Genomic DNA, 72089 nt, shown 5'->3' on the forward strand with positions numbered 1-72089 from the left:
GATTAGGATCGTTCAACACATAGGATATCTTTTCTTACCTGAGAACGATTCTTAAGTTTCGATATTAATCCATAAAGTGTTTTGATTGAAACGATCCTTTTAAGGATTGTTTTTAGTGATAGGTTACGGACGGTTTGGGTAATATTGTTAGCGGCCATCTACAAAATTGAACAATGTTCAAATTTTAGTATTTTCGATATTATTATATTTTGATTATTAATACCCTTTTATGTCTCATAGACAATTAATAATTAAAATCTAGAATCCAACGTTACATTTAAATATTGGTTAGGTGACCTTTATCCCATTATTTAAATTAACAAGGTAGTCAACGTTTGACGATTGCAACCCTTTGCAACTTCTAGTCATATGGGATCGGTTAAACATCTTTATGTTTAGTTGGCATGTTTAATCCCATCAACACCTTTTGTTCGCCATGCTTTGGTGACCCTAAGTTCATGGTTTCCAAATCAAGTCGTCCAACTTACACACACGTGTGGGTTTATACACATAAGTGGTTAGGTGACCTTTATCCCACAAACATGTTAAACCCACCTCGAACATACAAGTTCCCTCAAATGTGGTTAGGTGACCTTTATCCCACAAAAGAGTTCCCAAGTAATTCAAGTGTTGTATAAAAGGATGGTGTTTGACTTGTTTTATAAAAGGGATTTTGAGTTTTCAAAATTCTAGTTTAGAAAACTTTATGTACCATACATTTGCATGCATTCAAATCCTTGGTACTTTTGTGAAAACAAATTTTTCATGGTTCTTTTTAATAAAACCCATTTTATTATAAAATCATTAATTTTTAATAACCTTTTATTAACCATTTTTAATGATCTTTTAAAGAACCAATTTTAAGCTTGTTGTTGATTATTAGTTTGTTAAGCATGCATATCAACATATCATCCAAACAACATAAATAAACAACCACACAAGCACAACACGCATATCAATAGGTGCATAACCATAGCCAACTATTTTGACCACACTTGTTAGCCGAAACAAGTGTGCCAAAAGGTCCTTCCTAAAGGGTGAATATTGACACAAAAATGTGTCGTTGAACTCCCACTTGATCCCGCATCCAAATGCTTCAAGTCTTCCTTTTGTGTTGTGATTTCACCATTTTCTTTGAGCTTCCAAATGTCTTTTATATTCAGCTCCAAACTCCTTTGGACATCAAAAATGTGTTTTGGTTATCGGGCTAAAATCCCGTTAAGAACTATGAAGTCCTTTAGGCCCAAAGTTAGCCAAAACCAAAATCGCATTTTTGTGTGCATCTTCTTTTACAAAAAATATCCTAATACATTTTTTCTAGTAAAATAAAATGCACCTAATCTATTTACTTACATACCAAATGAAAATAAATAAATTACATAATTTTACAAATGGAAGAACAAAAATAATTAATTATTACAACCCTTGAAATAATCAAATATAAATCATAACACAATCATTCAACAAATTCACATAAGGTCATGGCTAGGTTATGGACACCAAAAAAATGTTGGAAATTTTAGTGAAAATGAGTTTTTCACTAAATATTTTGGACATCAATAATATTTATATATGTGTTGTATAAATAATTATTTATTGTTTGTGTTTAAACTATGTCCAAATAAAGCTAAGATGAATGAGATATCGAAGCTTGAAGTTGTATGTTTGGAACAAACAAAGATGAATAAAATGGATTAGTTTTGTCAACGTGTCCCACATAGGTGGGATGACAAAATTCAAAGTGGTATATAAGGAGGAGCACTCCTTGTAAATTGTTTTCCTTAAAGGCAAACAATAGTGGGGACCAAAGGGTGCACCGCACCCGCACATATGCGCACGTGACATGGGCTATAGGTCCAATATGGTGCGCTTTGAACTTCGCACACCGCCGTTGTATTTTTGTCCATGAGCGTGTGGTCAGATACATGGCGGGTCCGCTTATGGCGCACCCTTGGGTGGCGTAGGCGGATGCCTTGGCATGGCGCATGTCGATGCGGCGCGAGTTCCTTGGGCGCATGACGCACGTTATTGGCTATGGCGAAGACTGCAAGTGGCACGCGAGTTTGGATGGTACATGACCAGGTGGCGTCCTGGTATGCGTAGTGGCATCCGTGTGGCGCGCGACTCCATGTAGGAGCGTGTTTGACTGTGGTGCGCACTTGTACGCGCGATTCGGTTCAGCCAGTCAACTCGGTCTTCACCGGTTACTAGAATGTCATGAATTGACATGAGAGTTACATTTGACCACTTAAATTTCCGTTTTAATACAATTAAAACATGTTTATTACAAGATTGATTACCTTGTAATTAAAAACATTAATTCATGTTTACTATCTTGTTGATTACAAGATTAAATGAGTTTTAATTGTAAAACTTTGGTGTATATATAATCACAATGGTCCATTATGAAAAGATAGAAAAATATACACAGTAGTACTATTTCGTTCCAAAGGAAAACTAGAGAAGTTAATCTCTAAAGTATTTCTTTTGCAACTTCTTACTTTTCCACAAAAAATATGAACACCATTATACCCGGTGTAATCTCGGGCGTGAGTGCCATCTCCGGCAGTACACATACTGTTCCGGTTGTTGTACCCTGGGAGACAGACCGTCTGAGAGGAGGCGCGGAATCTGTTTTAAGGGAAGCGTGTTGAACACGTGCCTCAACAAAAACCGTCAACAATTTTGCTTGTCTTGCAGCGGAGTTTCGATCTCGTAGGTGCGGTTGAAGTTTCCAAAGACATCGACTTGAATCAAGATTGGTACAATTATATTGTATTTTATATTTGTTTATTTAGTTTTTGTAACCGGTATTGTACTAGTCGAATTTCCCACCAATAACGAGAGTCTCGTTATTATTTATTATTTATTTTATAATATATTTTAATAAAAAGTGAACCTAGTTCTTACAATCTTAAAACAGACTTTCGTGAAGATTGTTGCTACAATCTTAAATCCCTTCTCTACGAGGATTTAGGTTCACGAAAGTTAAAATATTTAATGGGATTTTTGTTAAAATGTTGAAAATATTTTTTGGGAAATATTTATTTAGTACAATGAGTCGGGTTAATTTTATGATTGGAGTACAATCTTTAATCCGAATACCGGGTTGCAAAACGACTGTTTTGATTCAGGTTTTACAGTTCATGGGTTTTTGTTCGTGTTTAGATAAACCGAACCGTATACAAAATAATATGTATTTCAATATGTTTTGAAATACTAAAATTTTCTAATGAGCGTATTAGAAAAATATATTTTGTAACCCCATGCAAAAAATGTTTGTAACAATTTATTTATTTATTACAAACATGTTATAAACTTTAATTGGTATATTAATATTGGTTTAAATGTCTTGAAACACATATATTTTCTAATGAGTGTATTAGAAAGTAATTTTTTTTTTTATAAAATTACAAGTTTTAGAACATTTATGTATTCTAACAAGCGTGTTAGAAATAATTATTTTGAATAATAATAAGTTTTAAAACATCTATATGTTCTAACGAGCGTGTTAGAAACAATAGTTTAAAGACGTTTAGATTTTCTAACGGGCATGTTAGAAAAAATTATTATTACATATAATTGTTAAACGAGCGTGTTTGAAACAATTATTTTGGATAATAAGAAATCTTGAAATGGTTTCGTATTTTTTTATTTCTAATGAGCGTATTAGAAATAGTTTTTTATAAACTTCAAAACAAAAATTGTAATAAGTTATTTCTAATGAGCGTGTTAGAAATGATTTAACGACTTTGGCAATTTTTAATATTTCTAACGAGCGGGTTAGAAAACGTTTATTTTATATATGCCAAAAACGGCTTATGGCAATAAATGATCGTTTAATTCTAACAAGTGTGTTAGAATTTTATAGAATAATAAGGTTTAATATCATCTATTATATCTAATGAGCGTGTTAGATACGATGATTTTGTAAACCGAACTACTTAAAAGACGATCAGATTTTCTAACGAGTGTGTTAGAAAAGATTTTTGTTGCAAATAATTATTAACAAGTGAGTTGGAAACAATTTATGGATAATAATTAACCTTGTAACGGTTTCGTATGAACCTTTAAATTTCTAACAAATAAGTTAGAAACGGTTTTTTACATAAATGTTAAAACGGTTTCGTATTTGTTTATTTCTAATCAGCGTATTAGAAATAGTTTATATTTTTATAAACTTCGAAACAAATTCTGTAATCGTTTAATTCTAACGAGCGTGTTAGAAACCTTTTAACGATTTGCAATCGTTAATTTATAACGAGCGGGTTAGAACCGGGTTAACCATGATAAATTATTTAACATGATTTGTATTCGGTTTATATATTTTCTAACGAGCGTGTTAGAAAAGGTTTGTGTTTATTTCTAACGAGCGTGTTAGAAAACGTTCATTTAAATAAACCAAAATTGGCTTATGAGAATAAGTGTATTCGTTTTATTTCTAACGAGCGCGTTAGTAACGGTATACTTTAAAAAAAAAAACTGAATATTTTGAATGTTTGATAAACATTTAAATTCTAATTAGCACATTAGAATTGGTTATCATACAAACCACTCATTTTAACGATCGGTAATCGTTATTATCTAACAGCGGTTAGAAATAGTTTAAATATGATAAACCAACTATTAAAACGACGTGTATTCGTTTTATTTTTTAAACGCGCGAGTTTGAAATTGTTTTATTTAATAAACTATTATAAGGTTTATTGTTTTGATTTTTAATCAAAACATAAATATATAGTTTATTTTTAAAACACTTGTAAAACGAGAAATGTTTTGAACAAATAAAACATGTCTTTGCGAATTATAAGTGATTCGATATACTTCCACGAGAAGTATAACGTCTTGAACCATATAATAGTCTCTGAAAGACTATTTAGTGAAAAACAACTCGATGTTGTTATAGACATAATAAGTTGCTTAACTACTTGCGAGTAGTTAATTGTAAACAACTTTATATTTTTGGACAACTTGTGATTATTCAAGTTTAGAGTTCCAAGATGAGGGAGTACCTCAAAACATGACACCGAACGAAATAATTGCGTTTATTTCGGTCAAAAGTGTTGAAGATAATAACACTTTGGCATTTGATGTTTAGATATCTTTAGTGTATCCGTTTTATTTTTGTCCACTTTTAATTTATTATAAATGGTAGACTATCGTTTGGGTTTATTTAACATAAACAAATGGTTTAATTATAATAAAAGATAAATATTTATTTTGGACTACTAATAATTTGTCAAAAGGACACACATTTTGGTACAAAGTGTAAAAAGTAATTTACACAAACACAACGAGCGGGTTGTGATCATGACTTATGTAATAAGTCACAAATCAAACATCAAATGCATAACAGCGTCGTAAGTAACGCGGTGAATGGTTTGAGATGAAATGCACGAAAACGAAATATGTCATCTAATGTTGAGAGCATCAACATGGAAATGCACATGTGAGTTTTTCATAGAATATAACATATGAAAGAAATATATGTTATTATTGTAAATGATTTTAATAAATTTAGAAAATTTATTAATGGAAATTTACAATAGTGATGGACTTGTAGATGTTTCTACCACCATCAATGTTATTTAAACTATGTGGAGGCTTGGTTCTCAGTTTGGGAGAGTATCCCAATACATGGTATTAAACGAAACAACAACGTAAATGTATATATCACTATAGGCATACATGAATGCTTTGTTGTTGAGAGTCAATCTAATTGGCTATATCTCAAGACTCAAGTGATTTTATACAAAGATTTTTCATCAAAGTGACTTGTATTAAGACTTATGTTTAAGTTTTTAGGAAGTCAATGGTGAAGCCTTGGAGATAAAAAGGCAAACGAGTTATGATCCTAATGGATGGAGTTAACTATGGTTTTGAGGCCTTCATAAAACGGATGGTTTTGGAATGGTGAAATAAAATTCCATTATTGTGTCTAAACTAAGAAAAGAATGTTTGGAAGAGATAGTGCGTTATCTCTTAAGGCTGTGAAGAATCAGAATGATGCATCTTCTGTTCACATGCTAAAGTATTGTGGTCTAAAGCATGCTAGACTAATACTTGTTAATTTATATGCTCGACGGAGATTAAATTAACTTTAAACATTCAAAATATGTGATGACACAAGAATGAATTTTGTGCTAAAACAAAACTGTAAAGATAACTTCATTTTAGTCCTAAAGGATACTTAATTAAGATGCAAGCAATGTGGGGGGAGGAACCATTTAAGAAACAAACCCTTTAGGGTATGAAGAAATGGTAGTTGAGAAGTTTTCTCAAACTCGAAATGAAAGGGAGAACCTTTCATCGCCCCATTTGGATGTTATCCAATTACACTTAAATGTGGGGGTGGCTTGCATTTGAATGTGGAAATGGGAGTGGAGAAGTTTTCTCAAACTCGAAATGAAAGGGAGAACCTTTCATCGCCCCATTTGGATGATATCCAATTACACTTAAATGTGGGGGTGACTTGCATATATTGCAAACGCATGACCAAGTGGAGTACACAATGGTTATATGGAGTCAATCGAGTAGATTGGACTCGAATGCCAATTGGTTAGATTCAAAATCTAGTAAGATGTCAGTCATGACACACCAAAGGCATGGTGAAAACGTGTCTAGCCATGAATTGAGTTTCATGTCATTCTAAAGACAAGGTACATAACTGGATCCAGGTTGAGATCACGAGTTATAAGTCTTATGAATCGACTAAAAGGCAAAAGTGACTAGCAAGTCAAGAACACGTTAGAACAACTGATCTAAACTGAAAAATTATTGTTTTTGACTTAAAGAAGTCAACAAATAATTTTGGATCCAACAACCAGTGGGTTGATAACAGATTAAGTTGTGGAATGGGACTAAAGCCATGGAAAAAAAAGGGACATGAGGGAAACCTAACCTAGTTGACTGGAGATCCCAAGATCTAGGTTCAATAGGCCAACTTAATCATGAACCGAAGGGTAGTCACTGTGGGGGCGTAGCTAATATATATGTTTATATATAAGCTAGTTTATATGTTTCATATACCCCCTAAACTATAAAAGGGTGTTTAATTACATCCTAGTCCATTCCTATAATATTCAGTGACATTGTTGTGAGGTTAAGCATAATATGTGGTTTTATGATTTGTGTAAATCATAGTAAACCATAATGCTTTTAATGATTTAAAGGGAAATCACCTATGTTGGAGAGAAGTGTGGTCGCTTCGAATGGAATTAGGGCATAATTCCTAGAGCTCCCGCAGAACCAGGAAAGTGCTCCATGACCATTATAGGACACGCTAGTGAGGGGATGGCCCGGCTAGGGAAAGTATTGTGTGAATGTATATTGTCGCTTACACAAACGGGGGGTTGTTCAAGGACATCACGTCTACAAAACCCTAGTAGGCTAAGTATGCTTCACAAAGGAAGGTTCAAAGGCAAAACCTACCTATCCTGCAATACTCGACTGTTGAGGTTTCATCGAGGAATTTTGTGTGTTTATCGATCTCCATTCATGTGGGGGATTGTTGGAAATTTTAGTGAAAATGAGTTTTTCACTAAATATTTTGGACATCAATAATATTTATATATGTGTTGTATAAATAATTATTTATTGTTTGTGTTTAAACTATGTCCAAATAAAGCTAAGATGAATGAGATATCGAAGCTTGAAGTTGTATGTTTGGAACAAACAAAGATGAATAAAATGGATTAGTTTTGTCAACGTGTCCCACATAGGTGGGATGACAAAATTCAAAGTGGTATATAAGGAGGAGCACTCCTTGTAAATTGTTTTCCTTAAAGGCAAACAATAGTGGGGACCAAAGGGTGCACCGCACCCGCACATATGCGCACGTGACATGGGCTATAGGTCCAATATGGTGCGCTTTGAACTTCGCACACCGCCGTTGTATTTTTGTCCATGAGCGTGTGGTCAGATACATGGCGGGTCCGCTTATGGCGCACCCTTGGGTGGCGTAGGCGGATGCCTTGGCATGGCGCATGTCGATGCGGCGCGAGTTCCTTGGGCGCATGACGCACGTTATTGGCTATGGCGAAGACTGCAAGTGGCACGCGAGTTTGGATGGTACATGACCAGGTGGCGTCCTGGTATGCGTAGTGGCATCCGTGTGGCGCGCGACTCCATGTAGGAGCGTGTTTGACTGTGGTGCGCACTTGTACGCGCGATTCGGTTCAGCCAGTCAACTCGGTCTTCACCGGTTACTAGAATGTCATGAATTGACATGAGAGTTACATTTGACCACTTAAATTTCCGTTTTAATACAATTAAAACATGTTTATTACAAGATTGATTACCTTGTAATTAAAAACATTAATTCATGTTTACTATCTTGTTGATTACAAGATTAAATGAGTTTTAATTGTAAAACTTTGGTGTATATATAATCACAATGGTCCATTATGAAAAGATAGAAAAATATACACAGTAGTACTATTTCGTTCCAAAGGAAAACTAGAGAAGTTAATCTCTAAAGTATTTCTTTTGCAACTTCTTACTTTTCCACAAAAAATATGAACACCATTATACCCGGTGTAATCTCGGGCGTGAGTGCCATCTCCGGCAGTACACATACTGTTCCGGTTGTTGTACCCTGGGAGACAGACCGTCTGAGAGGAGGCGCGGAATCTGTTTTAAGGGAAGCGTGTTGAACACGTGCCTCAACAAAAACCGTCAACAATTTTGCTTGTCTTGCAGCGGAGTTTCGATCTCGTAGGTGCGGTTGAAGTTTCCAAAGACATCGACTTGAATCAAGATTGGTACAATTATATTGTATTTTATATTTGTTTATTTAGTTTTTGTAACCGGTATTGTACTAGTCGAATTTCCCACCAATAACGAGAGTCTCGTTATTATTTATTATTTATTTTATAATATATTTTAATAAAAAGTGAACCTAGTTCTTACAAAAAATATATATCCACATATATATAAAATTCAAGAAGCAAAAGTGGTTTCCTTTTTACAACCTACTTTTCGGTTAAGAATGAAAAAACCGAAAAAGTGGGTTTTTGTCCAAACAAACAAATCATCCAAATGACATGATTTTTCAAGATACTTTTATGCATGTATGAAAATAATCTTGAAAAACAAAATGATAACCAAGATGAAAAATTTCGGCCAGAGGGTTTAACCAAACCCGAAACCCGAAAATTTCATATCCTATGAAGCATGCACTCATATAAGCGGCTCTAGATACCATTGTTGGGTTTTTCACATGTTTATCAAAGTATTTTATCCATATAAAATAAAAATGCAGCGGAAATAATTATTTAAAACATGTTAGTTACAAGATATAAAACTCATTTTATATGTAAAACCCAATCCCCTGATCCATATACGAATATGCATGCTATCAAAAATTAGAACACAACCATAGAGTGTTTAGAATACTACCTTCCAAGGAGTAAAAGACATGAAGAAGATGATGCTTCTTGAATGGTAGTCTTCAAGTGTAGAAGACTTCAAGCTTGTATACCCCAAGCCTTCCAACAAACACTTTATGTTTAGCTAGGATTTCTACACTTATGAACTCACTTGAAAAATCCCTCATGAACAACCATGCTTGGCCGAAAATATGAGAGGATGTAGTAGAGTTCTTGCACTTGATTTATGAACTTGAAAAAGCCTACTAGATCAACCATACATGACCCGATTTTAGAGAGTAAATTCAAGTCTTACACTTGAATTTCATCTTCTAAAACTTGCACAATGTTGGCCGATTTTTGAGAGCTTTTCTCCAAGTATTCTCAAGTTCTCATCTTATTATTTTGTCGTACAAAATAAGTTATAACCATTGAGAGAATCTTTGCCACCAAACATGCCCAATCAAGAACCATGCAAATGCATGTATGCTTATTGGACCATATTCTCACCCAATCAAGTTTCATCTAATTATGACAACTTGCATGTCTTCTTATTGGACAAAAAGGGTTGGGAAGAACACCCAATCAAAAGGCTTCTAACTTATGACAATTGCATGGATTGTCATTGGACCAAAATTGGTCTTGGGAAGAGCATGGTGGGGGCGGCCCACTTGTAGTTTTTATAAAAAAAAATTCAAAATTCTTTTATAAACATTTCAAGTCTTATATATATATTTTATAACTTTTATAAGATATAACATCATATGTTATAAGACTTACACTACTTTTATTATGTTATTTAACCCATTAAATAACAAAATAAATTATTCTCTCAAAATAAATTATCCATATAATTTATTAGTTTGTCAAGTGCAATTATTTAGAAAACCAATTCCTAAATATTGTGAGTGTTAATATTTATTTGTTTGATCATATCATAAATAAATATTCTAAGTGTTTGTCTAGCTTGTTATTGGGTATGACTCGACTTGGATCATAACGTAGTAGCTACATCAATTAATATGTGTCTTGGGCATACAGAGTCCAACAATGTTAACATGTTTGTATTTGATGGTGATCATTTTGTGATAATCTAATTACATTGGTGTTTAATCGTAGTAAGCTTAGGCACACAAGTATAGGTCTTTACTCAGGTAACATATGATTTCACAAGGTTATGTCTATATAATCTTCCAAATCGGATTTACAAACTCAAATTACTAATTGTGCTATCAAACTTGATGCTTGGTTGTGCTCATTGTTCACTTTATTGAATTTACAACTTTAGTATAATATAAATTTCTCAAATCAATTACATCGGTGTTTAATCGTAGTAAGCTTAGGCACACAAGTATAGGTCTTTCAATACTCAATTAGCATATGATTTCACAAGGTTATGTCTATATAATCTTCCAAATTGGATTTACAAACTCAAATTACTAATTGTGCTATCAAACTTGATGCTTGGTTGTGCTCATTGTTCACTTTATTGAATTTACAACTTTAGTTTAATATAAATTTCTCAAATCAAACATAAATCCAATTTCAAACTTTTATTATGTTTTGAAATCGATTGAAGTCATACACCAACAACTAGCTCTTCGTGGTTCAACACCCTATTTGCCACTACTAAACTAGGGTATTTAGGAACATTTAATCTTTTATCTTTGATCGGTACTTCGACGTCGATCAGTACCCAAGTATCAATCTGTGAACGTTAAAATCTACTAGTACTGAACCTATTACTTAATATGCAGTCTATGAATTATAGAAAATCTATACTTAAGATCTAACAAACTGAATTACTACCAAGAGTTAAGAATGTATAACCATCCTAGAATCGAATCAACGGATACTGCTTAGATTGATGAAGGACAATCCTGCTAAACCACTCCAAGACCTAACTTGCCTATGGGGTATGAAGCGCTAAAATATATTAGAGCCGATAAGGGTTAATCTTATCAAACTATGGTTAAGGCTCTAGACATACCTTTAGACCTATTTCAATAAAGCTAGTGATAGTATTAATTCTTGTGATTTAAGGTTTCTAGTCTAGTGCTCAAGGCGGTTAACGAACCGAGTGAATCACTACCACCAAGGTGAGGCATTTAGAAAACCCTAATTAGTTTCTAGATTCTTTTAATCGAACCTTTCCCGTAAGCAGCACATACTCACAATGTGTTCAATGTAAAATGATAATATTACCCTTGTAACGTGATAGTATGACAAATGGTTTTGTTAAAACAAAGCTTTTAAATGAGTTAAGGTAATGAAATGTAAAGTAATATAGTATGCATGTTGCACGAGATGTGCGGTTACCTTCGACGTTGTGATGACCGGTTACCTTTGGGGCCATTGCGATGGACGGTTTACCTTTTGGGCTATTATGATAAGCGGTTACCTACGTCCTACGAGGCCATATGACAGTGGCAATGCATTTGTTGGTTGCCGGTGGTTAATCAACTTGTAAGGTATGCATTACATGTTATCGTTATAGTACATAGTTGCAGTCATATTATAGTATTGTGTTTATTTTAGAGTAAATTACAAGTTTTGTCCTTTATGTTTGTATCAAATTGTAGGCGCTGTTCTTTGCCTTTAAATTTGACGAATTTTGTCCTTAACGTTTCAAAATCTTGCACGTTTTAACCTTTAGGCTAATCTCAGTTAGATTTTTTAGTTAAATGAGGTCATGTGCCTTGCACATGAGGGCATTATTGTCATTTCACTTCTCTAGGGACTGTTGTGTAAAATACCTTATTTTAAAGGGCTATGGTGGAGGTGGTGCTATGGGCGGTTGCAGGTGGCGGTTTGTGATGGTGGATCTTGTGGTTATGGTTTTAGGGCAGCGTTGATGGTGGATCAGCGATTTTGTTGAAGTTCTAGAATAACTCGAATCCACAACGCAGAAATTAGGGTCTTGTTGAAGTTCTAGAAGAGATTTGATCTAGAAGAGATTTGATGTTGAGAGATTTGATCTCCGAATTTTTTGAAGAGTATCATCGGACGGTTATCGGATCGGATCTTGAGAGATTTGATCTCTGTCGTTGATCGATCGGTTAAGAGGAAGAAGAGGAGAGAAAAAGCGGTGATGATTTTGGTGGAAATCGTCATTTTGTGGTTTCCGACGGTGGTCTACTGGATCTATGGTTCTATACCGGTTGGTAGTTAGTTGCGGTTTTTATGTCATATACTTATTGTTGATCTTTTTGTTGTTGTTTGATATTGAAATAGAAATTGTAACGTAACTATTTTGTGATCTAAATCGGTAGTTTGGTAGTTTTTAACCAACGCCGCCACAGTAACCCAACACCACATCCACCCCTTCACCTTCACCCACCACCAACACCGTTTGGGTCTTGAATGTCCCTTCAGATTGTGTTAGAGAGAGAGAGAGAGAGAGAAGAGAAGGGGGGGGGACCTTGAGAGGGAGATTATATTTCTTTTTTTTAGTCTATTACAAACAAGTCCCTAAACATAACTTGTATTATACAATAGTCCCTCAAGAGATGAAATGACAAAAATGGTCTCATGTGCAATGCACATGACCAGGTTTAACCAAAAAGTCTAACTGAGTTAGGGCTAAAGGACATAACGTGCAAGATTTTGAAATGTTAAGGACGAACTCGTCAAATTTAAGGACAAAGGACGCCGCCTGCAATTTGGTACAAACATAAAGGACAAAACTTGTAATTTATTCGTTTATTTTATGTGTACAGTTTAAGTGCTGTATTACGTAATGAGTTTATTGATTGTTAATTGTTAAGGTTTATAGTTTTCTGATTAAAGTAGAACTCACTCAATGTAGCTGACTCTTATTATGCATATTAAGTTTCTTGACAAAGTGAAGACTTGTGAGGGCAAGGATTCCCTGACAGCTAGCATCCGTTTTCATTGTTATGTTGCTAAAACAATGTTTTTAATTTATTTGGATATGTAAAAACTAAAACCTTGTGCTGTGGTTGTAATGAATGTTTTAAATTAAACATGTCAAAGAGTAAATCTAACCAACAAAACCCCTAGATTTGGAGCGCTTCACCTAACCAGCTGGTCCAACTATTTTTTGAAGGAGAAGAAATGATGTGTCAACCATCGTGATACCGGGCGTGGTGGCTAAGGTCGACTACTCGACCACCGCCAGCCTCTTGGCTCTCCCAGATGCGCGGAAACCCGACCTCCACCCGCTCAGAGGGACGATAGTGGAATAATCGGTAAAACCTCGCCTCCCATCCAAGACGAACCGATGCCACCCGTATTCGCTATTCACCTGGATGCCGTAGAAAATAATAGGGATAGTGGGGGTCGAACCTGAGTAACAAGGAACACTAAGTCTTTCTCCAACCACTCCACCACTACCTCATTGGCAACCATCTGGTCCAACTTATCCTTTGTAAGAAGATAGCAACTTCGCACTATTGAACCCTCCATTTTTTAATAAATTATATAATATATAATTTTGTGTGCATATGTAAATAATAGAAGATCATCATCAATGATTCTCAAAATCAATTTGTATATTCTGTATTCAAAGTCTAGTTGACTTTTCATTTTGTGTATTTGTAATTAGCTGTGTCTTTTGTATTTATATGGTATTTTCAATCTCTCTAAAATCATGAGAGAATTCTTTGGCTAATATGGTATCAGCCTAACCATCTTTCCTGGCCTCTCTCCCCTTTGTATTCGACCTCCATCTTGTTCCTTCTTTCTTTCTTTCTGCCGCTGCACTCCTCCTATCATGTCCACCATCCCAGCCTCCTCCTCCACAACCACAACCGGAACTAAGCTTCCTATGGCCACCATTCTCCATATGCTCACCCTCAAACTCTCTCCTTCTAACTATCTTTACTGGCACAACCAGATTCGTCCCTTACTCGCAAATCAGGAGCTTATCGGCCATGTCGATGGTTCCATCTCTCCTCCATCAAAAACCACTCTTGTTGATTCCAAAGAACAACCGAACCCCGACTACTCGACCTGGTTTCTCAACGATCAACAAGCTGTCCTCATCCTTAACTCTTCGCTCACCGAAGAAGCGATGGCTGAAATACTCAGTCTTTCAACCGCACGTCAAATCTGGACAGCCCTCGAAGCCGCATACAGCAACACCTCATTGGAGAGGATGCACTTGCTTCGTGACACCCTTCGTCAGTTAACCAAAGGGTCTTCTAGCGTTGCCGAGTACGGTCGAAAATTCAAATCCATTTGCGATCAATTGTCGGCCATCGGCCATCCCGTCAGTGATACGGACAAAACCCATTGGTTTCTTTGTGGCCTCGGCTCCACCTTTGAAAGTTGTTCCACTGCAATTCGAACCACTCATGCATCCTTGCCTTTTCGTGACTTGTTGACCAAAGCGGAAAGCCAAGAACAATTCCTTGTTTCCCTTCATCCTCCCTCCACACTAACTGTTGCTTTTGTTGCCCATCGCGGTCACCAACGTCCCAATGGTCCCTCCACCAATCGATCCAAACCCGGTTCTTCTAGTGTAGCCATGCTCCCTCGGCTTCCTCCAAAGGAAACCGAAGACCTCCACATTGCCAATTATGTCGAACCAATGGACATTACGCTAATAAATGTCCAAAACTCTCCATGTTTGTGGCCTCAGCTTCTGGTAATGAAGATCTTGCTCACACCTTTCATGCTCGATGTCATGTTTCGGATGACAATGCACCCGACTGGACCGCCGATACGGGAGCCGATCTACACATGACCGATGATACCGGTAACTTAAATTCCTTTTTTCCTTATACAGGACCCTCATCAGTCACTTTTGGCAATGGGCATTCCTCGCCTATCACTCATAAAGAGCGTGTTACTATACACAAAAACATTCACCTAAACGATGTCTTAGTTGTCCCGTCTATAACTCGAAACCTTCTCTCCATTAGCAAACTAACGAATGATTTTCCCATTGATGTTCTCTTTTCTAATTCCTTTTTTGTGATTCAGGACCGGAAAACAAGCCAACCTCTCGCTCAAGGTCGCTGTGAAAACGGTCTTTATGTGCAGCGGGACAAGTCTTTTGCTTTTGTTGCGTCTGTTTCGTCTAATAAAGCCTCATTTGAATTGTGGCACAATCGTTTAGGTCATGTTGCTTTTGATACTATATCTATTATGAAACGGCTTGGTCATTTATCTTTTACATCACTTTTGGCCAAACCTAATATTTGTTCACCATGTCAACTTGCTAAAGCTAAGAAATTACCATTTGATAATAATGATAAACGTGCTTCCCATCCACTAGATCTTGTCCATTGTGATCTATGGGGACCATCACCGGTCACTAGCAAAAATGGTTACAAATATTATCTTGTATTTGTGGATGACCACTCTCGTTTCTCATGGTTATATCCACTTAAAACCAAAACCGATTTTTATACGGTCCTCCAAACTTTTTTGCGTCTAGTCCAAACTCAACTATCATGCAAAGTTAAAGTTTTTCAAAGCGATGGCGGTACGGAATTTGTTAACAAAATTGTTCGAAAAATCTTTGACGAAAATGGCACTTTTCACCGCTTATCTTGTCCTTATACCGCCCCTCAAAATGGTCGCGCGGAAAGGAAACACCGTCACATCGTTGAAACTGGTTTGGCTATGCTCTTTCATGCTAGCGTTCCCATTACTCATTGGGAGGACGCTTTTAGTACAGCCACTTATATCATCAATCTCTTGCCTACAAAGGTATTACAAGATAAATCTCCATTTGAGATGCTATTCTCCGTCACCCCATCGTACACTAATTTTCGTGTCTTCGGGTGTTGCGTTTATCCATACTTACGTGATTACGCTCCACATAAACTAGCCCCGCGAAGCATTCCTTGTATCTTCTTAGGCTATTGTCCTCAATACAAAGGATATAAATGCTTCGATCCCGTCTCCTCATGTATGTATATATCACGGCATGCTCGATTTGATGAAACCTTTTTTTCCATATGTGAGCACCTCATCCACCACTAACATTGCAAATTTATTCCTTTCCACCTTTGATGAACCTATTTCGTTTACTCCAGTAGCTTCTCCAAAACCTCCACCAATTACTTCTCAACAAAATTCTATTACCACTCCACATTGCACTTTATGCAAACCTCAAAATTCTCATCTTTCAACTCCACCTCCATCTGGGCCCACATCATCCATTTCATCAGATTCTATATTACCCAATCAAATTCCCATTTCCCCATCCATTTCCCCAAACGAACACACACCAGCCGCACCACATAATAACTTTGACCCACCCAATCCAGCCGCACCAAATAACCCCTCACCACCTTCACCCGATCCACCTTCGCCAACCCACTCTTTCCCACCCGTATCATCCAGCGCTACCCATATACCCCCACCTCCTTCTTCCGCTTCTTCGCACCCCATGGTCACCCGTTCCAAAGTCAGAACGTTTAAACCCAATCCCAAGCATGCCTCATATCTTGCCACTGCCATGACCTCCTCTCTTCACACCGCTCTCCTTACTCATACGGTTCTGAAGGGTTTTAAAAGTGCCTCCAAACATTCGCATTGGATGGATGCCATGCAAGCCGAACTCACTGCACTTACACGGAACAAAACGTGGACTCTTGTGCCACGTCCCTCCTCTACCAATGTCGTTGGTTCAAAGTGGGTGTTCCGAAACAAATATCACTCCGATGGTTCCCTTGATCGCCATAAAGCACGCCTAGTTGCTCAAGGGTTCACTCAAGTGCCGGGTCTCGATTTCAATCACACTTTTAGTCCGGTGGTCAAAGCTTCCACTATTTGCATTGTCCTTTCCTTGGCGGTTATCAACGGATGGACTCTGCGTCAACTCGATGTTAATAATGCTTTTCTAAACGGCCATCTTTCCGAAACCGTTTACATGGAGCAACCTCTCGGCTTTATCGATCCTCAATATCCGACTCATGTTTGTAAACTAAATAAGGCTCTTTACGGACTTAACAAGCTCCCCGAGCTTGGTTTCAACGACTTAGCTCCTTCCTTATTTCTTATGGTTTCACATGCAGTCGCGCGGATCCATCTCTCTTCATTTTTTCTCACGGTGATTGCATAATGTATCTTCTTGTTTACGTGGACGACCTCATTCTCACAGGCAATCAGTCCACATCCATCACAACCTTCACTCGCCACTTACATAGCGAATTCTCTATTAAAGACCTCGGGCTCTTAAATTACTTCCTTGGCCTTGAAGTTATGCATGATACAGAAGGTCTTTTCCTTACCCAAACCAAATATGCCAATGATATCCTTGACCGAGCCGGCCTCCTCAACGCCAAACCTGTTGCTACGCCCTTATCCATATCCGATACGTTCACCACGGATGGCACCCCATTTTCCGATAACACTCTTTACCGTTCCCTCGTTGGTGCCCTTCAATATCTTACCATTACTCGTCCCGACCTATCCTACGCGGTAAATAAAGCTTGCCAACACCTTCACTCACCTACCGAAAAACATTTCCAATTGGTTAAGCGGATACTATGTTATGTCAAGGGAACAATCTCTCATGGGTTAGTCTTTACTCGACCCGCTACTTCTACTATCTTGGGGTATTCGGATGCGGATTAGGCACGTTGCATTGAAACACGTCGGTCTACATACGGTTATTCAATTTTCTTAGGAGGAAACTTAGTATCATGGAGTGCCAAGAAACAACCCACTGTTTCAAGATCAAGTTGCGAGTCAGAATATCGGGCGATGGCTAATGCTGCAGCTGAAATTGTGTGGATTACTTATTTATTGAAGGAACTTCATGCTCTTCCTCAATCTCGGCCAACTCTACTGTGCGACAACAAAAGTGCGCTTTTCATGAGTCAGAATCCGGTCTCTCACAAACGTGCCAAGCACATCGATTTGGATTATCACTTTGTTCGGGAGTTAGTCATGTTCTCTGGCAAGCTACACACTAAATTTATTCCAACCAAGCTTCAAATGGCGGACATTTTCACAAAAAGCTTACCAAGACCCTTGTTTGAGCAATTTCGAGCTCTTCTTCGGGTTCTTCCACCGCCGTTTCGCTTGAAGGGGGATAATAGAAGATCATAATCAATGATTCTCAAAATCAATTTGTATATTCAAAGTCTAGTTGACTTTCCTTTCTGTATATTTGTAATTAGCTGTGTCTTTTGTATTTATCTGGTATTTTCAATCTCTCTAAAATCACGAGAGAATTCTTTGGCTAATAGTAAATACGTATTTGTGTGAATGTCTTTGTACATTTAAACATGTATATTTATTTATATATGGGTACGTGTGTATAAAAATAATTATTTATCAACAGGGTCGTTTCTGAAAATCTTCGAAAATCTATGGGCGTTGTACGAAGATAAAATACGGGTCCCTAAAATGTAAACTTTTTAAAAAGAATATAAAAATTTTTTAAAATATATGAAAATGAGTTAAAATTTTGTGGAATCAGCCGCATGTTGCGGCGGGCTATTTTTTTACGTGGAAATGTAGATAAAAAGCACATTACACACGCATTTGGACAATGAAACGTAGAAAGAAAACACGTTATAAGGGTAAAGTAAGAAAATACGGTATAGTTACGTCCTAACTTTAAAAAACGTTAGAGTAGATTACAACCGGTGTCCTTTACGTTTGTATCAAATTACAACCAGTATCCTTTAACTAAAGAAATTACAGGCTCTGTCCTTTATGTTACTAGTTTTTAGCATGTTATGTCCTTTAGCTCTAACCTAGTTAAGTTTTTTGGTTAAGTCTTACCATGTGCCTCTCCCATGAGGGCAACATGGTCTTTTCATCTCAATTTAACATGAATTTCGATTTCCCCTTGCATTTGACATAAGCTGATTGTTCATATTCATCTCAAAAACCATAACTATTGTGTCTCTCAAAGCTTCGAGAAAAAAACTCTATCGAAAAAAGGAACGTGAATCAAACCTTGCAATGGGTGCCTTTTACATACGACAAGCACTAGATCAAAACGATATCGATGAAATTTATGGTAAGCTTCCAACTTCATCGTAGTCAGTTCTTTTTATTGGTTTGATAAAAAAAGATTAATTCCAAAATATTGTTTATTTATTTATTTCAAAAAGATCAAACCTTGCAATGGACATAACGTGTTAAAAAAAAGATCAAACCGGTTTTTAACACGTTATGTCCTTTATGATTGGTTTGATAAAAAAAGATTAATTCCAAAAAGATCAAACCTTGCAATGGGTGCCTAATTAAGTTTTTTGGTTAGGTGTAAAGGACATAACATGTTAAAAACCGGTAACATAAAGGACAGAGCCTGTAATTTCTTTAGTTAAAGGACACCAGTTGTAATTTGATGCAAACGTAAAGGACACCGGTTATAATTTACTCAAATCGTTATTTACGATCATGTATTTTAAACCATCGTAACCTATCCAAAGTAATTTAGAAAATACACAGAGTTGAAAGAGAAAAAAACAAAATAAGGCTTTTTTCATAAAAAAATAGAACGCATAAAACTAATTGTAGATAGAATAATATTTTAAAAAATTAACATAAATAGTCATTTTTTAAACTAGATTTGTGAAGTAACTATGATTCCCATTTTGATTTATGTAACACAAAACTAGTCAATTAATGTCATTTGCATATAATGCATATGTAACAAATATAAAGAAAAAAATCAACTAAAAGTTTAGCAATAAGATTAGAACCCAAAGTTTGCTTCCTAATAAAATGACATGAGAACCACCAGATCATACACCTCATCAGGTCATTTTCCAATTCAATACTTATATGTTCTAAGTTCTACAGTGTAATTTTATTTAAAAAAAAACAAATTTTTGGGCCCCGAAGGGTTTGGACTCTGAGCCGTCTCCCACCCCGCACCCCCTCCGGGCCAACCCTGCTTATCAACGAACTTGTAGGTTTTGTCTTTTATGTAACTTCGGTAACTATCCGCATCATGTAATCTCATTTTTAGATTTAAGTACAGCATTTTGTTTTGGGTATACAAAATCTTAAATCGAAGAATACGAATACAAAAAGTGTTTCGTAAGAACGAGACAATTTTTATGTGAAAAACATATAGATCAGATTGTTTGTTAAATGATTGTCCTGAGAATTTGGTTCAAAGATCAATTGGCATGCCCTCTCTAGTGGAGACGTAACTTCAAATTCTGTTTAGGTAATTTTCGATGGACATCTGAGTGAAGGGAAGGATGGGTGCTTTAATCTCGGTATATTGGATTTAAATAATCCTAGATTTGACCATTTGGCTAATAACACTCTCAAGTTATGAATTGTATCAGGTCACTCCCAACTTTCAACTTATTTTCTTCTGGCACTCTCAAACTAACTGAACCCTAATGCAGTTAGTTTCAATTGGTTTTTTTTGTTGATGTGGCATCTGACTTGACATTCTTTGTTGATGTGGCAATTTTCTGTTGACGTGACATTTGACGTGACTTTTTTTGCTAACGTGGTACTTGTGTTAGTGACGTGGCATCTGACTCAGCTAAAACAAGTGCACTTTTCTGCTAACGTGGCACTTTTTTAGTGACGTGACATCTGATTTCAGCTAACTGGTTAGAGTTCAATTAATTTGGGACTGCAAGAGGAAAATAAGTCGAAAGTTGGGAATGTTGTGGTACAAATCGAAAGTTCAGAGTGCTATCGGCCAATTGGTGAAAGCTGATGTTATTTAATTTTCTAATATAATATAATGTTATTATAACTCATTTTGATAAGGTTTCGTTTTCATTTGTAAAAAATTACGAGCATGTCTTTGCAACATTTTTATTTTTATCTACGTTAAACAAAAAATTTATCTAAAACCGAGTTATACATTGTAATATAAAGTGATGTTGTTTGCCATTTTCATTATTTAAGCAATATAGTATGACGTTTTATAAGTCGTTTACCTTTTTCGTTATTTAAGTAATATATCATGACGTTTGATAAAATTTTGAATATATTATTGCGACGTGTTTATTTGAATCTATGATTAGATAAATTTTTATTCGAACGAACATCGATACCGGTGTTGTATTCGGTTTCATGGTTTTCTCAATATAGTGATACAGTATTCATTGAGTTTTTTTATATATACGGTTACATCGTTTACCTTTTTTATTATTTGAGTAACATAATATACAATTTTGAAGACACTATTGCAACATGCTCATTTTTATCTACACTTTGATACAACTGTTAATCGAATGAGTATATATAGTTGATTTTTTTTGTTCTTTACCGTGACAAACCAGGGCAATATTGCTAGAATTATATCGGTACTAATACCGTATTCGTTTTTATGGTTTTCTCGATGTGGCGATATAAAAGCGATTGAAACTAAAGTTGTATTGGTAATAGAGTATTTTTAGTAACGTATGCTATAGCAAGTGACACTAACCGAACTAATGCCCCGCCCGAACAACATCGATACTGGTATTTGTTTCTATAGTTTCCAATCGATATAAAACACATACTAAATATGTGCCGATATCCTTTTGGGCGTATCTCTATTGATTGTTATACTGAGTGCAGGTATCGTACCAATACCTTAATGAACCGAGCCGATACACGACCGAAAGTCTGCCGTGGAACGCGGGAATCAAACTAGTTTATACGCATTTCACACCATACTATTAGTTTAAGGTAATGTGAACTTATGTAAAAATTGATCTATCATATAAGTAAATATTCTTATTTACTAAAAAAAGTAGAGGGATTTACAAGTTTATTTGTAATTTTATAGTTTTAATATCACTCTTTTTGGACATGTATTGTAGCTCTAAATCTAAAACTAAGTAAAAACAATATCACTCGATAAGTTGTATATGGTATCAAGTCAAGATCGATATTTCCAAATCAGTCAATTAATTTCCATCTAATCAAATTAAAAGGTGAAAAATAAAAGAACGTATCAAAGTCCAAATCTTGAGATTTAAGTTTTGACGTAATATCCCAACTACTTTTTCTAGATGAACTGCCGACAATGCAAAAAACAAAACCTGCAAAAGAAGTTGATAAATCTAAAGAAACCAAACAAGTAATTGGAGAATTAAAATCTCATAGCTAGTGGTAATATATATATATATATTTTTTTCAGCTGAGGTGATTACTATACCATATCATGTTGGTATAATTACTTTACTATGTAGAATTCTTTAGGAAACCACCCGATCATATGCATCTCGTATTGATAATAATGTCTATACACTAATACAGACAAAATGCAACATGATTACAAACTCAACCAATAGCATTATATTATTTCCATCACATAATTTATTAAAAGTGGTCATCGTCTCATACATTAAGGGATCAATCGATTTTCGATAACATATATCACATATAAAAAAAGTGTGGGACACTTGACCCTGGTAGAGAAAGGGTGGTTCCGCCCTAGCTCTTACTAAAGATAGATATAAAAGTGAAACAGTAAAAAAATACAATATTAAATATCTATATTAATACAAAATTTTATTACTGGATGTTTAACCCTAACCCCTATCCCTTCCCCTTAAGATCGTTCGTAATGGTGAATGCCCTATAAGGGCATTTTCTATCATATTAAAAAATGTGTAATGGTTAACGTCAATTAACGTTCCTTCAATTATTACTTTCCAATTTTTTTCTACTCAATGGACATTATACTAGAAACACCCATCCTTCTTCATGACTTCATAACGCCCAGAGAATGGTATTGGGGGCGTTATCAAATCTATTCACGCCCAATAATGCAAATGACTCATGACCTAATAGTGAAACATCAACTCCCCCATTCCCCCTAGTTTTGCCACACTGGAATATATGTTAGAACTATATAATGAATGCAATCCATCTGCCTCTCGTTTACGTTTTTGCAATCCAAAAAGTAATAACTAATTCCTATTTTTCCATGTTACCTACCTTGTAGAATATATGCACTAATGTTAGAGAAAATGAATCTAATATCAAGAAATGTAAAAAAGGCAAAGGCATATAAAAAGGAGGGGAAAAGTTGCAGAAAGAAAAGTTTTTATAATACCCACAAAGGGGTTTAAAAAGTGAGTACCTTTTGTTTTAAAAGGGCTGTCCACTTTCTAAACTTTTATTAACATTTATGTATTAATTAATTAATTACTAATTTAAATTTAATTAATATATGAATGCTCATGGAGTATCTTCCTTCCTGCTTTTGAGGGAAAATTAGATTCCATAATCCCATTCGTTCTCCACAGTTTACCAAACCACTCATATCTCCACTTCACTTCCACCATTACTTTGGTTGTTGATGATAATCTACAAGGTTTAAGTTGAAATAATCCACTAATTATGTATTACACATTTTTGTTTACAACTTATAAATCTTGTCATGTACCATGACACCAAAAAAAATATGTCTTTTAATGACACCAATTCACCAAAATCGTCACTCAAAGTAACCCGTTTCTCATTAATGTTTTACAAATACAATTGTTACAGCTTCTCATCATTTATATCAAAAGATCTACAATTAAGCTGATCACTCAATAACCAAGAAACTCATGAGTACTCGAATAAAGTTTGTTATGCAATGAACAAGCTAGTAGGAGCATGTATAGAATATCAAAGATTAGTCATGTATCATGAGTATCGTGTTAAGATTTGACCAAGAACTTTTATGTTGGCACATTAAGTAACGTGAAAGTTAGTGGCGGAGCTAGCTCATTAACTTAGGAGTATCTCAAAAGAAATTTTTTTTATCGTTCAATTATACAATAATAAAAAACGATAATAAATAAAGTAAAACAAATACCTAATAGATTTGTCATTTTCTTGTTTTCATAGGTTGAAATCGTTTCTTCACATTGCCGTCTTTTACTTTATCAGAAACTTTTTTTCCGACCGCACAAACCATAGCATTTTTCCTTAAAAGTTTCTCAACGCCGGTCAACGGAGCAGAAGCAGGGATGTCGAGTAGTAGCAGGGATGCTGGGACGTTCACAATTCATTGTGACGTTCTGTTTCCAACTTTGCCGCCCATACACAAAAGGATATTTTATTGTTTTGGGGCTTGGGCTAAGTTTATCAATTGGGCCTCTTTCAATTATATTATGTTTAATTTGGGTTAACTCTATCATTTGGGCTTAATTATTATATAAATTTGGTGTTGTAAAAGCTTTGGCTTATAAAAATTTAAAATCTTAATAAATTAAAGTATCCTATTTTTTAGAGGTATCTCCATATTTGTTTAAGGGTGTCCTTAATATAAAACCAAAAAAAATAATAAAAAAATTTACACTACAAAGACGAGGTTGAGCCATAGACCATGCTACCCTCCTTACACTATATCTCCGCCCCTGGTCAAAGTGAATAACAATATTATAACTAAATTAGTTTGCATGCTTTACTTTTTAGGGTTGATATATAGGCAAATGATCATGTATAGGAGAGCCAAATGGTAAAACGTGTAGGAGAAGATATTGGCATCTGATCAATCAGTCAAATTGTTGAGATTAGGTGGTCTCTAAATTTAAAAATCATGCGACTAAAAACAAAGGACTCAAATGAGGAAAAGCAAATAGGAAGATTATATATTGGTGACTCATAAACCCACTTCCCCCGTGGTTTATAAACGTGTCACACCACAACCGATGGCGGAAGCATCAAGGTGGGATGAAATAGATTGCTCAAGACATCATAACTTGCTAATAATAACAATAAATTAAATAACAATATTTTATTCATTCTAAAAGAATTACATAGTCTTGAAGGGAAAATACAACAATTTGGCAACTTGAAAATAATGAAACAAAGGGAACATATAACATGAAAATTTTGGTGCATATCTAGTTCACCCTAACTAATTTTTTCAAATCATTAAGGCTAATTTCGAGCAACATGTATTAAAATAATTTGTCAACACATAAAGGTCGGTGAGCATACAAGTTTGGTTTACATAGCATATCATAGAACATCTTAAATCCAACATGGAAAAATGTATACTACGTTGAAGCTAGCATGCATAACTATAGGTCAAACCCTTGTGTCCACTGAATATTGTGCGAACCCTCGTCACCGAAGTGAACGAGACTGCAAAAGTTGATAGAATACTTAACAAATACCCCACAAACAGTGGTGTGCTACTCCTATAGCGCTATAACTGTTAAGGTATGCTAGCTAAGTAAATGACAAATAGAGTGTATGAATGTTTTCTAGCATGAACTCAACCTAAGTATAACAAAGTTGAAATAAAAGTTAAGTGTGGGACCAAGGTGCAAGCCGATCGGAAGGCTGTCCGATCGGATGGCAAACCGATCGGACGGCGATCCGTCCCAACGGCCTGATCGTCTTGACAGTTGATTGTTTGAAAGTTTGTAGTTTTGATTTGAGACGATTTAATAATATGCCAAACAACAGAACCTCGTCATGGCCCTAGCGACCCGATCGGACATGAATCACCCAGATCCGACCTGTTCTCTAGTTCGTGACGGTGGTTCATGCTTAACCCGGAATCGGTCGTCTCTTTGGTAGAATCAAGATCTTGAACCAACACATCACTAAGAAGGAGTAGAAGATCAGAACAAGCTCCAATTCTATCGGTTTTGAGTGCATTGAGTGTAAAAGAGTTGAAAGAAAGTCGGAAAACCATCTTTCAATCCTTTTCACTATGAATATGTTCAGATCTAAGCAAGATCTTTGTTCATTCATGTGGATATCGTCCAGATCTAAGTTGTTCTTGGTGGATTGGAGCCAAAACATGGAGTTCATAAGAACCCCATGATGACATCATCCTAGAACACCTCAAATCTAGTGATTTCACGGTGAAAAGTAAAGATTCAAAAGAGAAAAAGGTGAAGGAGTGCGTGTAGATCAAGAAAGTACAAGGTTTAGGTTGAAAACTTACAAGAATCGCGAGAAATCGGGAGAAAGAAGGGCAAAAGCGAGCTGGGTCGAGTGAGAGCTATCACATCAAGTGATGTGACATATGAAGGGTATTCATAGGGTTTCCCAAAAAGGAAAATGCAGTGGATCGAGTGGGTCACCGATCGGATGGCTATCCGATCAGGTGGCAATCCGATCGGAGGGCAATCCGATCGGTTGATCATCCGATCGAGCAGTCACTCGATCAAGTGGCTCCGACAACTGAGTTTCGACGTTTCGTTTCGTGCGTTGAGTTTTGCGATGCGAAAGAGTTTCCCATTAATCCCAATTACCATATCTAACATTCAATCATCCTATATATCTTTCGTTTAGCATCTGCGATTCGATTGCGATAGCGTTGCGATTGCGTTTCGATTAATCACCAAAACACATAAAGTAAACATGCACAAATAACACATAAGTAGCACACACACGTAAAACAATATCTAGAACGCATAAATTCGAGTTGCGAATGCGATTGCGGTGCGATAAGCGATAAAGTGATAAAACATGCGATAAATAGCGATTAAAGCTCAATTATTAACAAGTACTCCATATAATACAACTAATGAGAATTAATAAATAGATTATCTACAAGTCAAAGAAGTCAAAACAGGAGTTGAGCACGGAGTAACAGATTGCAATTAGCAATCTTTTCTTTCTTTGACTTCAATGTTGACTTTGACTTTGACTTTCGAAACACGGGGTGTTACATTTTCCACCGAAGGTTGAACATTCTTGCAATGCCGCCTATGGAACCAATGTTCCCACAAGAAGATTAGAACTTGGCACAAGAAGTTGTTAATCCCACCGGGTGGGATGACATTCCCACGAAACCTCCTCTAGACGCCTTACAAGAGGTTCTAGTGGAGGTCGCACCTCCTCCACATGAGGTGGAAAATGAGCCCGTCTTCCTTCTCCCTCGGGAGATAGAGGAGTGGCTCAACGATGTGTGAGGAGCACCCTCCGGAAAGAAGTTCTAAAAGCCTTATTCAATCGGAAAAATCATTTTATGGGATTTTGTTGCTCTTATAACGAAAACATCTAGGATAGAACTTCTTTGTGGTTTAAAAATTTCTTGCATTCTAGGACCTACCTATCTATCTTAGTTTTTAGTTTGTACTTTTTATTTTTAGGAACTATGTATCTCGCACTTTTTAAATGAATGATGGTTTAAATTATTAAAAGGTGTTTAGATGATGTTATAATGGTTAAACACACTCGAAAAGGTGGAGGTTACCAAGGGAACGTTAAAACCACACCCCATGCACGAAAACAGAGCCTCCTGACAATTTTCAGCATTAAGCAAGTTCAGCACGGGGCCGTGCTCAGCCCAACATGCCCCGTGCCTAGGCTCTGCAGAAATTTATCCAGTTCAGGTAACTGGACACGGGGCCGTGCTCACTGAACACGCCCCGTGTCCAGCCTTCAGTTAAATTCTGTTACTGGCAATCTGACCACGGGGCCGTCCCGGACCAACACGGGGCCGTGGTCAGACGCCCAGTAACATAAAATTTTGTTTTTAACACATTTTTACACATTCAATCAACCTAAAAACTTATTTTTGGGATACATTGAGGACAATGTGTAATTATAAGTGTGGGATGATGCTAAAACCTTGAATTTGCAAGTCCTAATAACAAGCGTTACACAAAACTCTATTGGAACCGCTGGTCACCCCAATTTTTTTTCAAAAATTTTCAATTTTTTTTCTTGTCTTGGTTTAATTTGGGAATAACAAATTCTAAAAAGGTTATATTTTTACAAATTTACAACCAATAGTATCGTGATAAAAAGAACCAACATAAGAACATTATGAAAATGCATGACAAAATCTAATTAAAAGTTGATTATATATACTTGATCACATTATAAACCCATTCCCACAACAAGTGAGTTTTGAGCCTTTATTAAGCATACAAGCATATATCTTTAAACTAAATGCTCATTTTTCGTTTCTTGTGTGAATAGCCCCTTGGTTCTTACAACTCTAGAACTTGCCACGATGATACATTCCCGGTCCTTACCAACTTAAACCCAAGTAAGTAAATGATGGAGGCATTAGGACTAACCCATTTTCCTTTCAACACCATTATTTTTCATTTTTTATCACCTACCCAAAAATTCCCCTAGTTAACCCCTTTGAGCCTAAATCTTTTCATTTCAAAACCCGCAAAACAAACACCCTCTACCCACTAAAACCCTTTTTCTTTTCAACCCCTTTGTTTTAGTAAAAAGCTCGGTTATCTTGTGACATTTCTCTAAAAAAATGAAAGTCTTGCAATAAACAAACAAGTTCCTCAAAGAAACTTCGTTTGAATATGCATAGTTTGAATAAAAGTCACAAAATCAAAAAGTTTTACGACGACCGACGCTTTTTACGCTTTTAGCCCTTTTTACTAACCACAAACCAAAACCACATACCCTTAGCCCAAGCCTAACCTTTTCCCAAAGTCCTCTTGATATTTACAAAGATTTATAGTTAAAAAGGAGGAGGTTTGATTGCTTGGCAAGCATATGGTAGAAGTAAGTTCCATGCCGGTCTCGAGTGTTTCACAAAAATACATCTTCGGCCGAGTGTTGAGTGATCTCCCGTGAGGTATGTGAACTTGTATATAAATGGAATTTTAAAGAGGCATGTTATGCCCAAATAAGTAATTTTTCTTATGAAATGTTCTAAATAAATCATAACTAATAGGATTGTAAATAAAATGAAAATAAAACTCAATAAAGATCTTAGATTCCCGACACTCAAGACAAGCCCAAAACTTCTCTTCTACCTATTCCATTTGGGTGTGTAAGCCACATGTTAAAGAGTTTTGCTTGAGGACAAGCAAAGATTCAAGTGTGGGGGTATTTGATGTGTGCAAAATGTAACATTTAAATTACATCAAAGGAGGCATAAAACTAACCCTTTTTTAGTACTAATGTTGGAAAAAGTGTGTTTTTGTCTTCCTTTTGAATTTACAGGACCAAATGAGCTTAAACGAACAAAAGGAACAAATATACAACCAAAATCAACATAAATACAAAGAAAAGGAATAAACGTGACATGCCCGACCCCTCGGCAGCTTCCCAAAAGCAAAAACAATTCAACAGAAGACTGACCACGGGGCCGTGCCCACTACACGGGGGCGTGGTTAGATGCCTGCAGAAAAGACAAAGCTGTAGAAACTTCCACGCCCACCACGGGGGCGTGCCCAGCTCGACACGGGGCGTGGTCAATGCTAAGATACGCAGAATCTTGCAAAATATTGATAGTACAGATACGATTCTGACCACGGGGCTTGCCCACTAGACACAGGGCCGTGTGGGACCCCTCTGCTGACATCTGCAGTTAATGAAGGAAGAGAAAAGGCTGGCCACGGGGGCGTACCCACTGGACATGGGGTCATGGCTAGGGCTCTGTGCAGGCTATAAATAGAGGTGCTTGGTTCACTTCAAAGGCATCCCTTGGCAAACCACTACTCTCCCACTTTGCCACCACTCCACCACCACTACACCACCAACACCCACCACCATCATCCGTCATCCATCTTTAGAGTGTGTAGTAGTCTCGGGATCCAAGATTGATAGTAATAGTTCTTTCCAACCAAAGGCCATGTTTGGCTAAGCCTCTTACATCACTTGGTGAAGACAAGTCTTTTATGTATTACTTTTGATTTTTAATCTTTCGGCACTTTTTATTTGGTTTTGTATTAATGAATTTAATAACTAGTTTCTTATGTTGAAGGTGAATTTTCTTTATCATTTGTGCATGGTTTCTTGGCGTTACTTTACTGTCTATATAAAGTAAAAGATAACATCATTCATGTCTCTACGGTCTATATAGAGATATGTTGGCTACCTGGTCGGGGGTTAAGGGAATGGTTTAGTAAGGTTCTTGCCTTGTTCAGTGTATAGATCCTGCAAGAACCTGGTTTAAGCTTACTAGGACCTCCTTCAATACCCACTGGTATTGGATGGCGGGGGTGCGAATGGCTTGAACCCCTCATATGTAAACTACTATTAATACATTAAACCTGCTACTTGGGATTGCATCACTGCTGACTCAAACCACTTAGCTGAGGGTAACGTCACCTTCAAAAGAGGGGCCTACTACTATAACTAAGATAATCTCTTAAAAAGTCCGAAAGTGCGAAAATCATCAAAGGATACATTAAAGGCGAGTCGGATCCAAGTGATTCATATTGTCTATCTGTTTTTATTTTATTTTTATTTCTACATTTTTTTTATTTTCACGTTTTAAACCTTTTCTCAAATATTTAGATTTATTAGACGTTGAGGATAAACCGGTACTCAAAGCTCTAGTGTTCTTGGACGATCTCGATATTTTACCAATGCTATACTACGCTCACGATGGGGGCAGTTGCCCAAGTGTGTGTTTAGTGTTAGTAGAATATCATGTTTTATAAATTCAAAACTTGACTAATGCGAAAAATTGGGCTTAAAATATTAATAAAATCGTATTACGCTTCGCACACACCACAATCCGAAATGAGGAATCAAGAACTAGGATGATGAACACCATAACTCATAACTTTCAACCAAGAATTAGTTGAAGTTAGGGTTCGCTTTTGTAAGTATATTACACACATACATACATACATACATACATACACACACACACACATATATATATATATATATATATATATATATATATATATATATATATATATATATATATATATATATATATATATATATATTTGTATAGCTAGTCATGTATGGTAATGTATGGAGGTAAGATGAATTCCATCCATTTAACCTCATTATTAGGATTCATCAAAGAACAAAATCATCAATTTGATTGATGATTTCGGTTGGGCATGAATATTATATCTCCTTATTCACCAAGACAACCAAGTGAGTAAACTAGACGAGTGTTTGAAGACTTGGTGTAGTTTGTTCACTTTGTTTTCTTGAAAAATTGTTTGGTGACTTAGAATGACATAATCAACTGACTAAGTATGCAAGTGAGGAGGTGGAATCATAGTTGGAAGCCAAAGCTCTATTGTGCACACCTTACCAAAATATAAGTTTCACAACATTGAAGGTTGAGGACTTGGATGGTTTCAACACTTTATAGGTCGCTTGGGACCTTTGGGGCAAAAAGTATTCGAGGTTATGAACCTCTAATCTTCTGGAAATTAACCATAACCCACCCACAACATGAGTTTAGTTGGGAACAAGGATGGTCTAAGATATCCACAAGATGAACAAGAAATAAGACAAGTTGTAAAAGTCTTATAAAATTAGAAAGTAAATCGGACTTTGGACCTCAAGTTTGGTGATGTACCACCTCTTACACCTTGGTGAACATTGGCTTACATCCTTAGAGGTTTTCCAAGGAGTTTGAAGTAAAAAAAGCATGAGAAAGATAGAAGAAAGGTGTTCAAACTCACTATTTTGAACACAAGTGCAATCTGCCAAGAACTTGGAAGTATTGAGAGAATTTGATGCTTTGGAAGTGATTGAAGTGTTTGGAAAATGTTTAGGAGTGTATGGAGACTCCTATTTATAATAGAAGATTAGGGTTTAGTCATTAAATGATGTTAGGAGGAAGTTAGAGTGGGAAAAAGGTGAAATCTGGACCAAATTCGCGAGCTGGTGGCATTCTGTCGCGCTGAAGCCTCTTACGGACCGTATGGTACATACCTTATGATTCATAAGGCATGTCCGAAGGCACCTTTTCCATTTTCAGTCCTTGTTGTTTGGTTGTGGTTCATTTATGCCACTTCTTCCATATGTTAAGGGTTTTTGGACATTTTAGTGTATGATTAAACATGTGTATAGTATGATATAAGTATGATTACAATCCGAACATCGTAATAACATAATGTGTGTCTCGGTTTTTGTATATGTGATGCGTATTCGTGATTGGTTAAACTTCGTGTATGTATGAGTAATCAAGTGTGAATAAAAATATATTTTCATTATGATCAAAGTCTCGAGGTTGCAAAGATTGAAAATGAAACACGGATACAAGCTTGCTAAAAATAGAAAGTAAGAAATAAAAATCGTTACAGTCTCCCCTACTTTAGGAAATTTCATCCCGAAATTTATTCAATAGGAGCTTCATATCGCTTTCAATTTTAGAACTAAAGTTCTTGATAATAGTGTTAGTTTTGTCAATTTAATAGATACTCACGTTAAAACTAAAGTAGAAGTTTTTAGAAATGAAAACGGTACTGAATTTGTCAATTATAAAATGTTAAGTTTTATAAACTCACTAGGTATAGTTCATCAAATCTCTTGCTCATACACGCCACAACAAAAATGGTGTGGTTAAGAGAAAACATAGACACCTGCTTAATATTGTCAGAGCTTTACTTTTTCAGGCTAATCTTCCTTTAAGGTTTTGGTCAGAATGTGTTTTAACTGCTTCTTACATGATTAACAGGACACTCTCTTCTTTGCTTAATGGTAGGTCCCCTTTTGTGCTTCTGTTTGGCTTTAAACCCTATTTGAGTCACTTAAAAGTCTTTGGGGCTTTATGTTTTTGTACTGTTTTGAATTATAGTGATAAATTTGAAGAAAGGGCTGAAAATTGTGTTTTTATGGGTTATTTAAAATGACAAAAGGTTACAAAGTATGGAATTTAGATGCGAAGAAATGTTTGCTTCTCTGGAGATATAAGTTTCTATGAGAATCTATTTCCTTATAAAAAAATTGTTTGATAATACAACTGATTTTCAAAAAATTTAATGATGTTAATACTTTAAACTTTTTTGATCTTTATAACTCTTCAAGTGACCTAATACCCAATGATGATAAGAGGGTTACAAGAGATTCTATGTAACACCTCGCAAAATCATGTCCAATATAATGAAGACACGTGTCATAAACTTTAAACGTGTAGTGAATTGATTTCGAGGGACTAAAGTTGACAAACAAAGAAAGTATGTGTGTAGAAGGATCCAAAGTGTCAACATTTAAAAACTATGCCTTTCAACAACCCTACACGACGTTTATACTCTTAAACGAATAAATTTTGAAACATATGAAGCCGTTTGTGAAAGAAAGTGAAAGATTACAAGACACGGGGGTTAAACGTGTCAACATGTTAAATTACTACCTCTGAGTGACCTTTTAACGAACTCGGGGCTTTGTAACGATTAATTATACTCTCAAGAATAAGTGACGAAAAATTCACGAGGTTTCGATATCATTTGATATTAAATACGTTAACTTTCATAAATAAAGGGCTAAAAGCGTCAACTTGATGAAAAAAATGTTTTCAGTTATCATTTAACGAAACCGAACCTATCGGTGTTTGGTTATGTCCTAAAGATCATCCAAATATAAACTTTATGGGTTAATTGTGCTTAAAATGAAAGTTTCAAGGAATTAGAAGGTTCAGGGGCCAAACTTGTCAAGTTTCAAACTTGTTGGCTAGACACTTGAAGCGTCGCGCCGCGCGACCCCGGACCACATCTGCCGTCGCGCCAAGCAACGACCTGTTTTTCACAGCCAGCATGCACAGGTGCAGGTTATGCCCCTCTCCTATTCAATTCAGCTTTACACTCACAATATTTCAAAACTAGGGACTGTTTGATGGTATCTAAAACCACTTGGGACACATGTTAACATCTAGAAACAACATAGAACACCTGGGAAGATCTGGTGATGGTCTCTTGTAGTATAAATAGAGGCATTGGGGCAGTTCCATTCACTTGCACTTCAAAAATTCTCAAAATCTCAATTGCTCAAAGCTTTGGAGAATTTCTGGAGCATCCTGAGTATTAAGGAAGCTCTCTTAAGTCTAATCTTCGTGCTAAGGACCATTGTAAGCGTTCTTAGCTTCTGTAATTAAGGTTTTGTTAGCTTAATGACCGAAAGTCAAAGATATCGTAATGATACTTTAACTTTGTGATTAATCACTAACGGTCCAGCCATTATTCGAATTGAAAATGGCTTTGTGTTGGTATTTAAGTAGTTGATAAACCCTCAAAAGGGCACCTCCTATTATCACATTTACTTGGTCAATTATCGGGTCAAACTACTTAATAGAAAAGTCAAACGATTCAGTTTTTACAAAATAATTCATAACTGATAATGTAGGAACTATAAAATAAGTTTTATCACTAAAATAACTTGGTAAATAATATAAGGACATGGTTAGGCATGTTCAACCCGACAATTCTGAGTATTAGGCTCGGTTCGCAACCGAAAGTCGCAAAAGTAGACTTTTGCTTTGACTTTCAGCTCTGACCCGAATTAGCTTAGTTTAGTTATGCCTTAGGGTTCCTTTGTGACCACATTATATGTTAGTATAACCCTCTGAGGTCATACTACATGGTCCCTTAGAAATCAGAGATCATTTGCATGTTTCCGTTAAATGCTTAAAATTGACCATTATGCCCTTATGTTATAAAAACGAGATTTTTGAAAATGTGAGAGGACAAAAAGCTTTATTACTGATTTATAAGTATGTCATAAAAATTTGACATCCGTTTCTGGTCTCAAATGAAAGTTATGCAAGATATCGTAAAACAAAACTTTTTTATTAATTAAATTGCATTTTTGGCATAAATCATATTTAAACCCAATTTTTGGCACCAAACTTGCTACCCACTGATATGATATAATATTTAGGGATTTTTGGAAATTTTCGTCAAATTTTATACTGACCATAACATAGAGTTCTTGTATAAATTCGGTATTGACGATAATGCCCTTTTCATTAATAAAATGAGTTTTACATATCATTTTGCTACCAAACCTTTTCCTACTAATGTCATATGTTAAATAAAATATTTCTAACATTTAAGACTGATCAAAACTTCAAAATTTTATAAACATCTCAAATATCGTCAAATACCGACTTTTACGCTAATTAGGCGCATAGTATGGTTTAAAACCATATTTAATGCCTAAGACTTGTTACCTACTAATTTTATAAATAAATTTTTATACTTTAACAGTAAGTATAAGTCTTGAACTCAGACTTCCAAATTTGACCTTAAAAGGATATGTAAAATGACCAAAATGCCCCTACGGTGCATAGTTTGGCCATAAATGATAAACCTCACATATGCATGATATCTTACTGATGTAACTTGATAAAATAAATATTTTTACTGAATATTTTAGACCAGAACCTTTTTGCTATTAAACATCTTTTATAAACTGTAAAATGACCAAAATACCCTTACGGGACTTAAACTGGTTTTAAATTCGTTTTGGGCATAATTGAAGATATCCTACTTATATCACAACATATTTTAAGCATAATAACTTATGGAACTTGTACATGACTCATTCGGTTACCCGTTGTGCCTATACGCGTTCAGTACGGTTTATGTAACTAGTTTGCATAAATTAGCCGAAACGGGTCAAACCTTATCATTTTTACTTCAAAATCCAGAATGTATTTAGTTTACCCATTTTATACAAGTCTTCATACTTGTCGGGTCTAAATCACATTCCAATCCGGTCACCGCTTAATCTAGCGTTTCGTGCCGTAAACTTTTCTTAAATACTAACCGGTCTAAGTTACAACTTAAATAAGACCCGTTAGGAATCTAATAGGTTAATATAACCTTCGTTCCAGATTGAGAGCCCCGGTAGAAGTACTTGCACTTGCTGATTAGAATATACGACTGAGCATAATTTATATTTAGCTTAGGTAAATACTTTTAACTTATTTTCCCATATACGGGCTTGGGATACAGTAAATTATTACCGCTTGGTCGGGTGTAGAAACCTTTTTAATCGAATATGTTTAAATTGTATAATCCCGTTTTAATCTGTGTTGCTTGATAACAAATAACATTGGGGGTTAACGACCGTGTCCTCGATGTCCTTGGCTCATTCAAAAAGCGTGAATGGGCACGACTTAAGCACGGGGTTTAGGCATACACCTGTCTGTCACGTATGTAAAAGATATACTCACTCATGAGGAAACTTCTTGTGAGTTTATATTTGTGGTGTGTCGATTAATCTTGTTCGGCTTTTATACCGGCCCTAAATGTTGGACAAAAATGTAAATCTGATGCAAGATTATTATTAATATAATTATCCCAAGTTATAAAATGTTTGTGCCTTGTGCATTTAAACCAATTTTCATAAATGTTTTCAAAAGAGTTGGTTAATTGTCTTTACTAGTGTAAACTGACGTATTTTTTCCAAAAAGACTAAGTGACAGGTACCGTACGTAATTGGCTGGGAGCTCGGGCGTTAATTAAGAATCTTGCAAGTTCTGAACGTCTAAAGTCTATTGAAGAATATTTATATTTCTGTTTTAAGATCCGCCTGTGGATCCATATACAACCGTTTGTATAATATTTAATTATACTTTGCATTTCGGTTTGTAATTATTATTTTCATCCAAGACTTCCGCTGTGCATTAAACTGTATACATTTGACTATGACGATATCAATTACGTCACGATACTCCCCGCCGGGCCCACCGGTGATACGTGGAAATATCGGGTGTGACAGGTTGGTATCAGAGCCAACATTGAGTGAATTAAACACTAGCCTTTTGTGTTTAATCTCAATGACACAGTTGCACATTCCTTGACTTCCGAGTCTAGGCAAAGGACTTAGGATTAATCCTAATCTTAATTGGTTTAAATCTTTTTGTTTATTTCTTTTGTTTGTTTTGACAGGAATACAAGCAATCATGCCACCTAGAGTGAGAGGACTTGGAGGACGAGGAAAAGCACCGATCTTAACTAGGAACAATCATGAAGCTAGACCATCTCACCGGCGCACACCATCCGCATCACTCGGATCGAGTCCTCACGAAGACTGGAGGACATACCTCGAGCCCGTGAGACGCTCTGTCTCACTTAGCTCCTCACCATATTATCATCATTCCTTTGGGCCACAACAGGAGGATGAGCCCAACGACTCTCACCATTCTTACATTCCTCTGTAGCGATCGGGTTCACACCATTCCTTTCAGAACCCAACACCTTATTTTCAAAGCCGGTTCAACCCGATGAACCAAATCGAAGAACAAGAGGCTCAAAACCCTTTAGGACCAGCTGATCATTTCCCCGATACCAAAACATGGATGTGGACGATGATCCAGATCCTGAGATGCCACCATCTGGGACGCCGACGTATCCCATTGAGATTTCTAGTGGATCATCCTTTCATGGTTCGCCTTACAGGGCCCCTCACCGCAACTCGCCACCACACTAGCAGTTCTGAGGCGATGAAGAACTGCACGAATGTCCGTGCGTGGGGTTTCCATTTCAGCACCCCCAACACTCCAGCAACAGCAACTACTCGCCGCTCTATAAAGACCCGCAAATGGGTGGGCCTTCAAATGCCGTTTCTGAAGTCGACTCTACACCAGTCGCACCAACACCACACATGGGATATGAAAACCCAATTCCATCTTACCCAGGTGCAGCTGGGTACAACCCGTTTGGGCAGCAAGCTTATTCAGGTTATAACTACAACAATGCCCCTATCGTTGACCCGTACATCGAGGCAGCAAACTACAATGCTCTCTACCGTGGACCCTTTCCAGCTACGTACCCAACTGGGTACCCTGCATATTGGTATCAATACCCACCACCTCCTCAACCTCAGCAGCAACAACCGCCGCAACCACCACAAATTCAACCACCGCAGCAGCAAGAAATCCTCCAAAGGTTGCACGAGGTGGAACAAAGGGTAGACGAAGAGCGTAGGAGTCGTTGCGGTCTTCTAAAGCGTTTGGCAAACCTTATTAAGGGGAAGAAGAAGAGGGATTATTAGAAATCCTTATTTATTGTTTTGTAATTTCATTTTCAATTAAGTCCCTACGTGGACATTTCATTTATGTATTTGGTCCCTGCATGGACTTGTCTTTCCTTATTTTAGTCCCTACGTGGACAATGTTACTTCTTTAAAAAGACCCATTTAGGGCATTATTGTAATTCGTAGGATTTTATTTATGAGAAATTTCCTTTTTGAAATTACAAGTTGGCATTAAACATAAACATATTCATATATTGTAAATCAAAATATTGATTCAATTTTTATTGATCTGACATTAAATATTCAAAGAAAATCTTAAAGGTATAACCTAGCCCATATGTAATTTTAGACATGGCCATGATGGTAAAACCTTTTTAAGATTCAAATCTTTGTTAACATCTAAAAACATGTTAGCACTCCTGGCAAATGTGATTCGATAAAATCACACTAGTCATCTTTATATTGGATTTTTCCAATTCCTTATTCTTACTTGATAGTTTAAACATCCGTTAGTGATGAAGTGCCTACGGGCCATACTTATTGTTCTATAAGACAAATGACAGTTGTAGTCTATGACTCCCTGTCAGAAAAGGTGATGAACTATGTTCGAGCCTTAATGCCTCGATCCTATAAGATCATGGCTTATAAATTAAAATTGTCCTTGTGACAGGGCCTTTTGTGCCATTTTAACATCCTTAATGATTTATAACTGGGATAAATTATAATGAAAAATTTAAAATAAATATGATTATCAAATTAACCAAATATGGTTTAATTTTACCATGGTTAATGAATCATCGAAAATGATGATTCCTTAATAAACCTCTAAACAATCTATTGTCAATTGTTATATAGCAATCAAGCTTCAACATGTCTGAATCAGAAGAGGTTAATAGTCATCCAAGGGAGAGAAATGATACCACCAGAATAAATGTAGCTGGTGCAGATCTTCAAGCATTGATAGACAATGCTATTACTAGAGCCATTGACAGACAGTTCAAGGAACCAAGTAATACTCGCACAAAAACTCAAACTGTGGCTCATAGTAAGCCCCCTTCTAAAACACATGAGTCAAATAAGGACAACTCTCGTCACTCGTCGAATCATAAGAGTCTCCCATCCAAGCAAATTGTGCTTAATCAGAAACCATGTGTTAAGACTTGTTCTTACAAATACTTCGTCTCTTGCAAGCCAAGGGACTTTACAGGAGAAAAAGGAGCCATTGACTGTATGACATGGCTTGACGAGATGGATACTGTAGTAGATATCAGTGGTTGTGCAGAACAGGATATTGTGAAGTTTGTTTCACAATCATTTAAAGGGGAAGCTTTGGCTTGGTGGAGGTCGTTAATCCAAGCCACAGGGAAGATTCTATTGTACAACTTGTCTTGGGAACAATTTGTTGCACTGATTAAGGAAAACTTCTGTCCTTGGCATGAGGTAGAGAAAATCGAAACCGACTTCTTGACTCTGGTCATGAAGAACTTGGATTGTCAGGCGTATGTTACAAGTTTCAACACCATGTCCCGATTAGTTCCTTATTTAGTCACACCGGAACCAAAGTGTATAGCACGTTTTATTGGAGGTATGGCTTCAGAAATCAAGGGTAATGTGAAAGCTTCCAGACCTACCACATACAGTTCCGTGGTAGATCTGTCTCTATCTCTCACACTAGATGTGGTTAGAAATAAGTCTGTTAAGACTTCTGAAGAGGGAAAGAGGAAACGTGAAGAAGAGAGCTCACGTCGCTCTGGCAAGAAAAGAAAAGGTAACTCTGAGCATAGGAAGAGTTCTGGGTTTAAGAAGGACTCCCAGCAGTCAGGTGAGAAGCCTAAGTGTAAAACCTGCCAGAAGCACCATTTTGGGAAGTGCAGATTCGAATCGCAATCGCAATCATAGACAAAGCCTAAAGTTTGTGGGATCTGCAAGTCAAAAGAGCATAGAACTTTGGATTGCAAGAAAATGAAAGATGCAACCTGTTATGGTTGCAATGAGAAGGGGCACATAAGGACCAATTGCCCTAAAAACCCAAAGAAGCCTGAAGAGGCCAAGAAGACCAATGCTCGAGTCTTCCAGAGGAATGCTCAGGAGGCAGTACAGAATGATAATGTTATAACAGGTACTTTCCTTATCAATGATGTTTATGCTAGGGTTTTGTTTGATTCGGGTGCAGACAAGTCTTTTATAGACAATAAATTTTGTAAATTGTTAAATCTGCCTGTTAAAACTCTAAGCATAAAATATGAGGTAGAATTGGCCGATGGTACCATAGAGACTGCTTCAACAATTTTAGATGGATGTTTCATATCCATTAGGAATCACTCTTTTCCACTGTCTTTGCTTCCGTTGAAATTGGCAGGACTCGATATAGTGATAGGCATGGATTTGTTATCTTTTAACCAAGCCCAAATCATATGTGATAAGAAGCAAGTGGTTATCAAGACTCCTTATGGTGAATCACTTACTATACAACAAGATACGCAGTACGTGTGACAACCCTCATAATTACAGGTATCCGTACAATTAATTAATATTGATTTGTGCTTAATGATTATGCTTAATTACAACTGATGATATAAACTGCTTTCTGACATCTGTATCATACATACATGTGCATCACATTTCATACTATCACACCATTTATCACATACAAACTTTAGTGACATAAACGATGCACAAAGCACAGTTAGCACCGTTAACGGATAACTCAGAAAAAAGCTGACAATGTCAGTACATAGACAGATAATGTTTTGAGACCCCGTAAGGTCCATAGACAAGGCACTACACTAGTATGAAGTGTAGGGAAGTAGGGACCATAAAACTGCGTCACTAGGTGATAGTTTAAGTGCCGGAAAATGCCTAAAACCCACTCAAAGTGCGGGATTCTGCATTAATCAGCAAAAATCAACATTTTAACATGCTAGTAACATGCAAAAATATGGCAAAATGGTCCTGTATGCTTTCCTAAGTGTCGGGAATTAAAAGTGTCGCCAAAAGTTACATAAAGGACACTAAACAGTATAACTTAGCACTTTAACGAACCGGTATCTAACCGAACAACCGGACATTACCCAGAACACCAAAATATTGCAAGAAGCATTGTTTTACTTTTCTGAGCTAGTTATGATTCCCGAACACCCTAACATACTACGTAATGCAAGATACACATAAAACACTAGACCTTACACTTAACACTCTAACTAATTACCTACTTACCATCAAAAGTTACAATTAACCCCCTCCCCCTCATAATTTACGGCAAAAGGTAGTGGCCCCCACATCCACAATCTTCTCTTGATTCACTAAATCTCACTTTGATTGTGATTAGATTATGAAAAGATCATGTATGTACTTATGAAGACATATAAACCAATGGACAAACCCTCTAAATTGGTTATAAGTAACCATCACCACTTCAACTTCACACATTACACCACACCATCTTACCTCTCCCTCTCCCTAAAGCTCTTGGCCGACCCCTCTCACACACACCACCATCTTTTTCGATTCAATCCAATCCATTTCAAGGTTATCTCAAGGTGTAAGAAGGTGATTCACGAAGCTTGGAACTCACGGATCTTGAAGGACCTCCACCACAAGCTTTTATCCACTCCATTTTCATCATTGTTTCTTCCCTAGCTTGAAGCTAGTAGTAAGACTCTCTTGATCTTTGTTTACTTCCATTTTGATTGGTTAAGAGATGTGTTATGATGATAATCACTAGAACCATAAAAGACATAAACTTAAATCTTGAAACATAAGATGAAATATGATGATATATGGATGAAATGAAGTTGTTTAGTGCATGAATGATGTTTGATTGTTGTTTACTAGAGATGATGATGTTAATCATCACACGGAACTTGCTAGATGCTGATTAAACACATAATCTAGCAAGTGGGAGGATGATCATGTAACAACATATGATGATCATCTTCTTGTGAAGACATGAACTTGATGAATAAAAATGATTTCTTGTAAAATAATGAACAAAGTAAACTAGTAAACTTATAGATCCAAGATTTACAAATGATTTTCCAAGGAAACCAAGCTCAAAATATGATTTGTAAAAGATCATGGGTTTTACTAAACTTACACTATTTTTGGTGATGAAATAAGTGTAGAGATACTAGAGAAACAAGAAGAGGTTATAAATAAACATTTTTGTAAAACATGTTTACAAGTTGTAAACATCTAAAATTTCCAAGAATGAGGTTTGCCAAGAAGTAAATATATTTTGGAGGATGACTAAGACTACTAAAGACTTTACCAAGTTACTACGCATTTATGTGAAAAGATCAAGTTCATAAGGTTTGATTGTTGATTATTGTGTGTCAAATTTTGAAAAGAAAATGATATACTAAGTGCAAGTGTTTACAAGTATGTTTTAAACTATGTTTTTCAATCTAAACTTTGTCATAAATTTTGTTACAAAAATACAAGTATTGGAGGTTGATTTTTATAAATGAAAATGGATAAATATATATTTAGAATATATATATATATATATATATATATATATATATATATATATATATATATATATATATATATATATATATATATTAAGACGCTTGTGTGAATATTTGTATACTTTGTGGAATAGTTATATTATCTTAGGGTAAAATAATATAACTTACAAATACCAAGAATTTACAACTCCAAAATAGTACCAAAAATCAAAAGGAATAAAATATAAAGTTACACACTTGATATTGTGAAACCGAACGCAAAAACGTAACATACAAAATATTCCGGAAGGTATCGTATTAATTACATTTTTGGTAAATATTATTTTGGAAACGAAAGAAGTGAAAATATGATTTTCGAACATATTACTACGTTATATCATATTTTCAACAAAAAGAAAATATATTATTTTTGGAAAATAAAAGTATATTTTCCTAGTATATATTTAGAAGATATATGATTTTGGGAAATATTTTCTTGAAATACATTATTTTTGGTCAAGATGAGTTTAAATATATTTTCTAAATTAGACTTAAAAATATATTATTTCGGAACTACAAAATACATGTATGAAATACCCCCATCCTTGGGAAGGAAAATACTTGAGAAGTATTGTTACAAAATACTGATTAAACAATTATTCCAAAAATTAAATAAAATTTAAAGTTAAAATAATTTATTTTAACAAGAAATTATTACTTGGAATAACATAAGGAACGCAACTCAAAAACGTTAAACTCTAAGCCAAGGCACGACCCGTTCGTCTAATAGACGTTAGTACACTGTAGGTAGTCGTGTTTGCTGCGGAGGTTTGAGTTGCTAGTTCTGAAGAAGCAATACTGTGAGTTCATGTCCCCCTTTTCTTTAAAATGTTTTGTTTATTAACTTCGAGGGTGAAATACATGTTACAAAGGATTACATACAAATACTATTGATATGATTAGCCTAGGAAAGAACCATAGATCATGTGATTGGGTAGGTGGATACTTGGGACCATTAATCCTCGTATAAGGACCGAGGGGCATGAGTGATAGATCTATATGGGTGTAGCGAGCCCACACCCATGAGGCCAGGGTGGCCCATAGTGGTGACTATGTCTTCCAGCCGGAAACCCGCTACAACTTTGCTAGGTTTGAGTCTTCCTACACCGTCACACATATCAGTGGCCTTGCAAACCATTGGTGATCTTTTCCTTGTTTGCAATCATACCGGGACATACATACATACACTGTTTACAAAGGTTTATACATACTTACACAAACACATGAACTCGCTCAACTTTTGTTGATATTTTTAAACTACATGTATTTTAGGGAACTAGTGGATCTGGCAGGTGTGTGCATGTGTCTTCAAGCTGCGTTTAAATAAAAGATGTCATCCGAGGTCATGGAGTTTAGGGAATGTATCCAACTCCTGGACGGGATACATGTTTCTAAGCTCGGGTTTGTTTAAGTTCTTTTGTTGAGTCCTTGTGAACTCAGTTAAACATGTCATAGTTTGTAACTTAATTTGGTGTCAATGTTTTCAGACAAGTAATGCTGTGGTATTTTCTAAACTTAATTAATGGATGAACATCTTTTTATCATATAGCGTTGTTATGATTGAATGCTATGGTATTAAGAAGTCACACCTAATAACCACGCTTCCGCAAAAGTCAGGCTGTGACAGCTTGGTATCAGAGCTTCGATCGTAGCGAACTAGGATTCTTTCTCGAGTCTAGACTACGATCATTAGGGCTCTCACGAAAACATTTTTACATTACATACACAAAACGTCCAGATCCAAGGAACAAACATTTTTACAAACAAAAGGCACAAAAACACATTTCAAGGTTATATTTATAATTCAGTCTTAGAGACTGGGGAGGTTCAGTCTTAGAGACTGGGGAGGTTCAGTCATAGAGACTGGGGAGGTTCAGTCTTAGAGACTGTGAAAATTGAGTCTTTGAGACTGGGGAAAATTGAGTCTTAGAGACTGGGAAAATTTAGTCTTAGAGACTGGGTAGTCAATTTGAGAAACTGGGAGGGTTTTAGTCAGAGAGACTAGGGAGTTCAGTCTAAAGAGGCTGGGTGGGATAGTTTGGGGAAGACTAGGATGATTACATGCTTACATTGTTATCACTTACATGCTTATTTGATCATTATTGATATACGTGCATATGTGTGATTGTTTTGTCACAGAGACTATGTCTTCTTCTTCTGAGAGTGGAGTATCCGATACATTAGACCCTATGGCCATAGTCTCAGATGACGAGATAGCCACAAACCCTGAGGTTTTCACTTCAAACACTACGAGCAGCGACGATGATGACTTGCAGCCATTTGCTTTACCATATTTTGGAGATGATATACCTATAGCTGATGGTTTTCCGGACGGGGATCTACTTCTTGTTCCAATCCCTGCTCCTTTTCCTCTTGCTGCATTTTCTTTGGAGGATCTGCCTCTTGATGATATGTCCGACGACGACATTAATCTGTTTATCGAGGGTCCCCCCTGAGGATGCCCAGAGTGGCGGGGCTCCGGTTGATGATGATGATGTCGTCCCACTTGTCGAGATTCCAGTTGATGATGATGTTGTTATCCCTCTTGTTGAGATTCCAGTCGCTAATATCATTGCTGTTCCGTTGATCGAGATTCCTGTTGTTGAGATCTCATTTGACCATTCTGGTCCCGATTCATTTGAGTCAGTATCATCTGCTACTTTACACGCACGGGGCGTGCAGCATTATCCCGCAGACACTGATTCCGACACAGCGATGTCTGCCACACCCATCTTTCCACATGCTTTGACCCAGATCATGAGATTGAGTTTGTACCTGACGAGCAGCCTTTTGAGGCACCTGTCATTCCTGACGATCAGCTCTTTGATATACCCGCTGATTTTGAGTATGCTCCAGCTGACCCTGAGCCTGAGATTGCACTTGAGCCTATACCAGCACACGACCCTCTACCTGTGCATGACCCTATCCATGTTGATGTACATGTTTCTGCACCACCTTTGCCTGACCCGATCCCTGTACTTGTTGATCGTGCACCTTTTGCTACCCATGTAGACCCCAGATATGCTCACACCCGCAATGGGTGGATTGAGGATGACGACGACTATCCTCCTTTTGTTAGACCCATCACTCCCCATCCTGCACCCGTTCATGCACCCATTGATATTGCTCAGTTTCACCCACACGAGTCTGACATTCACCGCACCGATTTACCGTTCACGTTCCTTCAGGATATCCCTCCTCCCCATCTAGGGGAAGGACCATTGAGTCAGCAGCCCAGTCAGATACCTTTTGTGTCAGCAGCCGATCATTTCATGCCACAGTTTCCACACACGCCTTCTTCTTCTACACCCACGGGCGAGCCACTGATTTGGTTTCCGCCCAACGTTATGCCTATATCTGATCCATACCATCCCTTCCACATTGGGTGCTCGAGGGATGAGTTGCTTTTGTCCCTACAGCTCCAGCAGGAGATGTTGTGTAGGAGAGTCATGGAGTTGGAGAGGATCCCGCATCCTCCACCTTGCACTTGCCAGTCACCATCTGCGGCTCCGCTTCCTCCACTCCTGCCATATCCTGATTTTGATGTCCGTTTCCTCACTATGGAGCAGCAGATTGCTTACCTGCTGCGTATCGTTCATGCACTCGAGGAGGATTTGGCGCATTTGCGCAAGTTGCTTTTCGTTCCTCCACCACCTCCTCCTCCTCATCTTCCTCCCCCATCAGCTTAGAGGTTTTTGGTTTGATGCAGATAGCATGTTTTTGATGAGAGTGCATCTATTGAGCCAGATTGCACAACTTTTTGAAGACCACACTTTGACTTTTGATTGTTGTATTTGGTAGATGATTCGGACAAGGGTGATGTGACCCTTAGTTCCTTTTGATGTATGATACAATTATGAAACTTGTGAACTGTACTTGTGGTCTTGATATATGATAGCTCAATCGCAACATTCTCATTACATATATTGTTGGATTACTTGTTTGTGTTATGACATGAGATGTTATGTGTATACTTGTGTTGATGAATGTTATTACATGCGCGTACTACATACTTATATATGTAAAAACCTGACCTATAATATCTTCTCATAGAAGATGCCTCCACGAAGAGAAAATCGTTTGCCCACTACTGAGGCCGAGTTACAAGAAAGGATCTCCCGAGCAATAGCAGACTACAAGGCCTCACGCGCCGAAACTAGCGGGGGTACCTCAAGGAACAACCCACTACATGGTAATGTTTAAGTCGCTTGGGACACGTTGCGTTACCTTTGGATATTCCGTGTGCATTTGCTAATGCTTCCTGTGAATGACATTATTGTACAGGCTGTACCTTTAAGCAGTTTTTAGACTGTAAACCGCTGAATTTTGACGGCACCGGAGGTGCTGTGGCTTTTGTTCGATGGATGGAGAAGACCGATTCAGTGATAAGAATGAGCAAATGCGCACCAGAACAGCACGTCACCTACATCACCGGATTGTTCATAGATGGAGGGCTTTCGTGGTGGAATCTCCAAGTCCAAACTCTGGGAGAGGCAGCAGCATACGCTTTGACTTGGAATGAGTTAAAGGAACTCATGCGTAAAAAGTATTGCTCCAGGGCCGAAATTCAAAAGTTGGAAACTGAATTCTGGAACCTCAAGATGGACGGCCCGAAGATCACCGAATATGTGCAGAGATTTCACGATCTATCCCACGTGGTACCATACATGGTCAGTCCGGAATTCAAACGCGTTGAGCGTTTCATTTGGGGGTTGGCACCTCAGATTATGAGTATGGTAACATCGTCAAAGCCTGCAACAATTACTGAGGCTATCGATCTGAGCGTGTCACTAACTGAGGAAGCTATTAGATTAAACAAGTTTTCGAATTTCGACCAGAAAAAGAAAGAAACTCACGTTGAGTCCTCGGGAGAGAACAAAAGAAAGTTCTCCAACTTTAAGAAAGGTACCAGCAGTTCGAACAAGAAGGATGAGACAAGCGCACTGGCCAAGGCCAAAGGAAAGGGGTATATGGGCACCTTGCCCAAGTGTGATGCGTGTCAGTTGCATCACAATGGACGATGCCGGGCTGGAAAATGTGAATCTTGTGGAAGAGTTGGTCACTCGAAAGAAACATGTTGGGTTGGTACTGGCCGTGGCGGTCAAAGGGGTTTTGGAAACAACAATCGTGGAGGTAATGAAAATGGGAACCGCCCACAAGGAGGAAATGGCGGAAATGGAAATGTTGGGAATCAAGCTGGGAATCGTGGAGCGAATAAAAATCAAGGTGGTAATAGGAACGGTAATGGTCGAGGACAAGGTTATTTCAATTGTGGAGACATGGGGCACTTTAAGCGAGAATGCCCAAAGCTCAATCAGGAACAAGGAAGAGTTTTTAATATCGGAGCGAGGGAAGCTCGCCAAGATCCAAATGTAGTTACTGGTACGTTCCCTATCAACCAACGCTTTGCATTTGTACTATTTGGTACCGATGCCGATTATAGTTTCGTATCGCTAGAATTTAAGAATATACTTGGGTTGGTAGCCAGTAAGTTTGATATCTCATATTCGATAGAGATAGCTAATGGAAAGCTAGTAGAAGCAAATGAAGTCATCAGAGGATGCGTGATAGAACTGGGAGAGCACGAGTTTACACTTGATCTTCTGCCCGTCGAGTTGGGAAGCTTCGACGTGGTAATAGGGATGGATTGGTTGTCATGCAACAGAGCTGAAATTGTTTCTCACGAGAAGGTCATTCGCATTCCGATGGCGAATGGAGAAACGATTGTGGTACATGGAGAGAAGCACGATACGCCCTTAAGATCATCAGTTGTTTGAAGGCTCGAAAGTGTTTGCAGAAGGGATGTGTTGCCTTCTTGGCACACATCATGGATAAAGAAGCCGCTGAGCCAGAGTTAGAAGATATTCCAGTCGTGAAGGAGTATCCTGAAGTCTTTCCAGAAGACTTGCCAGGATTGCCGCCGCAAAGGCAAGTCGAGTTTCACATTGACTTAGTTCCAGGCGTTGCGCCTATAGCTAAGGCACCTTATCGACTTGCACCTTCGGAAATGCAGGAGTTGTCGACGCAACTTCAGGAATTGTTAGACAAGGGATTTATCAGAAAAAGCTTCTCGCCTTGGGGAGCTCCAGTTTTGTTTATTAAGAAGAAGGACGGTAGTTTCCGCATGTGAGAATCGGTATCCTTTGCCAAGGATTGATGACCCATTCGATCAACTACAAGGGTCGAGTTTTTACTCCAAGATCGATCTTCGATCTGGTTATCACCAGTTGAGAATTCAAGAGGAGAGCATGATATGGACATTACGAGTTCCTAGTTATGCCATTTGGTCTGACAAATGCGCCAGCTGTATTCATGGATTTGATGAACAGAGTTTGTAAGCCGTACCTTGATAAGTTTGTGATCGTGTTTATTGATGACATCTTGATTTATTCCAAGACAAAGGAAGAACATGAGCAACATCTAAGGGCTATCTTAGAGCTGCTTAAGAAGGAGAAATTATATGCTAAGTTCTCGAAGTGCGAGTTCTGGTTGCGTGAAGTTCAGTTTCTTGGTCACGTGGTTAACGGAAATGGAATTCATGTGGATCCCGCAAAGATCGAGGCAATAAAAAATTGGGAGACTCCGAAAACGCCAACCAAGATTCGAAAGTTCCTAGGTTTGGCTGGTTATTATCGCATGTTTATTGAGGATTTCTCGAAAATCGCTCAACCATTAACCTCCCTCACACAAAAAGACAAGAAGTTTGAATGAGGAGACAAGCAAGAACAAGCATTCCAGTTGTTAAAGAACAAGCTTTGCGACGCACCGATTTTGTCACTACCCGAAGGCACTGACGACCTCGTGGTATATTGTGATGCCTCGCGTCAAGGTTTAGGCTGCGTGCTGATGCAGCGATAGAAGGTTATAGCATATGTTTCTCGCCTATTGAAGGTCCACGAGAAAAATTATGCCACGCATGATTTGGAACTAGGCGCGGTGGTATTTGCATTGAAGATCTGGCGACATTACTTATATGGCATGCGATGCACAATCTATACTGATCACAAGAGCCTGCAACATATCTTCGATCAGAAAGAGCTTAACATGAGACAGAGACGCTGGGTTGAACTATTAATAGATTATGATTGTGAGATTAAGTATCACCCAGGAAAGGCGAATGTGGTCCCCGATGCCTTGAGTCGAAAGGAAAGGATTAAGCCCATAAGGGTTAGGGCTTTGGAAATGATCATACAAACAGACCTCTCATTGCGCATTCGCGCGACGCAGAGAGAAGCTCTTAAAAAGGAAAATCTGGTGAATGAATATCTCCGTGGGATGGAGAAGCAGTTGGTACCAAATGAGGAAGGAACGTTGTGCTTCATGAATCGAATTTGGGTTTCCTTGTTTGGTGGTCTGAGAAACGTTATTTTTGATGAAGCTCATAAGTCACGGTACTCGATCCATCCAGGATCGGATAAAATGTACCAAGATCTAAAAGATTTCTATTGGTGGCCGAGAATGAAAGGCGACGTTGCGACATATGTTGGCAAATGCTTGACTTGCGCCAAAGTAAAGGCCGAATACCAGAAGCCTTCAGGTCTTCTGCAACAACCTGAAATCCCCCAGTGGAAATGGGAACAGATTTCAATGGATTTAATAACGAAGTTACCGAAGACACCCAGAGGTCACGCTACGATTTGTGTAATCGTAGACCATCTGATAAAATCTGCTCACTTTTTGCCAATCAAAGAAAAAGATAACACTAGCAAGCTGGCCGAGCTATACCTGAGAGAGATTGTTGCACGGAATGGAGTGTCTCTCTCGATTATCTCTGATAGAGATGGAAGATTCGTGTCAAGGATTTGGAAATCCTTTCAAGAAGCTTTTGGTTCTCAGTTAAATCTGAGTACTTCCTTTCATCCGCAGACAGACAGACAGAGCGAACGAACGATTCAAACGCTGGAAGACATGTTTCGAGCTTGCGTAATGTATCTAGGTGGAAGTTGGGACACTCACCTACCATTGGTTGAATTTTCATACAACAACAGTTATCATGCAAGCATACAAGCCGCACCGTTCGAAGCTCTATATGGATGCAAGTGCCGATCATCGTTATGCTTGGCTGACGTGGGTGATAGACAGCTTGTTGGCCCGGAATTGGTCCAAGAAACGACAAATAAGATTACACAGATCCGAGAACGCATCAAGGTGGCTCGTGACCGTCAAAAGAGTTATGCGGATTGAAGGAGGAAACCTCTAGAATTTAAGGTAGGAGATTTGGTTTTGTTAAAGGTTTCACCCTGGAAGGGTGTAGCACGCGTTGGGAAGCTTGGGAAGCTGAACCCAAGATACATTGGACCATTCAAAATCCTGGAGAGGATTGGTCTTGTAGCATACAAGTTGGATCTACCCACCAAGCTGAATGGCGTTCATGATACATTCCATGTATCGAATCTGAAAAAGAGTCCAACTCAAGAAACAGTGGTCATTCCTGCCGACAAAGTTCATATAGACGACACACTCCACTTTACTGAAGAACCTGTTGAGGTTACTGATTGGAAGGTTAACAAGACACGACGGAGTAGTGTCAAACTTGTCAAGGTTCGATGGAATGCACGACACGGCCCAGAATTCACGTGGGAACGTGAAGATCGCATGAAAGCCAAATACCCACATTTGTTCCCCCAGACCCCTCGCATCTAGTAGCAGAACTAAAATTTCAGGACGAAAGTTTCTTAACAGGGGGAGAATGTGACAACCCTCATAATTACAGGTATCCGTACAATTAATTAATATTGATTTGTGCTTAATTACAACTGATGATATAAACTGCTTTCTGACATCTGTATCATACATACATGTGCATCACATTTCATACTGTCACACCATTTATCACATACAAACTTTAGTGACATAAACTATGCACAAAGCACAGTTAGCATCGTTAGCAGATAACTCAGAAACATGCTGACAATGTCAGTACATAGACAGAGAATGTTTTGAGACCCCGTAAGGGCCAGAGACAAGGAAGTACACTAGTATGGACTGTAGGGACCATAAAACTGCGTCGCTAGGTGATAATTTAAGTGCCGGAAAGTGCCTAAACCCCACTCAAAGTGCGGGATTCTGCATTAATCAGCAAAAATCAGCATTTTAACATGCTAGTAACATGCAAAAATATGGCAAAATGGTCCTGTATGCTTTCCTAAGTGTCGGGAATTAAAAGTGTCGCCAAAAGTTACATAAAGGACACTAAACGGTATAACTTATCACTTTAACGAACCGGTATCTAACCGAACAACCGGACATTACCCGGAACACCAAAATATTGCTAGAAACATTGTCTTACTTTTCTGAGCTAGTCATGATTCCCGAACACCCTAACATACTACATAATGCAAGATACACATAAAACACTAGACCTTACACTTAACACCCTAACTAATTACCTACTTACCATCAAAAGTTACAATTAACCCCCTCCACCTCATAATTTACGGCCCAAGGTAGTGGCCCCCACATCCACAATCTTCTCTTGATTCACTAAATCTCACTTTGATTGTGATTAGATTATGAAAAGATCATGTATGTACTTATGAAGACATATAAACCAATGGACAAACCCTCTAAATTGGTTATAAGTAACCATCACCACTTCAACTTCACACATTACACCACACCATCTTACCTCTCCCTCTCCCTAAAGCTCTTGGCCGACCCCTCTCACACACACCACCATCTTTTCCAATTCAATCCAATCCATTTCAAGGTTATCTCAAGGTGTAAGAAGGTGATTCACGAATCTTGAAGGACCTCCACCACAAGCTTTTATCCACTCCATTTTCATCATTGTTTCTTCCCTAGCTTGAAGCTAGTAGTAAGACTCTCTTGATCTTTGTTTACTTCCATTTTGATTGGTTAAGAGATGTGTTATGATGATAATCACTAGAACCATAAAAGACATAAACTTGAATCTTGAAACGTAAGATGAAATATGATGATATATCGATGAAATGAAGTTGTTTAGTGCATGAATGATGTTTGATTGTTGTTTACTAGAGATGATGATGTTAATCATCACATGGAACTTGCTAGATGGTGATTAAACAGATAATCTAGCAAGTGGGAGGATGGTCATGTAACAACATACGATGATCATCTTCTTGTGAAGACATGAACTTGATGAATAAAAATGATTTCTTGTAAAATAATGAACAAAGTAAACTAGTAAACTTATAGATCCAAGATTTACAACTGATTTTCCAAGGAAACCAAGCTCAAAATATGATTTGTGAAAGATCATGGGTTTTACTAAACTTACACTATTTTTGGTGATGAAATAAGTGTAGAGATACTAGAGAAACAAGAAGAGGTTATAAATAAACATTTTTGTAAAACATGTTTACAAGTTGTAAACATCTAAAATTTCCAAGAATGAGGTTTACCAAGAAGTAAATATATTTTGGAGGATGACTAAGGCTACTAAACACTTTACCAAGTTACTACGCATTTTTGTGAAAAGATCAAGTTCATAGTGTTATGTAAAATGTATAGTTGTTGCACTTGGTAAGTGCAAGATGTATAAGGTTTGATTGTTGATTATTGTGTGTTAAATTTTGAAAAGAAAATGACATGCTAAATAGCATGGACACCTCCATTTTCAAAGGAAACTATGGCAAAATTTTCTAAAAATTCAAACACTTAGAAAATATTTTCTAGACAAGTGTTTACAAGTATGTTTTAAACTATGTTTTTCAATCTAAACTTTGTCATAAATTTTGTTACAATAATACAAGTATTGTAGGTTGATTTTTATAAATAAAAATAGATAAATATATATTTAGAATATATATATTTTATATTGTAACACCTCGAATTTTTGTGTCCAATAATGTGTTAACACGTGTCATTAGTTTACACGTGGCATTGATATTTAATAAAGGACTAATCTTGACAACTCTTGAAAGTATATAAATTCGAGGGTTATAAATGTCAAACAAGGGTAAATATACTGTATAGTAACCCTAAGTGATGCTTGTACCTTCAAACGAATAAATCATGGATCGTACGGAAGCAAAACGCGGAAGAAAGTGAGAGATTACAAGCTACAGGGGTTAACTGTGTCAACATGTTTAATTATACCTCTGAGTGACCCTTTAACGCTCCCGAGGCTTTGTAACAGTATTATACGCTCACTAGAATATACTGTATAAATTCCGCGAAGTTCCGTTTTAAAACAAGAAAGTTATGATCAAATTCGTATGAGAAGGGTTAAAAGCGTCAACAATGAAAGTTAAGGCTTTCAGAATAATTAATAAACTAACCGGGGACTTAACAATGCGGGTAAGTAACACGAGGTCCTTAGTTGTAATTAACCGAGGGCCAAACCGCAAAAGTTACCCCTTCAAACCCGAAAGGTCAGGTTAATAATTACGAAAGATTTCGTTATTAATTACCAGATTCTCGTCATCATTACAAAAGATTTTAAAAACCTGAAAAACTAACCTCTCGCGACCCGCGTTAGGTTCTGGGGTAAGTGAAGGCGGGCCGCGAGCCCCCTAAGATACGCGCCTGATTTTAAAACATCAGGCGACCCGCGTACAAAATGCATGGATCCTCCATGCGGGCCGCGTGGGACGCCCAGATGAAGAAACCTTGGATTTTTATGCCTTTTGAGCTAGTGAACGATCAAACCATCAATAAATGAGGCATGGGCGCCCCCTACACGACCTATAACACTCTAGGCCACCTGCCCATCATCCATGACCAGCTGTAGACCAATGTGTAAAGATCTTAAGGCATTTTGAACACTATAAATAGGCATGTTCGGTTCATAACCAACACACACCTCAAACACTCAACTACTGATCATTCTAAGAGCTCTCAAGCTTTCTTCTTTGTTATCTAAGCAAGCCTAAGCTTCTGTAAGTCATTTAGATCCTTGTGGTTCAATTTTACTTAGTAATGTAGCTAAAAATCAAACCGTCGTAACTACGGTTTGACTCCAAAATAAATCCGTATTGGCTCACTCTTATGACGGATCAAAATAGTTATGAGTTGGTATTCATGTGGGTAATAAACCCCTAAAAGGGTTCCCTCTGATCACCACTCTAACTAGTTCAAATGTCGAGTCAAACGAATGCTTAAAAAGTCAACAGAAAGCTATTTTAACGATTCTTGTATAAATTGTAATGCAGATGATATGAAACCTGTTTTGACACTTATAAAACATGATGTTAAGCATATAAACTTGTCTAAGCTCGTTTGAATCAGTCATTTGCTATATTGACCCGGTTCGGAGCCGAATGTCGCAAAAGTTTGACTTTTGCTTTGACTTTAGTTCTGACCCGTTTTAGTGAGGTATAGATATGCCTTAGGACTCTCTTAGGACCAGGTTACATGATGGTATAACCCTCTGTGACCGGTTCATTGTTTGTCCGAGTCTTTTACGCATTTCCGTTAATCGCCTAAAAGTTGACCGTAACGGCCTTTTTAAAATAAAACGAGTATTTCGGACGCGTGAATGGACCATAACGTTTCTTACTAAATTATAAGCATGTCCTTAAAGTTTCACGTCAATCCGAGGTCTAGAATGAGAGTTATGCTAAAAAGCGCAATTAAAGTAAACTTTAGTAATAAACGGCGTAATTAGCATAACGCCTATCTAAACCAAGATTTCATCACCAAAACTTTTACCCACTGTTGTAAAATAATATTTTCGGAATTTTAAAGATTTTTAATAATTTTTACCTTGCTCATAACCTGCGGTTATGGCTACGGTTCGGTAAATACCGAATATGCCCTTTTCGGCCAAAACTTGAGTTCTACAAGGTCTTTTGACCCGATTCCAGTTGCTACTGATTTTAAATAATAAATAAAGTATTTTAGACTTTATAAACTATTCGGGAAACTCAGATTTCATGTAGAACTCGAAAAGCTCTTTAAAAGTCTTTAAAATGACCGAAAAACCCCTACGGGGCGATATATTAACTAAAACTCGTTACGGGCATCACGGAAGGTATCCTACTGATACCACAACCTCTTTAAGGCATATTGACCTAGGAAACAAGCGTAGGACTCTCATGGTTAACCGTTTCGCCTATTGCGCGCACGGTTCGGCTTATGGAACTAGTTTTCATAAACTAGCCGATATAGGTCAAACCATATTATTTTGACCCTAAAATCCAGAGTGTGAACTTTAAACCCATATAAAACAAGTCTCTGAACTTGTTGGGCCAGAATAACACTCCATTCTCGGTTTCCGCCTTTTCGCGCGGTTAAACCATATCTATTTTTTGAAACCAACCGGTCTAGGCTACGGCTAATATAAAGACCCGTTAAGATTCTAATAGGTTAAATAAAACCTTCGTTCCAGAATAGGAGCCCCAGTAAAAGCTATCTGTGACGTAATCCATTAAGGAATATACTTGCAAAGGTAAATACTTTAACTTATTTTCCCTTATACGGGCTTGGGATACGGTATATTAATACCGCTTGATTGAGCATCATATCTTCCATCGCTTAGGTGGTTAATTGAATAATGTGATCGGCTCATTTAAACAGTCTTGTTACTTAAAAGCCTTTGGGGGGTTAATGACCGTTGTCCCGGATATCCTTGGCATCATTTTACGAAATGGCCACGACCTCGACATCCCGGTGTAGGCGTACACCCGGTATATTATGTCGACATTATTATTATTAAAAGACGTAGCCGTTGGTTTTTATACTACGGTTTTACGCAATGTGGTGTGTCTATTAATCTTTAACCCGGACAGGATCCAGGCTACTGAACGCATAAAAGGACATGTAATTCGTTCACAAGATTTTAATAATTTTCCCAAGTTATAAAAGAGTTTGTGCCTCGTGCATTCAAATCAATTTTAAATAAACATTTTCAAATGTGTCAGTTGAACGTATTTACCAGTGTAAACTGACGTATTTTCCCCAAAAGATTAAGTGCAGGTACTACACGAAATTTGGCTGGTAATAGCTTCCTAGCATCCCGAATAGTCTCGCAAACTTGATGTTGTATTTGATTGAACAATACTTTACCATTATTTATGATCCCCTGTGGAAACAATTCGACTTCTGTAATACATTTGATATTACATTCAAAGGTTGAATTATATTTATCTTTATGCTTCCGCTGTGCATTCATATAATTGTGTAGTTTGACTATATTGTTGCCAACTACGTCACGGTAATCCCCCACCGGGCCCACCGGTGAGACACGTGGAGATCGGGGTGTGACAGGTTGGTATCAGAGCCAACATTGAGTGAATTAAACACTATCCTAACGTGTTTAATCTCAGTGACACAATTGCACATACTTGAGTCTAGACAAGAACTTAGGACAAATTCGAATTTGTTATTCCAAATTTGTCTTTTCTTTATTATTGGTATTTAAAGTTTTATAAAGCAGGAAATATGTCGCCAGTGATATTCCGAGGAAGAGGAAGGGGAAGAAGAGGCAGAGGAGAGATCGTTACTCATCACGATCACGAAGCCGGGCCTTCAGGTACGCGAGCTCCTTCAACCACAAGGAGTGAAGAGCCGCAAAGGCGAAGAGACCTGTATGAACCTGCGAGGCATTCCACCTCGCATAGCTCGACGCCGTCGTACCGGCACTCATTCGGGCCAAATTCCAAGAATGACCCCAACAACCCGCAACCCTCCTTCATACCTCTACAGCGTTCGGTATCACACCAAAATTTTGACGACCCTACTCCATACTTCAGAGGTCAGTTCAATCCAGCTGACTACATCCAGGAACCTTCAGGTTTTGTTCCACTAGGGCCACAAGATCATTTCTCGGAAGATCATATGGACGAAGATACTGATCCGACAGAACCTGCTCGTGGTACGCCCACGCATCCAATAGAAGTCTCTGATGGGTCATCCTTCCATGGCACACCCTATCAAGGACCAGATAGTTTCCAAGCGTTGTTCGACCGACATGAGTGGTACTACACACCACCTCAACAGACATCACAACAACCGCGACATCCACAGGATCCCTCTGAGGATTCACGCTTCGTGGCAGTTACGCCACCACCTCCGCCACCGGTACAGCCAGTAATGCCTGATCCGCCTAGGCGTAGGAGGACAAATGCTCGTACGTCCACACGAGGAGGAGGGGATTTCCACTTCAGCACCCCTCGACACTCTAGTAGTAGCCACTATCCGCCACTACAAGAAGAAGGACCTTCCAGTCCTATACAGAAGGCGAACTCCGCACCAGCTGCACCAAATTCGCCACCATTTGGGTATGACCAACCCATACCTGCTTACACGGGTCCAACGGCTTACAACCCGTTCGAACCGTCGCAAGCACATTACAACTACAATTATGAGCGCGACCCATATGTGGTGTCAGCTAGATATAATGCACGCTATCCTGACGGAGCTCATGGGAACATGGGAGCACCGGACTACTCAGCTCATGGGTATCCAATACCTCCCAGACCTTCAGTTCCGCAACAAGCGCCACAACCACGTTTCTCTCCTCCTCAGCAGGAAGAGATACTCCAACGATTGGATCATGTGGAGAGAGAGTTCGAGGAAGAGAAAAAGAGCCACCGAGGATTTCTCAAAGGCTTGGCGAACCTACTAAAGGGCAAAAAGAAGAAACGTGACCACTAGCCCTTAATAGTTGTACTAATGTAATTTCTACTTTGAAATAAGTCCCTGCGAGGACATTTATCATATTGCAGTCCCTACGTGGACTTATCTTTTAGTCCTTGTATGGATACTTATCTTGTATCAGTCCCTGCGTGGACTTGTCACTTATTTTAAAACCTCTAAGTAGGTATGTACTTGTCTAAAGTCCCGTTTAGGGCAATATGTGATAGTATTTGAGATTTTGGAATGTATGAAATGAGTTTTGTTTTAATATATATGAAATAAATCAAAACCATTCCTTTTAAATTTGATCTGCCAATATAAAGAATCTTAGAGTGAAACCTAGCCAGGTGTCTTTTAAGATCCGGCCAAGATGGTACGACCAAATTAAAAGATTCAGATTCCCTGTTAACCTCTGCAAGCATGTTGACGATCATGGCAGATGTGATTCGTTAAAATCACACACGTCATTCTTATACAATAATCCTTTAAAGTATTCCAAAGCCCAAATTAATGATATAATAAATCATGGGTCAAATCATCAATAAAGATGATCATTATTAAAACATCCATTTATGATGTAGTGCCTACGGGCCAATCTTATTAAACATCCATTAGCGATGTAGTGCCTACGGGCCGACCTTATTAAACATCCATTAGCGATGTAGTGCCTACGGGCCGACCTTATTAAAACATCCATTAGTGGTGTAGTGCCTATGGGCCGTAATAATTGTCTTATAAAGGACAAAAGACAGTGGTAGTTTATGACTCCCTGTCAGAAAGGGGTAAGATAACTACGGTTCAAACCTCTATGCCTTTGATTCTCTGAAATCTCGGCAAATATTATAAAACATCCTCGTGATTAGGCTTTATGCCGCTGATATTATTGTTATAGCTAAAATAGGATATACTCAGATCCTAAAACTAAGTGAGTAATAAGTTAATCAGATATGGTCTCTGTTACCATGATTAACAAATTGTCATAAAAGACAATCCTATAATAAATTCCTAAATAAAATTTTGTTATCTTCTGTAACAGATACAAGTTACAATGGCGGACCCCAACGGAGAAAACAGCCATACAAAAGAAGATGACTATGATAATGCGCAGGTGCATTTGATAGGCGCACAGCTAAAGGCTCTGATTGACAACGCTGTTCAGGCAGCTCTTGATCGTCAATACACTGAGTCTCACAGCAGAACCGTATCAAAACCACCCTCCAAACCAAAGTCACAATCCAAGCCACTCTCCAAACCCAAGAAAGATGACGATAATCACTCGTCCGCTGAGAATAGTATTCGTCGCGAACGAGAATATACTGATGCATCCGGTGCCAAGGGCTGCACCTACAAGTACTTCGTGTCTTGTAAGCCCCGGGAATTCACAGGGAAAAGGGTGCTGTTGATTGTATCACCTGGCTGGATGAGATGGACACTATTGTGGACATCAGTGGGTGTGCGGAGAAGGATGTGGTGAAGTTTGTGTCACAATCATTTAAGGGCGAGGCCCTAGCATGGTGGAGAGCGTTGGTACAAGCATCGGGTAAGTCTGCTCTATACAAGATGACATGGGAGGAATTTATTGCTCTCATTAAGGAAAACTACTGTCCTCAGCATGAGGTAGAGAAGATCGAGTCTGATTTTGTGTCACTGGTGATGACAAACCTGGACTGCCAGGCCTATTTGACGAGCTTCAATACGATGTCTCGCCTGGTCCCGTACCTTGTGACACCAGAGTCCAGGAGAATCGCCCGTTTCATTGGGGGCTTAGAGCCTGCTATAAAGGCGAGTGTAAAGGCCTCTTGGCCGACGACCTTCAGGTCAGTAACTGACCTCTCCTTGTCTCTCACTTTAGATGCTGTCCGTCTGAGGACGCTAAGGAGCAAGGAGGCGGAAAAGAGGAAACGTGAGGACGACACCTCACGTAGGTTAGGAAATAAACACCGTGGAAACGGTGAAGGCAAGAGAGGGACTGAAGCAAAGAAAGATGGCCAAGCTGGAGAAAGGCCCAAATGCAAAATCTGCCAGAAACCCCACTATGGGAAATGTAGGCTTGGGTCAAATTCACAGTCCCAGCCAAAGTCTTTTGCCTGTGGACTATGCAAATCCAAGGACCATAAGACGGTGGACTGCAAGAAAATCAAGGATGCAACATGCTATGGTTGCAACGAAAAGGGGCATATCAAGAGTAACTGTCCCAAGAATGCCAGGAAACCGGAAGAGAACAAGAAGACGAATGCGAGAGTCTTCCGTATGGATGCAAAGGAGGCTGTGCTGAACGACAATGTACTTACAGGTACTTTTCTCGTAAATAATATATTTGCAAGAGTACTTTTCGATTCAGGCGCTGATAAATCCTTTGTAGACCAAAAATTTTGCAAACTACTGAATATGCCTATCAAAACCCTAGATGTGAAATACGAGGTAGAGTTAGCAGACGACACGATAGAAACCGTCTCCACTGTTCTAGAGGGATGTGAAATGTCCATTAAGAACCACTCTTTTCCTCTATCTCTACTTCCCTTCAAATTAGCAGGTTTTGACGTTGTTCTGGGCATGGACTGGTTGTCCCGCAATCAGGCCCAAATAATTTGCAACAAAAGGCATATAGTACTAAAGACTCCGAGTGGTGAATCGCTTACCATTCGAGGCGACACGCAGTATGGATTACCAGAGGACGTATCTATGCTCAAGGCTTCTAGATGCTTGAACAGAGGCTGTGTCATTTACATGGCTCAGGTGATAATTGAAGAGCCCAAGCCGAAGACAGAGGACCTTCCTGTTATTTCTGAATATCCCGAGGTTTTCCCCGAAGAACTACCTGGATTACCCCCAGATAGACAAGTAGAATTCAGAATAGATATCATTCCTGGAGCAGCTCCCATTGCTAGAGCGCCTTACAGGCTAGCTCCGACGGAAATGAAGGAATTAAGGACCCAGTTGGATGAACTGTTGGCAAAAGGTTTTATCAGACCAAGTTCGTCTCCCTGAGGAGCACCGGTCCTATTTGTGAAGAAGAAGGACGGATCGATGCGTTTGTGCATCGATTATCGTGAGCTGAATAAAGTTACCATAAAGAATAGATATCCTTTGCCAAGGATCGACGATCTATTCGATCAACTACAAGGAGCAAGCTACTTCACGAAGATCGACTTAAGGTCGGGCTATCATCAACTAAAGGTCAGAGATGAAGATGTGCATAAGACAGCATTTAGGACTCGTTACGGCCATTACGAGTTCCTAGTGATGCCTTTTGGGCTCACAAATGCACCGGCTGCGTTCATGGATCTCATGAATCGCGTCTGCAAGCCGTACTTGGACAAATTTGTCATCGTCTTCATCGACGATATCCTCATATATTCAAAGAACCAAGCTGACCACGAGAAACACCTCCGTTGTATTCTCGAATTGCTACAGCGTGAGAAACTCTACGCCAAGTTCTCTAAATGCGAATTCTGGCTACGAGAGGTTCAATTTTTGGGTCACGTCGTAAGCGAGCGTGGTATCCAAGTGGATCCCGCTAAGGTAGAGGCGGTCATGAATTGGCAAGAGCCAAAGACGCCCACAGAGATCCGTAGTTTCCTGGGATTGGCAGGATACTACCGGAGATTCTTTGAGAATTTTTCAAGGATTGCTGCGCCCTTGACTTCCCTAACCAAGAAGAAAGAAAAGTTCATTTGGGGCCCAAAGCAGCAAGAGTCCTTCGAAATTCTGAAGCAGAAGCTAAGCAACGCACTTGTGTTGACACTACCGGAAGGTACATATGAATTCGTAGTTTACTGCGATGCATCACACACGGGTATGGGGTGTGTACTTATGCAGAAAGGCAAGGTTATTGCCTATGCTTCAAGACAATTAAAGGTGCACGAAAAGAATTACACCACCCACGATTTGGAATTGGGTGCCGTTGTATTTGCACTGAAATTGTGGAGGCATTACCTCTATGGTATTAAATTTGTGATTTATTCTGATCACAAAAGCCTTCAACATCTGTTCAACCAGAAAGAGTTGAACATGAGGCAACGCCGTTGGATGGAAACATTGAATGATTATGATTGTGAGATCAGGTACCATCCCGGCAAAGCGAATGTAGTCGCTGATGCCCTGAGCAGGAAAGAAAGGGTAAAACCTATTCGAATCAATGCCAAGAGCATTGAAGTCAAGAACAATTTGATTGAAAGGATATTAGCTGCACAGCGAGAGGCTGTGTTGGAAGCTAATTATCCTAAGGAAAAGTTAAGAGTAACTGAAGAACAGTTGACTCTTAGCAAGGATTGAATCCTTAGATTAAACGGACGAATATGGGTTCCAATTTATGGAGGACTACGAGATGTTATCCTCCAGGAAGCCCATAGTTCCAAATATTCGGTCCATCCGGGAGCGGATAAAATGTATCAAGACTTAAAAGCAAACTATTGGTGGATAGGCTTGAAAAAGTCTGTAGCCGCCCATGTAGCAAAGTGCTTGACTTGTGCTCAAGTCAAAGCCGAGCACCAAAAGCCGTCTGGCTTGCTACAACAGCCTGAACTTCCCGAGTGGAAGTGGGAATGCGTAACTATGGACTTCATAACCAAGTTACCCAAAACAAGGAAAGGAAACGACACAATATGGGTTATAGTCGATAGGCTGACTAAATCAGCTCATTTCTTACCCATCAAGGAGACGTATAGCTCCGATATGTTAGCCCAACTTTATGTTGATAAGATTGTAGCCTTACACGGCATACCTGTGTCTATTATCTCCGACAGGGATACTAGGTACACATCTCATTTCTGGAAGAGTTTCCAGCAATCTTTGGGCACGCGTTTGAACTTCAGTACGGCTTACCATCCACAGACGGACGGTCAGAGTGAGCGTACTATCCAAACGCTAGAAGACATGCTTCGTGCATGTGCGATCGATTTAGGTGGTAACTGGGATAAGAATCTACCCCTAATCGAATTCTCCTACAATAATAGCTACCATACCAGCATAAAGGTTGCGCCTTTCGAGGCATTATACGGTAGGAAATGTAGATCGCCTGTTTGTTGGGCGGAAGTAGGAGAGGTCCAATTATCAGGACCAGAGATAGTTTTCCAGACAACGGACAAGATTGTCCAGATTCGGGAACGTCTCAAGGCTGCCCGCGATTGGCAGAAGAGCTACGCTGATCCGAAGCGTAAGGATTTTCACTTCGAAGTAGGTGAAAAGGTGCTGCTTAAAGTGTCACCCTGGAACGGGGTGATGCGTTTCGGCAAGAAGGGTAAGCTGAGTCCGAGGTACATAGGACCTTTTGAGGTTAGTGAACGTGTCGGGTCAGTTGCCTATAAGTTGAACTTGCCTGAAGAGCTCAATGGAATTCACAATGTGTTCCACATCTGCAATCTCAAGAAGTGCTTCGCCGATGAATCATTGGTGATCCCACACACAGATGTGCATATAGATGAGAGATTAAAGTTTGTAGAGAAGCCTTTGTCGATTGAAGATCGACAGGTGAAAAGGCTTCGAAGAAAACACGTACCGATTGTAAAGGTCAAATGGGATGCTCATAGAGGTCCCGAATATACGTGGGAAGTCGAAGCCACAATGAAAGAAAAATACCCTTATTTATTTGAGTAAATCTCGGGTCGAGATTTATTTTAAGGGGGTGAGGATGTAACACCTCGAATTTTTGTGTCCAATAATGTGTTAACACGTGTCATTAGTTTACACGTGGCATTGATATTTAATAAAGGACTAATTTTGACAACTCTTGAAAGTATATAAATTCGAGGGTTATAAATGTCAAACAAGGGTAAATATACTGTATAGTAACCCTAAGTGATGCTTGTACCTTCAAACGAATAAATCATGGATCGTACGGAAGCAAAACGCGGAAGAAAGTGAGAGATTACAAGCTACAGGGGTTAACTGTGTCAACATGTTTAATTATACCTCTGAGTGACCCTTTAACGCTCCCGAGGCTTTGTAACAGTATTATACGCTCACTAGAATATACTGTATAAATTCCGCGAAGTTCCGTTTTAAAACAAGAAAGTTATGATCAAATTCGTATGAGAAGGGTTACAAGCGTCAACAATGAAAGTTAAGGCTTTCAGAATAATTAATAAACTAACCGGGGACTTAACAATGCGGGTAAGTAACACGAGGTCCTTAGTTGTAATTAACCGAGGGCCAAACCGCAAAAGTTACCCCTTCAAACCCGAAAGGTCAGGTTAATAATTACGAAAGATTTCGTTATTAATTACCAGATTCTCGTCATCATTACAAAAGATTTTAAAAACCTGAAAAACTAACCTCTCGCGACCCGCGTTAGGTTCTGGGGTAAGTGAAGGCGGGCCGCGAGCCCCCTAAGATACGCGCCTGATTTTTAAACATCAGGCGGCCCGCGTACAAAATGCATGGATCCTCCATGCGGGCCGCGTGGGACGCCCAGATGCAGAAACCTTGGATTTTTATGCCTTTTGAGCTAGTGAACGATCAAACCATCAATAAATAAGGCATGGGCGCCCCCTACACGACCTATAACACTCTAGGCCACCTGCCCATCATCCATGACCAGCTGTAGACCAATGTGTAAAGATCTTAAGGCATTTTGAACACTATAAATAGGCATGTTTGGTTCATAACCAACACACACCTCAAACACTCAAATACTGATCATTCTAAGAGCTCTCAAGCTTTCTTCTTTGTTCTCTAAGCAAGCCTAAGCTTCTGTAAGTCATTTAGATCCTTGTGGTTCAATTTTACTTAGTAATGTAGCTAAAAATCAAACCGTCGTAACTACGGTTTGACTCCAAAATAAATCCGTATTGGCTCAGTCTTATGATGGATCAAAAGTATTTATGAGTTGGTATTCATGTGGGTAATAAACCCCTAAAAGGGTTCCCTCTGATCACCACTCTAACTAGTTCAAATGTCGAGTCAAACGAATGCTTAAAAAGTCAACAGAAAGCTATTTTAATGATTCTTGTATAAATTGTAATGCAGATGATATGAAACCTGTTTTGACACTTATAAAACATGATGTTAAGCATATAAACTTGTCTAAGCTCGTTTGAATCAGTCATTTGCTATATTGACCCGGTTCGGAGCCGAATGTCGCAAAAGTTTGACTTTTGCTTTGACTTCAGTTCTGACCCGTTTTAGTGAGGTATAGATATGCCTTAGGACTCTCTTAGGACCAGGTTACATGATGGTATAACCCTCTGTGACCGGTTCATTGTTTGTCCGAGTCTTTTACGCATTTCCGTTAATCGCCTAAAAGTTGACCGTAACGGCCTTTTTAAAATAAAACGAGTATTTCGGACGCGTGAACGGACCATAACCTTGCTTACTAAATTATAAGCATGTCCTTAAAGTTTCACGTCAATCCGAGGTCTAGAATGAGAGTTATGCTAAAAAGCGCAATTAAAGTAAACTTTAGTAATAAACGGCGCAATTAGCATAACGCCTATCTAAACCAAGATTTCGTCACCAAAACTTTTACCCACTGTTGTAAAATAATATTTTCGGAATTTTAAAGATTTTTAATAATTTTTACCTTGCTCATAACCTGCGGTTATGGCTACGGTTCGGTAAATACCGAATATGCCCTTTTCGGCCAAAACTTGAGTTCTACAAGGTCTTTTGACCCGATTCCAGTTGCTACTGATTTTAAATAATAAATAAAGTATTTTAGACTTTATAAACTGTTCGGGAAACTCAGATTTCCTGTAGAACTCGAAAAGCTCTTTAAAAGTCTTTAAAATGACCGAAAAACCCCTACGGGGCGATATATTAACTAAAACTCGTTACGGGCATCACGGAAGGTATCCTACTGATACCACAACCTCTTTAAGGCATATTGACCTAGGAAACAAGCGTAGGACTCTCATGGTTAACCGTTTCGCCTATTGCGCGCACGGTTCGGCTTATGGAGCTAGTTTTCATAAACTAGCCGATATAGGTCAAACCATATTATTTTGACCCTAAAATACAGAGTGTGAACTTTAAACCCATATAAAACAAGTCTCTGAACTTGTTGGGTCAGAATCACACTCCATTCTCGGTTTCCGCCTTTTCGCGCGGTTAAACCATATCTATTTTTTGAAACCAACCGGTCTAGGCTACGGCTAATATAAAGACCCGTTAAGATTCTAATAGGTTAAATAAAACCTTCGTTCCAGAATAGGAGCCCCAGTAAAAGCTATCTGTGACGTAATCCATTAAGGAATATACTTGCAAAGGTAAATACTTTAACTTATTTTCCCTTATACGGGCTTGGGATACGGTATATTAATACCGCTTGATTGAGCATCATATCTTCCATCGCTTAGGTGGTTAATTGAATAATGTGATCGGCTCATTTAAACAGTCTTGTTACTTAAAAGCCTTTGGGGGGTTAATGACCGTTGTCCCGGATATCCTTGGCATCATTTTACGAAATGGCCACAACCTCGACATCCCGGTGTAGGCGTACACCCGGTATATTATGTCGACATTATTATTATTAAAAGACGTAGCCGTTGGTTTTTATACTACGGTTTTACGCAATGTGGTGTGTCTATTAATCTTTAACCCGGACAGGATCCGGGCTACTGAACGCATAAAAGGACATGTAATTCTTTCACAAGATTTTAATAATTTTCCCAAGTTATAAAAGAGTTTGTGCCTCGTGCATTCAAATCAATTTTAAATAAACATTTTCAAATGTGTCAGTTGAACGTATTTACCAGTGTAAACTGACGTATTTTCCCCAAAAGATTAAGTGCAGGTACTACACGAAATTTGGCTGGTAATAGCTTCCTAGCATCCCGAATAGTCTCGCAAACTTGATGCTGTATCTGATTGAACAATACTTTACCATTATTTATGATCCCCTGTGGAAACAATTCGACTTTTGTAATACATTTGATATTACATTCAAAGGTTGAATTATATTTATCTTTAAGCTTCCGCTGTGCATTCATATAATTGTGTGGTTTGACTATATTGTTGCCAACTACGTCACGGTAATCCCCCACCGGGCCCACCGGTGAGACACGTGGAGATTGGGGTGTGACATATATTAAGACACTTGTGTGAATATTTGTATACTTTGTGGAATAGTTATATTATCTTAGGGTAAAATAATATATAACTTACAAATACCAAGAATTTACAACTCCAAAATAATACCAAAAATCACAAGGAATAAAATATAAAGTTACGCACTTGATATTGTGAAACCGAACGCAAAAACATAACTTACAAAATATTCCTGAAGGTATCGTATTAATTACATTTTTGGTAAATATTATTTTGGAAACGAAAGAAGTGAAAATATGATTTTCGAACATATTACAAAGTTATATCATATTTTGAACAAAAAGAAAATATATTATTTTTGGAAAATAAAAGTATATTTTCCTATTATATATTTAGAAGATAAATGATTTTTGGGAAAATATATATTTTCTTGAAATACATTATTTTTGGTCAAGATGAGTTTAAATATATTTTCTAAGTTAGACTTAAAAATATATTATTTCGGAACTACAAAATACATGTATGAAATACCCCCATCATTGGAAAGGAAAATACTTGAGAAGTATTGTTACAAAATACTGATTAAACAATTATTCCAAAAGTTAAATATAATTTAAAGTTAAAATAATTTATTTTAACAAGAAATTATAAGTTGGAATAACATAAGGAACCCAACTCAAAAACGTTAAACTCTAAGCCAAGGCACGGCCCGTTCGTCTAATAGACGTTAGTACACTGTAGGTAGTCGTGTTTGCTATGGTGGTTTGAGTTGCTAGTTCTGAAGACGCAATACTGTGTGTTCATGTCCCCCTTTTCTTGAAACTGTTTTGTTTATTAACTTCGGGGGTGAAATACATGTTACAAAGGATTACATACAAATACTATTGGTATGATTAGCCTAGGAAAGAACCATAGATCATGTGATTGGGTATCCGGATACTTGGGACCATTAATCCTCGTATAAGGACCGAGGGGCATGAATGATAGATCTATTTGGGTGTAGCGAGCCCACACCCATGAGGCCAGGGTGGCCCATAGTGGTGACTATGTCTTCCAGCCGGAAGCCCTGTACAACTTTGCTAGGTTTGAGTCTTCCTACACCGTCACACATATCAGTGGCCTTGCAAACCATTGGTGATTTTTTCCTTGTTTGCAATCATACCGAGACATACATCCATACACTGTTTACAAAAGTTTACACATACTTACACAAACACATGAACTCGCTCAACTTTCGTTGATATTTTTAAACTATATGTATTTCAGGGAACTAGTGGATCTGGCAGGTGTGTGCATGTGTCTTCAAGCTGCGTTTAAATAAAAGATGTCATCCGAGGTCATAGAGTTTAGGGAATGTATCCAACTCCTGGACGGGATACATGTTTCTAAGCTCGGGTTTGTTTAAGTTCTTTTGTTGAGTCCTTGTGAACTTAGTTAAACATGTCATGGTTTGTAACTTAATTTGGTGTCAATGTTTTCAGACAAGTAATGCTGTGGTATTTTCTAAACTTAATTAATGGATGAACATCTCATGTTTTTATCATATAGCATTGTTTTGATTGAATGCTATGGTATTAAGAAGTCACACCAAATAACCACGCTTCCGCAAAAGTCAGGGTGTGACAGTACGGACTGCCTAAGCAAGTGTCTATGCTTAAGGCATCAAAGTGTTTGATGAAAGGTTGTGTCATTTACATGGCACATGTGACTATAGACGAGCAAAAGGCAAAGATCGAAGATATTCCTGTTATTTCTGAATATTCAGACGTATTCCCTAAAGAACTACTTGGATTACCTCCAAATAGGCAAGTGGAATTTAGGATCGATATCATTCTTGGAGCAGCACCAGTTGCAAGAGCACCTTATCGATTGGCTCCAACTGAAATGAAAGAATTGAGGACCCAATTGAAAGATTTGTTGGAGAAGGGTATTATTCGACCTAGCTCGTCCCCTTGGGGAGCGCCGATTCTATTTGTGCAGAAGAAGGATGGATCAATGCGTCTATGCATTGATTATCGTGAGCTGAACAAAGTTACAATCAAGAACCGATATCCATTACCCAAGATCGATGATCTATTCGATCAACTTCAAGGGGCAAGTTTCTTTTCAAAGATCGATTTGAGGTCAGGATATCATCAGTTGAAAGTCAGAACCGAAGATGTGCACAAGACTGCATTCAGAACACGATATGGACACTACGAATTCTTAGTGATGCCTTTTGGGCTCACTAATGCACCTGCAGCATTCATGGATCTCATGAATCGCATTCGCAAACTGTATCTAGACAAGTTTGCCATTGTCTTTATCGATGACATACTTATTTATTCAAAGAGTCAAGCCGATCATGAAAAGCATCTCTGGTGTATTCTTAAACTTCTGCAACAAGAGAAGCTCTACGAGAAATTCTCTAAATGTGAGTTCTGGCTCCGAGAAGTCCAATTTCTTGGATATGTGGTGAGTGAGCGTAGTATTAGGATCAAACCTATTAGGATCAATGCCAAAAGCATTGAACTAAAGAACAGCTTGAATGAAAGGGTGTTAGCTGCTCAAAAGGAAGCTGTATTGGAAACTGACTTTCCGAATGAGAAGTTAGGCGTAACTGCTGATCAATTGTCTTATGGCAAGGATGGAATCCTTAGATTAAATGGTCGAATCTGGGTTCCAATCCATGGAGGACTTAGAGATGTGATCCTCCAAGAAGCTCATAGTTCAAAATATTCAGTCCATCCAGGCAGTGATAAGATGTACCAGGATCTAAAGGTAAATTATTGGTGGATAGGTTTGAAGAAATCTATAGCTACTTATGTGGCTAAATGTCTGACATGCGCACAGGTTAAAGCCGAGCATCAAAAGCCGTCAGGTTTGCTGCAACAACCTGAACTTCTCACCTGGAAGTGGGAAATGGTAACTATGGATTTTATCACTAAGTTACCAAGGACGAAGCACGGGAATGATACGATATGGGTTATAGTCGACAGGCTGACTAAGTCAGCTCACTTCTTGCCTATTAAAGAAACGCACAGCTCCGATAAGCTAGCCCAGCTATACGTGGATGAGATAGTATCTCTCCATGGAGTGCTAGTATCTATTATCTCTGATAGGGATACAAGATACACCTCTCATTTTTGGAAAAAGTTTTCAACAATCTTTAGGCACTCGTTTAAATTTCAGCACTGCTTATCATCCTCAGACGGATGGGCAAAGCGAGCGTACGATTCAAACACTTAAGGATATGCTCAGGGCTTGTGTTATTGACTTGGGTGGAAGTTGGGATGACCATCTTCCTTTGATCGAGTTTTCATACAATAATAGTTATCATTTAAGCATCCAAGCCGCGCCAGTTTGTTGGGCGAAAGTTGGGGAAACCCAACTGTCAGGACCTGATATAGTCCTCGAGACGACGGATAAGATTGTTCAGATCCGTGATCGTCTGAAAGCTGCCAGGGATAGGCAGAAAAGTTACGCAGATATGAGACGTAAACCTCTAAAATTCGAGGTAGGTGATAAAGTGCTACTCAAGATGTCACCCTGGAAAAGGGTGATGCGTTTTGGCAAAAAGGGCAAGCTGAGCCCAAGATACATAGGACTGTTCGAGATGATCGAATGTGTCAGAACTGTAGCCTACAAGCAAAATCTACCTGAAGAGCTTAGTGGAATACACAATGTGTTCCACATCTGCAATTTAAAGAAATGTCTAGCCGATGAGTCGCTAGCAATGTCGCATAAGGACGTGTAGATTGACGAAAGCTTGAAGTTCGTTAAAAAACCTTTGTCGATCGAGGATCGACAGGTCAAGAAGCTTCGAAGAAAGCATGTGCCGATCGTAAAAGTGAAATGGGATGCCCGTAGAGGCCCAGAATATACGTGGGAAGTTGAATCCACAATGAAGCAGAAATACCCTCATTTATTTTAGTAAATCTCGAGGTCGAGATTTCTTTTAAGGGGGTGAGGATGTAACACCTCGCAAAATCATGTACAATATAATGAAGACACGTGTCATAAACTTTAAACGTGTAATGAATTGATTTCGAGGGACTAAGGTAGACAAACAAAGAAAGTATGTGTGTAGAAGGATCCAAAGTATCAACATTTAAAAACTATGCCTTTCAACAACCCTACACGACGTTTATACTCTTAAACAAATAAATTTTGAAACGTATGAAGCCGTTTGTGAAAGAAAGTGAAAGATTACAAGATACGAGGGTTAAACATGTCAACATGTTAAATTACTACCTTTGAGTGACTTTTTAATGAACCCGGGGCTTTGTAATGATTAAATATACTCTCAAGAATAAGTGACGAAAAATTCACGAGGTTTCGATATCATTTGATATTAAATACGTTACCTTTCGTAAATAAAGGGATAAAAGCGTCAACTTGATGAAACTAGTGTTTTCGATTATCGTTTAACGAAACCGGACCTATCAGCGTTTGGTTATATCCTAAAGATCATCCAAATATAAACTTTATGGGTTAATTGTGCTTAAAATGAAAGTTTCAAGGAATTAGAAGGTTCAGGGGCCAAACTTGTAAAGTTTCAAACTAGTTGGTTGGACACTTGAAGCGTCACGCCGCATGACCCCGCACCACATCTGCCATCGTGCCACGCGAGGGCCTGTTTTTCACAGCCAGCATGCACAAGTGCAAGTTCTGCACCTCTCCTCTTCAATTCAGCTTTACACTCACAATATTTCGAAACTAGGGACGGTTTAATGGTATCTAAAACCACTTGGGACACATGTTAACATCTGGAAACAACATAGAACACCTGGGAAGATCTGGTGATGGCCTCTTGTAGTATAAATAGAGGCATTGGGGCAGTTCCATTCACTTGCACTTCAAAAATTCTCAAAATCTCAATTGCTCAAAGCTTTGGAGCATTCTCTAGAGCATCCTGAGTATTAAGGAAGCTCTCTTAAGTCTAATCTTCGAGCTAAGGACCATTGTAAGCGTTCTTAGCTTCTGTAATTAAGGTTTTGTTAGCTAATGACCTAAAGTCAAAGATATCGTAATGATACTTTGACTTTGTGATTAATCACTAACGGTCCAGCCATTATTCGAATTGAAAGTGGCTTTGTGTTGGTAATTAAGTAGGTGATAAACCCTCAAAAGGGCACCTCCTAATTATCACATT

The 72089-nt window shown here is 38.1% G+C and overlaps 1 protein-coding gene across 1 annotated transcript; it reads left to right on the forward strand.

Moving 5' to 3' along the window:
* Nucleotides 1-17408: 17408 nt before the first annotated feature.
* On the forward strand, nucleotides 17409-17924 carry LOC110898882 (uncharacterized mitochondrial protein AtMg00810-like). Its single transcript, XM_022145743.1, has one exon. It carries the CDS (start codon nucleotides 17409-17411, stop codon nucleotides 17922-17924), a length of 516 nt encoding a protein of 171 aa, XP_022001435.1.
* Nucleotides 17925-72089: the final 54165 nt, after the last annotated feature.

This window comes from Helianthus annuus, chromosome 2 (assembly GCF_002127325.2).
Source record: "Helianthus annuus cultivar XRQ/B chromosome 2, HanXRQr2.0-SUNRISE, whole genome shotgun sequence".
Taxonomy (NCBI): Eukaryota; Viridiplantae; Streptophyta; class Magnoliopsida; order Asterales; family Asteraceae; genus Helianthus; species Helianthus annuus.

What these genes read in the sequence shown, in the direction of transcription:
- LOC110898882 (XM_022145743.1), top strand. Translation starts at nt 17,409, where the DNA reads ATGTATCTTCTTGTTTACGTGGACGACCTCATTCTCACAGGCAATCAG.